The sequence below is a fragment of the Marmota monax genome, unplaced genomic scaffold (assembly GCF_021218885.2).
Source record: "Marmota monax isolate L192 unplaced genomic scaffold, Marmota_monax_Labrador192_F-V1.1 WCK01_AAM20220418_F8-fsc00612, whole genome shotgun sequence".
Lineage (NCBI taxonomy): Eukaryota > Metazoa > Chordata > Mammalia > Rodentia > Sciuridae > Marmota > Marmota monax.
The window spans coordinates 132,590-204,532 of record NW_026693501.1 but is presented as its reverse complement, the minus strand read 5'-3'; the positions used below and the strand labels follow the sequence as shown (position 1 = coordinate 204,532).

The window sequence follows — 71,943 nt, the reverse complement described above, 5'->3', positions numbered from 1 at the left end:
ATAATGAACACCATTAAGGCCTATTTCAAATGTAAAATACCTTGTGGCTTGCTTGTGGGAATACCTTCAGACCTATTATGCAAGTTACAGGAAAAAGGATGGGATATCCAAATAAGAGTCCAGGAGTTACAGGCCTGGACAACATAGCCAGACCCTGTCTCAGAGGAGAAGCATACACACATGTACACACACAACCTCCCAAGAGTCCAAAAGATTTTGTAATGGAAATAACATTTACATCCCAGCTAAAGAAACTCACCTCATACTCAAAAGTATGTCATAAAAGCTGACAAGGGAAACATATAACCTTAAATCTTCCTATTAGAAAACATTGGAAATCAATGACCCTCTAGAAGTCCACTTTAATGAGGCACTGATCTTCTCTTCTAGCTCAAATTTTGAATTTTCTTCTACAAGTGTTGAGAGCCACAGCCAAGTCAAGTAGGCGCCTGGCACTTTGGCAGCAGGAGTGGTTTGACAAGTAACACCAGCGAGCTATTAAGATGATGAGGATTCCTTAATGACTGACTGCTGTATCTAGATGATGTTAATTGAGTTAAGCTGTGTCTAATTATTAAGATGATGAGGATTCCTTAATGACTGATTGCTGTAATTAGATGATGTTAATTGAGATAAGCTGTGTGTATTTAGTTGGGTATATATACCTGTGCTGTTCTGAATAAAGAGGCTCCCGCTGTTTCAAACTTCACAAGTTGATTGTCGCCCCCCCCCCCCCCGGCTACTTTGCACAGCCCAGCCAGACTGTGGCACAAGTTATGTTCAAAATCAAAAGTTATGTTCAAAATCAAATGGCTTTACCATATAGCTTACAAACACAGGGTTTCTCTAAGTTGTCCTCAACTCTTCAAAAGAATGAGTGATAATCTCCCACTTTCACACATGTATAGTGTCTCTACAGTATGAGACTTCACAAAAATGAGACTTCACAAATTGTATTAGTTCAGAAAAAGTCTTGCAGAGATTCCCTTACTCCTTACATTTATATGTTGTCCTTTGTGTGAATTTTCATGTCTTGGAAAGTAGGCTGGACAAATAAAGGCTTTCCCACATTCCTTACATTCATATGTTTCTCTCCAGTATGGCTTCTCACATGTCTCCCAAAGGATGAGGGAGAACTGAAAGCTCTTCCACACTCCAGACATTCAAAGGGTTTCTCTCCAGTGTGCATTCTTGCATGTATAGTAAGGTATGAAGAATGTCGAAATGCCTTCCCACATTCCTTACATTCATATGGTTTTTCCTCAGTGTGGGTTCTCATGTGGATACTAAGAGCTGAGAAACAAATAAAGGCTTTCCCACATTTTTTACATTTATAAGGTTTCTCTCCAGTGTGAGTTCTTGTATGTACTGTAAGATAGGAAGAACTAATGAAGGCTTTCCCACATTCCTTACATTCATATGGTTTCTCTCCAGTATGGCTTCTCACATGTCTCCCAAAGGATGAGGGAGAACTGAAAGCTCTTCCACACTCCAGACATTCAAAGGGTTTTTCTCCTGTGTGCATTCTTGCATGTATAGTAAGGTATGAAGAATGTCGAAATGCCTTCCCACATTCCTTACATTCATATGGTTTTTCCTCAGTGTGGGTTTTCATGTGGATACTAAAAGGTGAGAAACGAATAAAGGCTTTCCCACATTTTTTACATTCATAAGGTTTCTCTCCAGTGTGAGTTCTTCTATGTACTGTAAGATAGGAAGAACTAATGAAGGCTTTCCCACATTCCTCACACATATAAGGCTTTTCTCCACTGTGAGTTCTTAGGTGTTCAGTGAGGGATGAGGAACGACTAAAGGCCTTCCCACACTCCTTACATTCATAATGCACCTTACCATTGTGATCTCTCATGTGTGCTTTAAAGGATGAGGGACAACTGAAGACCTTCCCACATTCCTTACATTCATAGGGTTTCTCTCTACTTTGAGTTTTCACATGTGTGTTCAGGGAAGTGGGAAGATAGAAGGCTTTTCCACATTCCAGACATTCATAAGGTTTCTCTCCAGTGTGTTTTCTCATGTGGATACTTAAGGAGGAGGGGCAATTGTAGGCTTTCCCACATTCCTTACATTTATAGGGTTCCTCTCCGGTGTGTGTCCTCATATGTACAGTGAGTTTTGAGGATTCACTGAAGGCCTTCCCACACTCTTTACATTCATAAGGTTTCTCTCCTGTGTGAATTCTTATATGTCTTATAAGATGAGAGGAACAGCTAAAGGCCTTCCCACATTCCTTACATTCATATGGCTTATCTCCACTATGAATTCTTTTGTGTTTGGAGAGTGATGAGGAACAACTAAAGGCCTTCCCACATTCCTTACATTCATAGGGCTTATCTCCACTGTGAATTCTTTTGTGTTCTGTGAGGTGGGAAGAACTACTGAAGGTTTTCCCACATTCCTTACATTCATGGTTTGCCTTTTCACTATGAATTTTCATATGTGCTCTGAACATGGAGGAACAACTGAAGGACTTTATACATTCCTTACATTCATATGGTTTTTCTTCAGTAGGAGTTTTCATATGCTTCTTAAAACCACCAAGAAAATGGAAGGCTTTCCCACATTCCTTACACTGATAGGGTTTGTTTCCAGCATGAGATCTGGTGTGATTCTTAAGTGATGAATGAAACAGGAAGGACTTTCCACACTCATAGCATTCAAAGGATTTGACTTCAGTAGTTCTCTGGAGCATAAGATTTGAAATTTGTCCACATTGATTTTCTTCATTGTATTCACAGATGTTCTCTACCACATGACTTTTAAAAATAAAAGACAGATTATTAGTAATAAAATTTACCATTTTCAGTAAATATGTATGCTTTCTGCCACATCAACTTATAAGCTAAAAGTTCTCAAGAAGGCTCTTCCACAGTCAACATCGTAACTGAGCTTTTAACTTAAATGATTTTTCTGATAAATCTGTCAAACCAATCTATGTGTCAAACTTTCAATAAATACCTCAGTATCATTTGTAGGAAAAACTATCTAGACAAAATTCTTTGTGAAAGTACACTTTTTTTATTTTGAATTTGAATCCTTTCATTTCTTTTTTTAAATTTGTTTTTTATTTGCATGTAGTCCATTAGTTATACATGATAGCAGAATGCATTTTGATACATCATACATAAATGGAGTATAATTTCTCATTCTTCTCGTTATACAGGATGTAGAGTTACACTAGTCATGTAATCATATATGCACATGGGATAATAATGTCGAATTCATTCTACTATTATGACCACACCCCCTCCCTTCCCCTCTGTCTAATCCAAAGTACCTCTATTCTTCCCAATCCACCCCCCATTGTGAATTAGCATCCACCTATCAGAGAAAACACTTGGTCTTTGGTTCTTTGCACCAGCTTCATCCATTTACTGGCAAATACCATGATTTCATTCTTATGAAAGCAAAATTTTTGACCTAGGTTTATGTTGAAAATGTTTCTTTTAAAAAAAATATTTTTTAGTTATAGATGGATGCAATATCTTTATTTCGTTTATTCATTTTTATGTGATGCGGAGGATCGAACCCAGTCCTCACATGTGGGAGGCAAGCACTCTGCCTGCCACTGAGCCACAACCCCAGCCCCAAAATAAGTTTCTTAAATCTCAAAACTGTTTCCTGATGCACTACCTTCTCTTATATGAAGGGCACTCACCTTAAACCTTTCTCATGGCTTTTGTTCCAATCATCCAAACGATGGGTATCCTGGTTTTCATGTAAAACAGAGGAGCAGGAACCACTTCTTTTGAATCTCACTATTTTCTGTTCATTGGATATTTTTTCTCCATTGTTATCTTGAAGAGCAACTAATTCCTTAGTATTAAGTAGAGACTCAAAACCTGAAACGAAAAAAAATAAATAAATAAAGTTACCTATGAGCAAAGGACTTTGAGCAGTGCAGCTGTTTCAGGACTTCATTATTAATAGGCACAAGGGAAAAAGTAAAACAGTTCACTAAAAAATATTTCCATGAGACCATAGTATGGTAACATTACCATAGTATGGTAACACATGCTTGTAATCCCAGCTACTTGGGTGGCTGAGGTAGGAGGTTCACAAGTTCAAGGACAGCCTCAACAATTTAGACCCAGTCTCAAAAGTAAAAAGGGTATGGGATATAGCTCAGTGGTAAAGCACTCCTGGGTTCCCCAGTGCTGAAAAATAAAAAATAGTTCTATGAAGAATGAAAGTGATGGTAACATGACCAGTAGAAATTATTGAGACCAGAGACATGAAAAATTGTGCTCCATATGAATCAAAATGTATTCTGCTATCATGTATAACAAATTAGAACAAATACATAAATAATTTTTTTAAAAAAGAAAGGTTATGTTAAAATTTTTCTGTTAACTTGATATTTCATATTAGTATAGAAAATATATTAAAATTTTTCATTAATAATTTTAAAAAAATTATTATGAGAGGAAAACAGAAAGGATAAAATACACATACCAAAAACAAACTTTAAAAAAGCAAATATGGAGATCTTTGCCAAGATCAAGGAAAGTACAAGAGGACAGATAAACAGTCAAAATAGTCCTCTGAGACATCTGTGGATAATGAGCTTCCTCAGACAAAACAAACTTTTGCTTTATTTCTATTTTATTTTTGTCTCCTCCAAGGCCAGTTTCTCCCAGGGATTCTTGCCTTCCTGGTGCTGCTCCGTACAGGTACCCTGGATAAGTTCTGTCTTCACTATCTGCAGTTCGTCCTCTTGTTCCCACTGGGAGATCAGATTGGGTGTGAGTAGTGGATACCCTGTACATGAGGAAAGGAATATCATGAGAGAAAGCAATGAAGAATCACAAATATCTTTCCATAAAATTGGGTCAAACTTTGGTCTTCTGATACTCTAAAGACAGAGAAGGATGAGTTGAACTGAAACAAAATGTCAAATCCATTGAAGAAAAAAAAAAAAAGCAAAGGAGGGAGAGAGAGGAAGGAAGAAAGAAAATAAAAATAGAGAAGGTAAAAGAAAAAGCTGAGATGTGGGGGGAAAGGCAGCCTCTAATGTGAAAGAACTGATCTAAATCAGACATAGTGACACAAGCCTATAATCCTTAGGGTGGGATTGGGAGGCTGGAGGATCATGAAGTCAAGGCCAACCTCTTCAACTTAGCAAGATCCTGTTTCAAAGCAAAGAAAAACAAAATTTTAAAGAATTGGGGATGTAGCTCGTGGTAAAGTGCCCCTAGGTGTTCTATTCCCAGCACAAAAAAGACAAAGAAAGAAAGATTGATCTGGGCTGGGATTATAGTTCAGTGGTAGAGCACTTGCCTAGCATGTGCAAGGTGCTGAGATTGATCCTCAGCACTACATAAAAATAAATAAATAAAATAAAGGTGTAAAAAATTAAAAAAAAAAGATTGACCTACATTCACAGTGGAACCTCAATATTATTATAAGCTGATTTGACACACAGCCAGACTATTTTTTATTTTTTTTAAATATTTTTTTTAGTTGTAGTTGGACACAATACCATTATTTTATCAGGTTGAACAGGGTTTCACCAAAAGTCATGTCCAAATATATCAATGAAACAGAGTTGAGAACACAGACACAGATCTACATAAGTAAAGTTGGCCCTCTATATCTGTGAATTCAAGCAACCACGGATAGAAAATACAATAGGAAAAAATTACATCTGTATTAAACGTATATTTTTGTGCTTATGTCCAAATCAATACAGTACAAAAGTATTTATGAATAAGATAGGATAGATAGTAAAACAGGCAGACAGTTAAGAAAATGCACTCCCCCACACACACAAAAAAAAAAGGGAGAGAGAGAGAGAGAGAGACTTTAAATGAAGAGGCTATTTCACAAAACTAACCTATAGAAAACATTCCAAACATTACAGCCAACTTCTTTGTCCCGGGTGGCAGGAAAAAGGAGGTAGAGCCGACCTGAGTGAAGACTACAGACTCAAGGCCTAACTAATCAGAATGTCACAGACCAAACCATGAGCCTTGGCACTGTTCCAATACTTGTTTAGCATAGGTGTTGACCAATAGTATTGGCACTTTTTCGAGACATGATCAGCATAGATACTGACCAACACCTTTAGTATCTTTCCAAGCCTGATTAACACAGATATTGATGAATGCCTCATCCAGTAGCTATTTAAGTCCCTAGACTAGTACACTTAAGTGGAAACCTACTCTCAGGTTCCCCTCTCAGCCCCTGAGAGTTCTGCTTCTTTTCTTTTCAGTTATATAAATACTACACCTTCACTCTTGCCTTCTGTTGTCTGTGGATTTGTCTTCAAATCTGTGAATAAGAACCTGGAAAAAAAATGGCAGCCAGTTGCTGAGGTCTGCCATTGAGAGCTACAACACACTGCTCAGTAATACTGAAGAAGAGTCAGGTTCTGCCAGCTCTGACCCATGGAGCTGACCAGACAGGCATTTCCCTGCTGTGATTAGTTGCAATACTAAAATGGGCTCTCTCAGCTGCAGAGGCATGTAACTTATGCAGACCTACAGACTATCAGAGTGGAGAATCTGGTTTCATTTCAAACTCCAGTTTCAATTACATAGCACTTACATTTTGTCAGGCACTAAACATAATCAAGAGATGATGTAAAGTATATGAGAGCTTAGGCTGTATACCAGGGAATTTTAATTAAAAGATTTTGACTATCCACAGATGTAGCTCTCTGGGAAGATACTAGTATCAAATCCCTACAGACCAAGCAATAACTATGTATTCAACTGAGCTTTGACCAAAAATTGACAGCAACACAATAGATAAAAGATAGCCTTTTCCACAAATGCTGTTAGAACACTGGACATACCCACATAAAATAATGAATCTATGCTCTTCACAAACATTAATTTAAAATGGATCATAGATCTAAATGTAAAACATAAAACTAGAAAAATTGTACAAGATAGAAGGAGAAAATCTAGATGACATTGGATTTGGCTATGACTTTTTTGATACTATATCAAAGGTATGATCAATGAGAAAGAGATTGATACAATACACCCCATTAAAATTAAAATTCCTGCTCTGTGAAAGATAATGTCTAGAGAAGGAAAAGATAAACTATGCCTAAAAGAAGACATTTGCAAGAAATTTCTCTGGTAAGAGGCTGTTTCACAGAGATTTATCTGATAAGAAACTGTTTTCATGTTCTTTACACAAAGAATGCTTTTTAAAAAAATTATTTCTTAGTTGTACACAATTCCTTTTTTTGTTTATTTATTTTTTAATGTGGTGCTGGGGATCGAACCAGGGCCTCGCATTGTGAAGCGAGCGCTCTACCACTGAGCAACAACTCCAGCCCAGAATGCTTTTTCTTTTATACATATTTTTATTACTGTATTATCACATACATAATATTTCAATTCATTTTGACACAACCATACATGCATGGAATTAATGTGCTCCATTTCAATTCCCAGTACTTCTCCTTTCCTTTCCCTCCTCCCTCCCCCTGTCCCATTCCTCTCCTCTACTGGTCTTCCTTCTATTTGCCTATTGTTTTAATTCCTGCTTTATAGATACACACAATAGTGAAAGTCACGGTGGTATATTCCTATATGTGCACAGCAGGATTTGGCAGGGTGTACTTTGCAGTCCCCTCTTTCCCTCTTCCTCCTTCCTTCCCATCTGCCCCCTACCTATCCTACCCTTTTTATTTTCATGGGCTCCCTCTGCCTGTTTCCCTCTTATTTTGCTCAAGCTTCCACACACAAGAGAAAACATTGGACCCTTAGCTTTCTGAATATGTCTTATTTCACTTAACATGATATTTTCCATTTCCATCCATTTACCAGCAAATGCCACAATTTCATTCTTCTTTATGGCAGAATAAAAACCCATATGTCAATTGCTGCTGCCTCTGACTCTACTGCTGCCAGCCTGAGGTCCTCTGGAGGTTTTCTTTCTGGGCTGCTGCAGAAGCCACTGCTGTGTCCAGAGGTCTCTTTTCTGGGCACTACCTGGTTACCCCTGACTCGATTCTGATGCTACCTCCATGGTCACTGCCGCTGAACCGGAAGTCTCCTGTTACTCAACCGCCACCTGCACCACTACCGCTATTGCTGCTGCCTCTGATTTCTCTACTGCTAGACTGAGATCACCTGGAGGTTTTCTTTCTGGGTGCTGCTGCCACAGAAGAAACTGTGGATGCAACTGAAGCCCACATTGCTGCTGACCCCTGGAGATCACCTGGTGACGCTGCTCCCACAGCTGCAGTTGTAACTGCCAATGCAGCCGCCACTACTGCTGCTACCACGGCCTAGAGGACTGCTGCAGGGGAGATTCCAGGTTTGGTTGCATGTGGCTGCACCCATTTTGGGATACCAGCCAGGGCCTGGGACCTGGGTGCCAGCAGGTTTACCACCACAAGACCCTCTGTCTGGGGACTCCAATCAGGACCTGCAGGTCCAGTGTTGGGGTACCTGTGGGTTTGGAGGACCCTGGGGTCTTCCTGCTGAGAGTGCTAGTGGCCTGGGTATTGCTGCTGCATCTCTTGCTGTTGCTCGTTTGCATGAGTGTATTCCTGGTGGTCTCTCTGCAAGTAGGAGCAGCATTGAGACCTTGGGACTACAAATGGCAGAGCCTGAGGTATTTGAAATCCAGGTTTGTAGGCTAGAGACTAGGTTTGCAAGGGCTGATCTGGGTTTGGAGATCCCGAGAGACATCAGAGTCAGAGCTGAGAAACTGTTGAACACTGACAGAGACAGTTCGACTTTCTAGCAAGATTTATTTTATTTTTTGATTCACTAATCTCTCTACCATATTTGGAAAAGGATGCTTTTTATGCAATTTTCTTTCCAACTTCTCTCCAATCAACAGCCAATCTCTGCCAGCTCCTCTTCCACACTTCCTGTGAATTTTTACTTCTAGCTTCTCTCTAACTCCCTCACAAATATTACACACTACACTACTCTGTTCTCAAATACACCCTTTGAAATTGTAAACCATTTTAACAAAATTTCTATTTACACTATAGATAGTTATTAAATTCATCATTTTGGTTTAATGCGAGAAAGCAGTAGTTGTCTTAGTGGGAGCTATTAGGTTTAAGGCTACATATTATATGCTGAGTAATATTGATATTGGTCTCACCACTAAAGGTGAGGTTCTGGAAACCTTCACACACCTAGACACTATAAGTCTACAGGGTAGATTTTATGCTGCCTTAGATCTATACTTCTAGATGGGAAAACACACTAACAACATGAAAAAAAAAAGGAAATAAAGAGCCCCAAACAAAACAAGATGTTTCAACAACAGAAGCCACTGATAACACAGTAAAAAAAAAAAATGTCCAAGAAGGAGTTCAGATTGCATATAGTTAAACTGATATGTGAAATAAAGGGCAGTATGAGGAGTGAAATCAAAGAACATACAGGAAGTGAAAGACTACTTCAATAAAGAGTTAGAGATCATGAAAAAAAAATAAGCAGAAATCCTTAAAATGAAGGAATCAGTACCAAATTATAAATTCAATAAAAAGCATCACCAACAGAGTAGATCACTTGGAAGACAGAACCTCAGACAATGAAGAAAAAATATATAATCTTAAAAGTAGAGTTGCCCATGAAGAGAAGATGGTAAGAAACCATGAACAGAACATCGAAGAATTATGGGATAACATGAAAAGACCAGATTTAAGAGTTATTGGAATAGATGAAGGAGCAGAGATACAAACCAAAGGAATGCATAATTTTTAAATTATATAATAGTAAAAAATTTCCAAAATCTAAAGAATGGAACAGAAAAATCAAATACAAGAGGCTTGTAGGACCCCCAAATGTACAAAATTACAGCAGACCCACACCAAGACACATTATGCTAGAATGACTAACACAGAGAATAAAGATAAAATCTTAAAGGCATGAGAGAAAAAAATCAAATTACATATAGAGGGAAACCAATTCAGATCTTAACTGATTTTTCAGCCTAGAACCTCAAAGCTAGGAGGTCCTGGAATAATATATTTCAAGCTCTGAAAGAAAATGGATGCCAACCAATAGTTTTATATCCAGCAAAATTAAGTTTCAGATTTGAAGATGAAATTAAAACTTCCATAATAAACAAAAATTAAAAGAATTCACACTTAGAAAGTCTATATTACAGCACATTCTCAACAAAATATTCCTTGAGAATGAAGTGGGGAAAAAAAAAAATGAAAACCAGCAAAGGGAGGATCTACACTAAAACAACCCTCAACCAAATGAGAAACTAAGACAAATCAAAAACGAGAAAAAAACCAAAATGGTAGGGAATACAAAATCATGTCACAATAATAACCTTGAATGTTAATGGCCTAAACTCATCTATCAAAAGACATAGACTGGCAGATTTTATAAAAAGCAAGATCCAACAATATGCTGTCTTCAAGAGACTCGCCTCATGAGCAAAGACATCCACAGGCTGAAGGTGAAAGGATGGGGAAAACCTTATCACTCAAATGGATTGTATAAACAAGCAGAGGTTTCCATTCTCATCTCAGATAAGTAGACTTCAAACCAAAGTTAATCAGAAGAGATTATATATACTTCCCTTAAGAGGACATTTCATACCTCTTAAGGAAAGTATATATAAGAAGGATATAACAATTACAAATATTCATGCCCCAAACAATGGAGCATCTATGTACATCAAACAAATGCTTCTCAATTTCAAGAGTCAAATAGACCACAATACAGTAATACTGGGTGACCTTAACATACCTCTCTCACTATGGGACAGATCTTCCAAAACAAAAACTAAATAAGGAAACTATAGAATTAAATAACACAATCAACAATTTAGACTTAACAGACATATATAGAATATTTCATCCATCAAGGAGCTAATATACTTTCTTCTCAGCAGCATATGGCTCATTCTCTAAAACAGACTATAGCTTATGCCACAAAGCAAATCTTAGTAAATACAAAAAAAAAAAAAAAAAAGGGAAAATATCTTGCGTTCTATGAGACCACATGGAATGAAATTAGAAATCAACAACAAAATAAAAATAGAAGTAACAAATGGAGACTAAATAATACACGATTGAATGATGATGTCTAGTAGAAGAAATCAAGAATGAAGTAAAAAAAAATTCTTAGAGGTAAATGAGAACACTGATAATCATATCAAAATCTCTGTAACACTATGAAGACAGTACTCAGAGAAAAGTTTATTCATTAAAGGAATAAAAAGTTTATTCATTAAAAGAATAAAAAGTCAACAAATAAATCACCTAACACTACATCTCAAAGCCCTAGGAAAAGAAAAACAAATCAACACCAAAAGCAGTAGAAGACAGGATATAAATAAAATCAGAGCTGAAATTAATGAAATTGAAACAATTGGAAAAACTGACAAAACATAAAGTCGGTTCTTTGAAAAAATAAATAAAATAGATAAACCCCTGGCCATGCTAACAAAGAGAAAACTCCAAATTACTAAAATACAAGATGAAGAAGGAAATATCACAATGGACACATCTGAAATACAGAAGATAATTACAAACTATTTTGAAAATTTATACTCTAATAAAATAGAAGATATTAAAGATATCAACAAATTTCTAAAGATATGTGACCTACCCAAACTGAATGATGAGGTCATACATGCTTTAAATAGATCAATTTCAAGTAATAAAATAGAAAACACCATCAAAAGCCTACTAACCAAGAAAAGCCCAGACCAGATGGACTCTCAGCTGAGTTCAACAAGACTTTCAAAGAAGAATGAATACTAATACTCTTCAAAGTATTCCATGAAATAGATAAGGAGGGAACCTTTCCAAACTCATTCTATGAGGCCAATATCACCCTGATACAAAAACCAGACAAAGACACATCAAAGAAAGAAAACTTCAGACCAATATCCCTGATGAACATAGATGCAAAAGTTCTCAATAAAATTCTGGCAATCACATACAAAAACATATTTAAAAGATAGTGCACCACAATCGAATGGAATTCTTTTGAGAGATGCAAGGTTTGTTCCATATACAGAAATCAATAAATGTAATTCATTATATTAATATACTTAAAAACAAGAATCATATGATCATCTCAATAGATGCAGAAAAAGCATTTGACAAAATACAGCACACTTTCATGCTCAAAACACTAGAAAAACTAGAGATAGTAGGAACATATGTCAACATTGTAAAAGCTATATATGCTAAACCCAAGGCCAGCATCACATTCTAAATGGAGAAAAATTGAAAGCATTCCCACTAAAAACTGGAACAAGACAAGGATGTCCTCTTTCACCACTTCTATTCAACATCATCCTTGAAACTCTAGCCAGAGCAATTAGATAAAAGAAAGAAATTAAAGAAATACAAATAGATAAAGAAGAACTATCACTATTTGTTGATGGCATGATTCTATATCTAGAAGATCAAAGAAATTTACTAGAAAAATTCTAGAATAAGTGAATTCAGCAAAGTAGCAGGATATAAAATCAACACCAATAAGTCAAACACATTCCTATACATCATCAATGAATCCATTAAAAGAGAAATTAGGAAAAGTAACCTATTCACAATAGCCCCCATCCCCCCAAAAAACTGGGAATCAATCTAACAAAAGACCTCTACCATGAAAACCATAGAACACTAAAGAAAGAAATTGAAGAAAATTTCAGCAGAAGAAAAGATCTCCCATGCTCCTAGACAGGCAGAATTAATATTGTCAAAATGGCCTTACTACCAAAAGCATTATTCAGATTCAATGTAATTCCTATTAAAATCCCAATGACATTCTTCATAGAAATAGAAAAAGCAATCATGAAATTTATTTGGAAAAATAAGAGACCCAGAATAGCTAAAACAATCATTAGCAAGAAAAGTGAAGCAGGAGGCATCACAATACCAGATCTTAAACTATACTACACAGCTATAGTAACAAAAAACAGCAGGGTATTGGCACCAAAATAGACTTATATACCAATGATACAGAATAGAGGACACAGAGACAAACCCACATAAATACAGTTATCTCCTACTAGACAAGAATGCCAAAAACAATCACTGGAGAAAAGATAGCCTATTCAACAAATGGTACAGCAACACTGGAAATCCATATGTAGCAAAATGAAATTAAACCTCTATCTCTCACCCTGTGCACAAAAATCAACTCAAAGTAGATAAAAAACTTAGGCACTAGAACAGAGACCCTATGGCTAATAGAAGAAAAAAATAGGCCCAAATATTCACCACATTGGATTAGGATCTAACTTCCTTAACAAGACTCCTAAAATGCAAGAAGCAAAGTCAAAATAATCAACAAATGGGATGGATTCAAATTAAAAAGCTTCTTCTCTCAAAGGAAAAAATAACGCAAAGAGAGAGCCTACAGATTGGGAGAAAATCTTTACCACATACAACTCCAATAAAGCACTAATCTCAATAATATATAAAGAACTAAAAAAACTTGACACCAAATAACAAATAACACAATCAATAAATGGGCTAAGGAACTGAATAGACACTTCACAGAAGAAGAAATACAATCAAATCACAAATAACATAATCAATAAATGGGCTAAGGAAATGAATAGACACTTCACAGAAGAAGAAATGCAATCAATCAACAATTTGCATTTCTTCTTTTTTTTTAACAAATAATCTTTTTTTTTTTTAATATATTTATTTTATTTATTTATTTTTATATGGTGCTAAGGATCGAAACCAGGGCCTTGCACGTGCTAGGCGAGCTCTCTACGGCTGAACCACAATTCCAGCCCACATTTCTTCTTTTGAAAAATCTGTTTAGTCCCTTTTGCCCATTTCTTGACTGGGTTATTTGGTTTTTGTTTGCTTTTGTTTTTTTGTTTGTTTGTTTGTTTTGTTCTGTTGTTGAATTTTTTTGTTCCTTGTATATTCTGGATGTTAATCCCCTGTCAGAGGAGTAGGTGGAAAAGATTTTCTCTCATCCTGAAGGCTGTCTCTTCACACTTAATCATTTCTTTTGCTGCATTATACAAAGAATTCTTAAAGATCATTAATAAGAGAACAAAAAAAATACCATAAAAATATAGCCAAAGACCTAAACAAACACTTAAACAAATACAGACAAATGGCAAGTAAAAAAGTAAAAGTATGCTCCACATCCTAAAATCATTCAGGAAAAACAAAACAGTGACACACCTCTACACGCCTTTTTGAACAGCCAAAATCCAGAAAATTGACAATGCCGAATATTGGCAAAAATGTAGAGAAACTGGAACTCTCATTCATTCTTGATGGGAATGCAAAATGGTACAGCTACTTACGAAGACAATCTGGTGGTTTCTTATAAAATTAAAAATACCTACCATGGGGCTGGGGCTAGTGCTCGCCTAGCACATGTGAGGCACTGAGTTCAATCCTCAGCACCACATAAAAATAAATAAATAAAGATATTGTGTCCATCTAAAAAATAAATATTAAAAAAAAATTCTTACTATATGATGCAGCAATTAAATTGTGTCTCTTGGCATTCATCCAAGGAGTCAAAACTGCACAAAAATGCTACACATGTTTATGAGAGCATAATTCATAGTTGTCAAAACCTGAAAGCATCCAAGATTCCTTTTAGTAAACAGGATGGTAAATAAACTGTGGCATGTCTATACTAAATAATGTTATTCAACAATAAAAGGAAAATCATAAAAAGACATGAATTAAACTTAAATGCACATTACCGAGTGAAATAGGCCAATCTGAACAAGCTACATACTATATAAATTCCAATTTTATGACATTCCAAAAAAGACAAAAAATATACAGATGATATAAAGAACAGTGGCTGCCAAAGGGTTAAGAGAGAGTAAGGGATTAAAAAGTGAGAGCACAGAAAATTTTTAGGGGAATAAAACTACTCTATATATTATTATGATGGTACATGTCATTGTACATTTGCCCAAAGCCATACAATGTACAACACCACAAATGAACCTTAATGTAGGCTATGGACTCTAGTTAATGATGAAGATGTGTCAATGTACATTCATCACTGGTAAATTAAACATGGACCATTCTGGTGGAAGATGTTCATAGTGAAAGAGGCTGTCTGTGTTGTGAGGACAGTAGTTGTTAGAAATCTCTCTACCTTCCAGTTATTTTGCTTTGAAACTGAAAATGCTCTAAAAATTAAAGACTGTTACTATGGGGCATGGTGGTGCACACCTATAACTCCAGCTATTCAGGAGGCTGAGGAAGGAAGATCCCAAATTTGAAGCCAACTTGGGCAACTTTGCAAGACATTTTCTCAAAAGAGCTGGGGATTTAGCTCAGTGGTAGAGAGCCCCTAGGTTAAATTGTCAGTACCACATAAACACACACATACATAAATACATATGTGCATACGTACAAATGTACATACACACATACATTTTCTTAAAGCCTATTTTGAAAATGTTCACCCATATTCAGAATGTTGCCTTATATGGAAACAAGGTCTTTGTCAATATAGTAAAGTTAAGATGACGTTATTCTGGATTAAGATGGACCCTAAATCCAATGACTGATGTCCCTATATGGACAGAGATTAGAAACAGGTACACAGAGAAGGTAATGGTGGAGGCAGAGACTGGAGTGATACATCTATAAACAAAAAGGACTGCCAGCAACCAACAGAAGCTAGAAAGTGACAGGGAGGGACTTTTTCCTTAGAGCCTTTAGAAAGAATATAGCTCTGCTGACACCTGGTTTCACACTCCCAGATACCAGAAATATGAAAGAATAAAAATTTCTATCTTTTTACCCAACAGTTTATGGTACTTGTTCATAGAGAGCCTAAGAAACCAATATAATCTACCCCATAGACTCATCTCTAAATCATCCAAAAAGCACAAATTCTCTAATAGGTACTTTCTAACGCCCTCTTACTAAGATGCCCCTCGACTCCCCATGGGTATGTTCTCCCATGACTGCAAAATAAACCCCGCTTGTTTAACTTACAGATGTAGTCCTGGTGGTCTCTGGGTAAAGGGCATTCACAGCAGTAGAATCTTCAAAGGTCTCAAATCACAAACTCTCCCTGTGCCCCAGAGAAGCCCCTCAATGCCCACACATTCAACACTTAATAAGCCTCAAGGCTTTCAACCACAAAAAGAAAAAGAAAAAACAAGTTTAATATGCCCGTGTTCATTTTCATGAAGAAGCCACCTGATCGTAAGCACCCTGTGGTTACTGACCACGTTTGTCTTATTTACCAAGTACTCCCATTCCTCAGCACAGATCCTGGAACAAGGTCAACTAGTAGATAAAAATGTTTTCTAAACCACTACATGAACCAACATTGCCAATCTTACCTAGTGAGACCAGGTTCTGGAAGGTTTCCAGCATCACATCTCTGTAGAGGCTCCTCTGAGCAAGATCCAGCAAAGCCCACTCCTGCTGGGTAAAGTCCACAGCCACATCCTCAAAGGTCACCGAGTCCTAAAAGATGCCACAAATTCAGTTCAGAAAGGTACAATTCCTCCAGTGTGTGCGAGATGATGGGTGAGGCTGACAGCACTGGGGACCTGAGAATCAATTCAGGGGAGGTTCAGAAGATTCTGTGGACTCCCCAAGTCTATGGCAGGACTCCGTCAACAGATCTCTTTCCCTTTCTACCCACACATACTTAATGACTGAACAAATCCTGTCTAAAAGCCAAAATACTTCTAAAATACTACATTAGTCTCTTTGCAGTTGATCGTAATGAAATAAGAAAAAAAAAAAAAATCAAAGTTATTTTCCTTCGAACCTGCACAGAACACTGGATATTAGGTATGTGGGTAATTTTCCACACACATCAAGCAGTTCTCCAACAGACACTAGCTAGGTTTCCTGTTATTCAATAACATTCTTACACTATCTACATGGACAGCTTCATCCCACAGGTTGAGGGCTCAGTCCCACAAAAATTCCCCATTCTTCAAACAACACAACAACTAGTACATTGTCATTTATATTTCTGACCAAATGGCTACATCTCAGGGTCCTTGAGTTGGGTAATATGCTGGGATGGCCTTCAGAATCTATGCAAACACTTCCTTGTGCTTATGGTTTCTTATAAATACAGAGAACTATCCAGATAAAGAAATATATATGGCATAGGAGGGTAGGAAAAGCTGCAGAACTTCCATGCCTATTGGGGTGCCTCGTACCAGGAACCTCTACATATTCAGCTATACAGAAGCTCCCTAAATTCATTCTTTTTGGTTCTCACAAAGGCTTTACTAGAAAGCATGACTGATTTAAATTAGCAATTTAAATAATCAATTTAACCTTCAGTACCTCTCAACTTCAAGGTTAGTGGATAGGGCTGAAGAGTCAAGCATACCTTAGTTCTTCTGGACCAGCAGTCATCCTGAGGCTATCTGTCCTGGTCAACAGTCATCATACAAAGCTACTCTTATCACTCCAGACATTTGAAGGGTTTTAGGAACTCTATGCCAGGATATGGGACCAAGACCACATATTGGACAATATCATATTATTCCTTACTCAGAAATTCTTCCTTATTCAAGAATAACTTCACCTGCTACTATATTCCTATTAAGGCATTGAGAACAACATCAAACTCAGGTTTAAATCTTGATGAGGATTTAATGAATGAAAACACAGAAAGTGAATGGGAACTTTTCCTTTTTTCCCCCCCTCACAATCCTGAGAGGCCCAAGAGCCTGTACATCTTTCAAGTCAGGCCCACAGCTGGCTCTGTTTTACAGTATTGTGGCCTGGGCTCACCAAACTATAGCACATGCACTTACTCTAGCCTATCACCTACTTATGTAAGTAAAGTTTTATTGCAATATATAAAACATTTGTTTATGTTCCTCTATGAATATTTTTTTATTAAAATGACAATTTCCTTGTAATAGAAATTCTATGACCTTCAAAACCTAAAATACTTACCATGTGATCCAAAAAAAAAAAAAAAAAAGCAGATTGCTAACCTGTGCTCTATAATAGCAGCAGGATATCAAGTGAAATATTCTTTTAGAGCATTATACCTTTTACTTACCTGCATCATACTTTTCTGTAACCCAACACTTATTCTTTCTTCCTCCATGTCACCTTCATAAAGAAAAGACATTGAGAAGTTATATAAGTAAGACAGAAGCTGACATGGGAATCCAACCCTCCAGAGAATTCCCATACTCATGAGCCTGGATATTGTAGCACATCAATTACCAGTGACAACTCAAAACACATATCCAAACAAATGCAAACTGAACTTGTGTGAAACTGGAACAATCCTTTCTCCCCTAGAGATATAAAACAACACTCTTATCCTTGTCAATGATACAAAAGAGGTTAATAGTAACATTTTATTAGTAAATTAACTCAAGTCTTAAGAACATCTGGCTGTCCATTTCCCCATAACAAAAAGCATAAAATGTATCAAGTGGTGCCTTCAACCCTAAGAATATATATTCCCTGACTCATATCTAAGAAAGCACTACTTTATTTAAACACTAGGCTTCTTGGGGCTCCTTGACCAACATTTTTACTTGTTTAGCATTTTACAGGATAATAGGGATTACTACAAAGCCCTGAACACTGCTGTCATCCCAACCCCACCCAATGGGCTCCAAAAAACCTAATTTCTGAGAAAGAGAATCAACCTATTTGTTATGGTTTGAATCTGGGATGTTTTTCAAAGCCTCATGTGTTTAAGTCTTGGTCTCCAGTGCTGCAGTGTTCAGAGTTTCGGCTTGGGGGAAGCGACTGGATTATAAGGGGTCTGACTTCATCAGTGGATTAATCCATTTTATGGATTAGGAGTTTGAATGGACTACTGGGAGGTAACAGGAACTATAAGAGGTAGAATCTAGAAGAGATGAGAAAGAGGAAAAGGAAGAAGTAGTGGAAATGGCGGAGGTGGTGGTGGTGGTGGGTGGTGATGGTAGTGGTAGAAGAGGAGGAGGAGGAAGAAGAAAATGTCATTGTATCCAGTCATTAAAAGAATCATATTTAAAACATGCACAAGGAAACAGAAGTTGCAAATTGTTTTACAGAAAGTTTCACAAAATTAGTAGGAAATTCATAATTCCAGTGTAGAGGGAAGGTAATTTCCTACTTCTAACACCAGAAGGGTACAACTAAAAAATATGCCAGATCACATACAAAGTACAAATAATACAAAAGTATTGGTAACAGTTGAGAAATGAACAATAAGTATAAATCATAATTTAAGTTCATTTCATCCTAGGAATGACGGATGCTTAAAAACTGAATCACTAAAAAAATAAAAAAGAAAAAAAGAATAAAACTGAATCACTGGGACTCAGTGATATGGTGCCTTACTAGCGCTGAGTCCTTGGATTCAATCCCAGCACCACAAGAATAAAATAAACAAAAATTGAATCACTGATTAATGAAATTCACAGTATTCATAGAAAAGTTATTTGACATATTCCCTTAGACACAAAGCAATGACTAATCTATTTCAGTGTACATTGCTAATAATAACTTAGGCCATTAGAAAGGATTAGATTTTATACGTTAAAAAATGCAAATATTCTATTTAATAGTGAAATACTGATTAATTTTCTCTGAAATCAGGAACAAGGCAAGAATGAAAATTATATGCTAATCTCCATTCAGCTGGGAGTCCTGGCAAGTGCAGTAATAAGAAACAAAAAAAATGGAAAACACAAAGATTTAGGAGGAAAAAAAATTCAAACTGGCACATTTTCTGTGCAAAATTGAAAGAATCTATAAATAAGTGACCAAGCTTTTTTTTTTCCCCCTCCCTGAATTTTGCAGTACTAGGGATTGAAGCCAGGGGCACTCGACCACTGAAGTACACCCCCAGTCCTTCTAATTTTTTGTGTAGAGATAGGGCCTGCCTAAATTGCTCAGGCTGCCCTTGAACTTGGGATCAAGTTCTACCTCAGCCTCAAGTAGCTGGGATTACAGGCGTACACCACCACGCCAGGCTAAAATGCATCACTTTATTAAGGATGAAATGCACTTGCCCAGAAGGCGGGTTAAGAGTATTTTAAAATCAGCTCCCTCTTGGGTATCTGAATGCAATGTGTCAAACATGCCCAGGGCCCGGGGAACTCTCAGACCCGCGCTGGACAGTGAGCGAGGCCCAGGGGCAGCGGGCCGAGCTCACCCCATGCTGGGTGTGGGCAGACCAGCAGACTTGCACGAGGTTCTGGACTGGGACCCCGACGCAGGCGAGGCCTCTGCTCTCCGCAAGGAGAGGCCGCGGGGCTCCCCAGCTGAGGCCTGCAGGAGACTCGCCCACCGCTGGCGCAGCCCGAAGTCGCGGCTGCGGTTACCAGGATGAGCGCGGCGCGGGCGGAGCCACGGGGCTCTGGGCCGCGGCTGAAGGGGGCCCCGGGATGGCGGGCGAGTGGAAGCCAGCCTTCCGCCTCCAGCGGCCCATACCTGGATGGCGCGGGGAGAGACGGATAAAATGCGGCAGCGGACGAGAGGAAGCCAGCCTTCCGCCTCCCGCGGCCCATACCTGGATGGCTGGGGCCTGGACGGATAGGATGCGGACTGAGGCAAGAATATATCTCAGATGCGAGCTGCAGCGTAAAGTGTCATGGCGGCCACGGGCACACAGTGAGCTACCTCGCGCGTGCGCTGACGCGCTCTTCTGCCGCCCGCTACCCCCCTTCTCATTCTGAGAAACGCTCTGCGTAAGGGGCGGGGCTTCGGGAGCTGGGCGTGGGGCAGAGCTGCCGGCTCAGTCCATCAGCGCAGGGAACGTGCTGGTTTTCCCTGGGGTTGTAGGTAAAAAGAGAACCAGAACCATAGAGGAGGCTGGGGAGGGACCAGGTTAGGCCCGCCGAGTGGACTCAGGTGAGACCAGATCAAGGGGCGTGACTTTTAATATTCCAGAGGTTGGGTCTAAGATGGGACCTGGTTGCCAAGGGAGACCCCTGGAAATTCCTAGAGGCAGGGCTGAGGTTATAGCCTGTCACACAGGTTCCCTAAGACCCAGGAGTAGGATGCTCATCTAATGCATTAATACCCTTGCTAGAGCCCTGTCCACAGGCCATCATACTTAAAACTCTGAGTCTACCAACCTGTGCGATAAACTCTTTTCCATTGATTCAGTCCTTTAGGTCTTTACTTTTCCCTTTCATTGTTTTATTGACTATTGCTCTGCTAGAGGAAAGCTGTTGAAAAGTATGTCCTTCTATCTGGAAACCTTGCTGAACTTTAATATCTGTAAGTTCGTTATTTTGGACTTAAATATAAATAATATTTCCTGTGCATTTTTGTTATTATAATATTCATAAGTCGTTTATTTTTCTTCTTGTTTGTGCAGGGCCTCCTAACTATAAGTCAGATAAGAAAGAAGGTATTCATGTCTTGGTTAATAATAATCACCAAGGTACCCATGTTAGCTGTAGTTTGTGGCTTTTATCAAGTCCTGTTTTGAATCTGCTTTGTGAAGACATTTTATCAGTAGTTTTGATAAATATTATACAATGTATATGAAACTATTAAGTTCATAATAGTTTACTCCAACTTGATTTATGATGTCATGTCTGTAAGAAACAGACTCTCCTGTCCAAACCTAAAGAATAGATTAAGAAACAAAAGGTATAGCCAAAAAAAGCAAGGAATGTGATTTTCCTGTCCCCCAAGGCCAGGTAGGGCTGAAGGCAGATTGCTTTTTAGCAAAGAAAGCATATGGAGAATCAGTACAGTGAATTCATTTTATAGAATTATTCTCTTAACCTTGTGTTCCCACCATCTTCATCTATTTGTCCCCTTATACCTTACATCTAAGTATGTCTGTCCCCTTGATATAGGACAGATGTGGCTGGACACCAGAAATCAGGTTTATTTTAGCTGCAACAGTCCAGAGGAGGCTAAAGCCTAAAAAGCTTTGGACCCTGAATCTGAAAATTCTTTTAGATTTATACTCAGTGGGGTGGTTACATGTCACTGGGTGGGTACATAACAGTTACTCTTTGTCCCACATTTTTAGGCTAGACAGAGGTTTCACAAATTTTGTCTGCAAACCTGGCATTTATAAGAAAGAGGAAGCTACAAACCACAGAAATTTTTGCTGATATCCCATTGACACCCTTTGTAAAATTCTTTCTGACAAGAAAAGAAGCTTAATTATGGCAAGGGTCTTTTGGATGGGGGTAACTGGTCTGCTTCACCCTTACAAAGCAGTAAAGATTTTTTTTTTCAATGCTAGGGATCAGACCAATGTGTTGCACATGCTAGGCAAGTGTTCTACCACTAAGCTATACCCCTAGCCCCAGAACAAATTTTATTTAGGACAACTGCAGGAGGGGAGTAGAGACCTCAGTATAGAACTGGACTCAATTCTGAATACAGCACAGATAAGTGGAAATTTATAAGCCAAGGAACATGGTGGTGGTTCTAGGTAGACATGAACAGTGGGAATATGGTGTTTAAAGGGTTAATTATATATATATATATATATATATAAAGAATATGGAAAACAACATCTCCCTAGAAAAGGGAAATGACAACCCCCAGGGCTGAGGGAGGACAATGGGTCCTGGGAGAGAAAAGGCAAACAAAGTGCCTTGTGCTCTCTCTGGTCTTTCCTCCTTTCCCAGTATCCTGGAGGGGAAGGCAAACAAATGGGCTCTGGGCTCTGGATTATTATCCCAGTAACAAAGAGTTTCAAGCTTTTACAACTGTTTTCCTGAGTTAGATTTTTAACCTGCACAACTAGTTTCCTGACTGTTCAGCCAACATGTCCCAAGTCTCTCATGATTAATTCACACGAAATCTTCTGCTATGATTAACTCTCATTAAGATCTATAAAAAAACAGACCTCTCCTTTAACCAGTCACCATTTTCTCCCCTGAAAATGTGCCATTTCACTACTGCTTAATAAAGACAGTTTGCTGAGCTGAGGTCCACTCCTGTTTTCAGTTATTTTTGCTTACATGAGCCTACATGCTAACTCTCAGCATGTCTCTCTTTGAAACAATTCACACAAGGCCATTCTAACTCAGCTGTGCTTTAAAAATAATAAGAGTATTTGGGCTGGGGTTGTGGTTCAGTGGTAAAGCTCTTGCCTAGCATGTGTGAGGCACTGGGTTCAATTCTCAGCCCCACATAAAAATAAATGTGAAAAATACAATCTGTTAATAAAAAGATTGCAGTATTTACAATCCTTGACTAAGGAGCTTATTGTTTTCAGGATGTTCTGGTCCTTGTCCTGATAGGCTATGATTCTGCCTATCCTGGGAACAGAGGGTTTTTAAAGAGGTGATTCAAAGGCTACTGTCCACATTTACCCTGATGTAATTCATTTGTTAATTTGAGAGATAACCATTTCTTAAACCTTCTGGTTCCATCCCCAGAGATCTGTTTACTTCATTCCTGTGATTGATGTGTGCTCAAGGACAGATAACTGGGCCTAGGATAGGAAAAGGTAAACCTGTTTCCCCAGAAGTTAGGAAAGGGAAAAGGGAGAAGAGAAAAAAAGAAAGTCAGCTTTAAAATAAGCCTCAGTGGAAAAGCAACAAGGGATATATTCAAAACATGACATGGACCACTGTCACATTCTTTTATCTAGGGCTGAAGAGCACAGGCCCCAAAACTCCTTTACTAATAAGAAAAAGAAAAAGAAATCAAAGAAAAAAGCACAAGTTACACTGATCTGGAATGGATCTGGATGAAAGAGGATCTTTGACTTTACACAAACCAAAATGACTAGAGTTTCTGTTCAGTAGAAACATGCACAGTAGGGACTAAAAAAATATGATACAATCCTACCATCAGTCAAAAGAGGTTGTGCTTAGTGATAAACCCAGCCTAATTTCCTCTTAAGACTGGGAACCATCTCGTCACATTTTATTTTGTGAGCCCATTTTGGCTTTACTATAAATTACTGTGATTTCTCAACTTGCTTGGAATGCCTGCCTGTGCCTTGAACTCACCCATGCCTGGATTTCCCTGACCAGATAGCAACCCTCTCTGAAACATTAGTGGTGCTTCATAAATTCTGGCTTTCCCTGGCCAGATAATGACCCTCTTGGAAGCTGTAATGGTGCCTCATAAATTATGGTGTTAGGATCTAAATTTACTCCCTAAGTGCTGGACCATTAAATCTACTACCTGCCTTTGTGTTATGCTTGTAAAAATCCTGTTATCTGTAAGTTCTCAAGACACCTCCCCTTTTTGCAACTTTCTGTGCTATAAAGCTACACTCCTAGAGAGCTGGAGGGCTGTCTACTATTCCCACAGGTTTTGGCCTGTCAGAATTACAAGCTTGCTTTAATTTGATTTAAATTGGAGTTCATGGTCTTTTCTTTGCATTGTGGTTTAACACTTAGGTGGGATTCTCTAGAAACCTTCCCTTCTGTCCTAATAAAAACTGAGTTCACAAAGAAGTGAGTTGTCACTCTCCTGAGAGAAAGCACTCTCTCCTGTGAGGGTATTTTCCCCTTCTTTCTCTTCTAATAAATTCTGCTATTCTTTTACTAAGTTTCACGTCTTGCTTGAAATCTTCTAGTGCAAAGACACGAAAGCCAAAGAATACATCAATTTCCAGAAAGATCTTATCTCAGATATCATCTTATCTCCTTATCCATTGGTTGTGTGGAGGGGAAGTCAGAAAGGAATATACTAAGAGGAAACTATCACAGATAAAAGGGGAATTTTGGTTCAACCAACCTAACAGATTTCTTGCTAAACACAGGCCAAAGTGATCATACATCACCAGAATGTTAAAAGCTAAGAACTTAATTAGATATTGTTAAATTAAGTTTGGCCTCAAACAGCCCATGTGAAGTGGACTGTAGCTTGATGTGTAAGCAATTTGGATCTAACCTTAGCAATGGAGTCTCAGCGAATCACAGTAATCAACTTTCAGCCAGCCACAGGCTGCCACCTGATCAGCCCATGCTCATGTGAAGCAGATGCTTCAACAACCAAGTGCATATAAGGCAAATGCTAACTGCAGCCAATCAGGATGTTTCTGCATTTCACTTCCTTTTCTTCAGCTAAATAAAAATAACAAATAAATATAGTGGGCAGACTTGGTTGGGGAACTCTGAATTATACCCTAGTGTAATAGGTTCTTTTTTTTTTTTTTTTTTGGATGTAAATACGCATAATACCTTTATTTATTTATTTATTTGGTTCTGAGAATCGAACCCAGAGCCTCACATGTGCTAATGCTCTACCACCAAGCCACAACCCCAGCCCAGAATACCTTTATTTTACTTGTGTATTTTTATGTGGTGTTGAGAATCAAACCCAGTGCCTCACATATGCTAAGCTACAGCCCCATCCCTCTCTTGTTACTCTTTTTTTTATTGGTTGTTCAAAACATTACAAAGCTCTTGACATATTTCATACATTAGATTCAAGTGGGTTATGAACTCCCATTTTTACCCCACATACAGATTGCAGAATCACATAGGTTACACATCCACATTTTTACATAATGCCATATTAGTAACTGTTGTATTCTGCTACCTTTCCTATCCTCTACTATCCCCCCTCCCTTCCCCTCCCATCTTCTCTCTCCACCCCATCTACTGTAATTCATTTCTCTCCTTGTTTTTTTTTTTTTTCCCATTCCCCTCACAACGGCTTATATGTAATTTTGTATAACAATGAGGGTCTCCTTCCATTTCCATGCAATTTCCCTTTTCTCTCCCTTTCCCTCCCATCTCATGTCTCTGTTTAATGTTAATCTTTTCCTCCTGCTCTTCCTCCCTGCTCTGTTCTTAGTTGCTCTCATTATATCAAAGAAGACATTTGGCATTTGTTTTTTAGGGATTGGCTAGCTTCACTTAGCATAAACTGCTCTAATGCCATCCATTTCCCTGCAAATTCTATGATTTTGTCATTTTTTAGTGCTGTGTAATACTCCATTGTGTATAAATGCCACATTTTTTTTTTATCCATTCATCTATTGAAGGGAATCTGGGTTGGTTCCACAGTCTAGATATTGTGAATTGTGCTGCTATGAACATTGATGTGGCAGTATCCCTGTAGCATGCTCTTTTAAGGTCTTCAGGGAATAGTCCAAGAAGGGCAATAGCTGGGTCAAATGGTGGTTCCATTCCCAGCTTTCCCAGGAATCTACATATTTCCTAGGTTCTTTTCTTGATCAATGTGGACCCAGTGAACACAACCATAAGGTAATGAATAGAGAAAGCTGGCTCGTGTGGTGCATGCCTGTAATCCCAGTAGCTCAGGAGACTGAGGCAGGAGGATTAAAGTTCAGTCCTCAGCAATTTAGTGAGATCCTAAGCAATTCAGCAAGACACTGTCTCTAAATAAAATATTTAAAAGGGTTGGGGTTGTGGCCAGTGGTTAAGTGCCCCTGGGTTTAATCCCTAGTACCCAAAGAAAAAAATATAGAGAAGAATTTGTTACCCTCGGTCATATGCTAGGTGCTAAAATCATCAAATGAAAATAAAAGTTTATGATTAGAACAACAATCTAGCAGCATTGGCAGGCTAACATTAAATGAATTATCAAGAGAAAATAAAAAACAAAAAAATCTGTCTTCCTAACAGATACCTTCCTGTGATGGCATGGGGTTGAACAAAAATATAATGCCAAAAAATTTAAAAATTTCATAAGGGTGTCTTGTTACTACATTATTCTTTAACCAGTGACTGACAGGTGCACTGTACACTAATATCACCTTTGTGGAACTTAGTGATCAATAAATCGGGAGGGGGATGCAAACTACAAAATACAAAGCAATATATAAAAAATGACCCCACAGACTTTTATGAAAATGCAAATGATTTTTGTGTGAAGTATTATCTGTATTTTCAAAATATTTTCTCACAGTATTTATAAGGAAAAATATTCATGTTAGCAACAAGGAAGTACTTCATTAGGTCGAGTCACATGGAAAGCTTATTTTCACCTACTTCAGCTGCACGTCTTCGTAACGTTTGCCTTTAAACATTTTTACAAGGCAGGCTGTGAGCAATGATCCCAAATAAACTGCTGTGCCTGGTTTATTTGGCAGATGACTGGAGTAGGCAGAACAGGCCCAATGGTTACCCTGCCAGGCTCTGTGGGTCAAGGGTCTCAACTGCAATGACTCAGCTACAAATGGGCTTCACTGGGTTCCAACGGAACTGATCTATTCTAAGAAGGGCCAGAGGTGAGGGACCCCTGTGTTAGGAACAAACTCAAGGACAGACATCAATCCTGATGCAGAAAGGCAGCATAGGGGAACAGTGCACCCCACCCTGCTCTGGCCCTCAGATTAGATCTAGGAAGGCCAAGCCAGCTCCCCAGCTCAGCATGCTGCAGGCCAGCCAGCTTCTTAACACAGTTCCCACATAGAGGAGCCAGCCCGCTTCCCATGTCTAACAGGGAATAAATGTCCCTGTCACCGGGACACAAGAGACGCCAGTGCAGGAGTCAGGGCCTGAGCAGCCACTAGCTGACCCCACTCCAGGGCAAAGGGCCAACTCCGCCAGGCAGGATTCCCACCCTCCCCAGCTCCAAACTCAGGCTGCATGGTGGCAATGCTTGGGGTTGGTCTAGAGAGCAAACGACTACAGATCCCAGGGCTAAAGCCAGATACTAGCAATCTGACGGCCAGCTCACAGGTGCACAGGCCAGCAGGCCACCATAAGGCAGTCCTGGGATCAAGCTTCTTCCTTCAGCCTTTCTTGGGTGGGGGGGTGGGGGGACTGAGATTGAAGTGGAGAGCCTGATGGTCAAGGAGGGTTCTTTCTGGCCTCAATTCAGTATTTTGAGAATTTAAAAAAAAAAAAAAAAAGAAAGAAAGAAAGAAACTAAACTGTATCTGGAAACAGCAACATTTAGGACAAAAATGCTAACCAAGGACTCTCCTGCCACCTACCATGTGCATCATCATCTGGATGGCGATTTCAGAGTACTGGCTGATATAGTTCTTGCACTGGAGAGAGAGAAACAGTTCTTCAGTTAAATTAATTATTGCAACAAAGAACCAAAAAAACCAAACTAGCCTTTTCAACAGTGCTAACTGCTGATTATCAAGATTCCTACCTATAGAGCCAGGTACGGTGGTGCATACCTGTAATCCCAGTGGCTCAGGAGGCTGAGGCAGGAGGGTTTTGAGTTTAAAGCCAGTCTCAGAAATTTAGTGAGGCCCTAAGCAACTCAGAGAACCTGTCTCTAAATAAAATATTTTAAAAAGAGCTGGGGATGTGGCTCACTGCTTAAGCACCCCTGGGTTCAATCCCTGTATCACCTCTAAAAAAATTCCTATAGAATTTTATAATCTGCTCAAAACAAACTTTAATGAGATACAAGTGACGTTATTTTATAACTTACAGAAAACGAACAGAGAATGTGTTCTGAAACTGTTTACCAAAAGAACTAAAGAGATTTTGTCTTTCTCTATTTATGGCCAATTTGCCCCAAGGTCGTTCAAAAGTTGCTCCGTAGCAGTTTGCAGTTGGGAGAGAACGAAGTTACAGATCCACTGATGAGGAATCCAAGGTTACTCTTGAAACCTTTACACATTCTCAGACAGGACTGGTTATAAAATTTAAATCCAGACGAGTCAAGAATGATTTTCAATGACCTGATTTCATACAAAGCGAGGCACTGCCAGCAGCCCCTCTCAGAACAGCTCCTGCCACACTAAGCTAGTGCTCGCTTCTCACTAGAAACCAAGGGAAACGCGAATAGCCCTAGGAGAGGGTTTACCTGAGAAACCACCTACAACAGCAACTGCAAACTGATTCCCAGGCTTTCATAATAAAAAGATAAAAAGACTGCTCCCCTGGCTGACAGCCCTAGGAGAGTCAGGCCACCGACAGGGCTCCACCCAGGAAGGCCGCTCTGGAACCCAGAGCAGAATCCCAACTGCCTCCCCCACAAAGGTTTCAGAAGGCACTCAGGTACTAAGTTGGATTTTGGTTTTCCACATCAATTTCATGAGCGAATTTAATAATGGGAATTGGGTCCAAGGAATGAAACCACCTAAGGAACTAACAGAGTGGAGTGCCGAGCCCACAGAACCCAGGCCTCCAGGTGGGCACCGTGTAGGTTGGCTCACAAGGTGGGCACTCTCAGAACCGCCAGGCTCTTTCAACAGCTGGCCCCCAGCGTTTCTAATAGGTACGGTGACAGGAAGAAGACAAAGTTTGACAAAAGCAGTGTTCTTCCATCATTTTCTATTATCTGCAGATTCAACTACCCAAAGTGTATGTAAGGTCCCCACTCAAGCAGCTGGGAAAAACAGAGAGGGATTATTTGAAGCACCTCAACTCAGAGCAGTCAGGCTGAAATTCCCAACTCTACCGCGGCAATAATGATCTGCTATCTTGGTGCCCCACTCCTGTCTCCAGAGCCCAGCTCCCTGGGTCAGGACATCTTCACAGCAGGGAGGGGCACACTCACCATGTCAGCCATGCCAGGCCCCAGACAGTCACACTCCTCCTTGGCATGCTCCACCAAGCCCTCCACAAAGGTGGAATTGGTCCTCACGGCCGTCTGGATGTCGGTCACCATCTGCACGCAGTCCTGGCCGACGTCTCCACTGGCCTAGAGAGAAGGGCAGTGAGGACGCAGCTTGGTGGCAGAGGACCGACTCCTGCAGAGTCTTCACCTGCCCAGGCCACAGCACTGGGGGCCACCACCGAGCAGCTCCTAATGGGTTTTTAAGAGGCTCTACAAGTACCAGTAGGTTTAAAGTCAACTCAGTATTCACTGAAGCACAGACTGGGGAGGCCTGGGTGCAGCCTAAGGTCAAGCATGTGCTTGGCACATACAGAACATGGCCTCCAACCCCAGCACCACTAAACAAAAGGGGGACACTTCTGCATCTCATCTTTAGAGACTGCATCGTACCCCACCTAAGGACTGCCTGGTACCGGCAGAGTCACGCGAAAGGACAAGACTCAGTATGAGAACATTACGCGCCGCCCCTCCTACCTCATCTCACACACTCACACACACTCACGAACCACCCCTCACACATCCCTGACTCTACCTTGCCTCCAAAGGGTCCCCAGGGCCAGCCCCACCCGCCTTACCTTTGGCTGGGGCTTGCTCTGGGGGCCATCCTGAGGGTACAGGAGGAGGGGGATGTTGGCCATAAAGGGAGCCACCACCTCAGTCATGTCCATTTCCGGGATCTTGTTGGCCTCCAGCTGCTTCCGGTGGCTCAGCTCTGCCAGGTGCTTCTGAAGAGACTCACAGAAGTTGAGGGACGAGCACACCTCCCCTGGACGGCTCTGGGGGGAAGGAGAGCCGGCTGAAAGCTCCCTCCCTGTATGTGTGTGTGTGTGTGTGCGTGTGTGCGCGCCTGTCAGAACAGGCTACCGAGTGCCTAGGAATCAGTCCCTCTCCCCAAGTCCCTTACACAGAAACAACAGGGGCTGGGATGTGGCTCCTGGCAGTGTTTGCAGGCGTGTGTGAGGCTGGGCAGGACCCCCACACACGGAAACTCAGGAAGAAAAGGAAGACACTGACCACACCCGACAACCCGGCTGCTCCGTTCCCCTGGGAAGGCCACAAAAGCCACAGCCCCGCCCCGCTAACACCTGGAGGCCTTGAGCTTACCTCAGCACTGCACAAAAACCAAAGAAAAAAGAAAGGTAGGAGGGAAAGAGGAAGGGAGGAACGGATGGATGAAGAAAGGAAGGAAATAAATTCCAACCCATGCGCCCAACCACACAGTAGCCGTGGGCTCCTGGACTATGACTGCCACTCACTGTCAGCTCTTCCTTTTTAAAGGAAGATCCGCAACTCTTGAGCCACACGCTACTGCCATGCACTGGTTCTACACACCTTCCAGGTGCACGCTCACACTGATGCATGCATGCCGGCGCGCGCGCGCGCGCACACACACACACACACACACACACACACACGGGGACATCTCCAACTCTTCCAATTCCATCCTGCCCTATCTGCTCCCCATGCTCCCCTCTCCACCTCCATGTTAGCAAACGACTCCACCCCCATCTTCCCAGAGAGCTGGAGACACTCTTAACTCTTCTCTCCTGTACACCCCCTCCATGGCCAAGGCCGGCCCATTCGCCCTCCAGAATGTGCATCTGTTCCTCCCCACCCCCCTCGCTCACATTGCCAGAACCTTCGCAGTATCCTGCCTGAGTCCCCTGCTGCTGCTCCTGGCAATGGAACCTGGACAGAGCCTTTTGGGACACAGCGTGGAAGGCCCTCCACAATGTGACCTCTGCCTTCCTCACCAAAACCACGTCCTGTCTCAGGACACTCCTGCCCTGATGGCCCTCCACGGTTTCTTAAACACTTGCCCTTCTCAGGGCCTTTAAAACACAGCCTCCAGCACGTGGCTTCTGCACAATCTGTACCTGATAGGTGAAGGCTGAGTACCCTTACCGCTGAACCCCCTTAAATTATAAATTCACAGAAATTCAGAGAAATGAAATTATTTGTTTGCTCCAAAGACAACACGAGTTACTCAACTGGCACCTGTAAACATTAGCTGGTTCACAGCAGCCCATCTGCTGCCCCTCACCAACCCTGGCAGGCCACAGGGGCTGCTGGGCCAGAGTTCTTCTGAATGGCAGAATCAAAATGAAAAGCTCCTCAAAAAAATACAAAGCCACAAAGAGACTTCCCAACTGAATCACTGCTCTGGGCCACTATCTCCTCTGGGCCCTGGAAGCACCTAGAAAAAAGAGCCTGTTCCCCATCACTTACCATTTCCCCTTTAATCAAGTCCAGGATGACTGGGAGGTAAGAGTCGACCATCTCCTTGCACAAGGCCGACAGGTCCGTGTTAGGAAGCCAGTCGCACATCTTCTCCAGGTAAGTGAGGATCTCCTCCTGCCAGGGACAATGGCAAGGGTCAGAATCAGAACAGGCCTCTTCCCTGCAAATGGCTGAAGGCAAGAAGGAAAAGCAAGCCTGCAAATCAGCCAGGCCTCAGGGAAGAGGGCAGGAGAAGAGCTAGTGGTGGCCCAGGGGTCTATCAGTTCACCAGGCGAGCCACCTTGTGCTTCATGGCATCAAAATTCAAAGCAAAGATTCTTTGACCTGTGGTCTTACAGGCACAGAAAATTCTGAGCAGAGGACAGTGAAGGTGAGCCAGGGCCAAGCAGGACGCTGACAGGCATATCAGACCCCAATCAATCTCGGGTATTTAATCTGTAGTCCGGGGGTCAGCAAGCCGGGCCCTTCCCCTACTGCATTCAGCCTCAAACAAAAAACAGACCTACATTTTTAAAGTGGTTTGCAAAAAGACTACGTGACAGAAACAGTATGTGGCCTGTAAGGCTGAAAATCCTTCCTACTGGCCCTTTACCAAAGACATCTGCCACCCCTAGACAATCCTCAGAGTCACAGCTCTCCTGAAAAACGGGGCATGAGGCCGAGCCCACTCCAGCCCCCACTCACCTCAGTGGCATTGTTTTTCAGCATGTCGCCAGCCGCGGTGATGACCTGTTTGCATATGTCACACGGAAGGGATTTCTAAAAGGAAAGAACATGAAGCCGAGATGTTATTTGTAGGTCACAATTCACACCCCCCACAGCCGGAAACCCTCATGGCCTTTATCCTATTCTACCTAATAACCAGCCTATGGTCAAGGCCACGTTCCACTGTTAATCCTGGTGCCCACCGTGTACACGAGGAGACCTGAACAGCACAGGGAAGGACAGGTGAACTGGGGAGAACACCCTGTGCTTCTATGGGACAGAAACCCTTTCCTGTCCCCTCTCCCCTTTAGCATCCTGCTCAATTCAGGTGCTATAAGTCAATTTCAAATGAGTGCTCACAACTTCTCTGAAGAAACAGCTCAGAAAGATGAAATGGTGGGTTTTGACCATATCCCACAGTGGGTAGAGCGGGGACGCCAGCGCCAGCCAGTTACTATGCTGCTGTACATTCCACTGGCACCTGATCACCTTCTGCTCAGTTAGGACCTACACCAAACCCAGCCTCCTAACAAGCCTGGGCACCACCAGGCCCAGCAGCCACAGAAATTCTAGTTCGTTCTCACAGCTCTGAAGGAGGCACCCACAGGCTCCCTTCTCGATGTTAACTGTCAACACTTGCAGAACAGGCTAACATATCTGGATGAGATTATGGGACACCTGTAAGCTCAGCTGAGTTCAGAGAAACCAATCTGAACCTTTAGACCTAGTCAGCCATTACTGTGCTTGAGGGTGTAACAAAAGAGAGCCCGGCACCCAGGAGACTATCCAGTCAAGCAAGTTCTGAAGTCCTCACTTAATACACATTAAACTCAGAAAAATAGGAAGCAGTGTTCAAAAACAAGATTGAATGCAAATTAGAAACCAAATCAAAGAGTAGTTTTGGCCACAGAAGACAATTTGCAATAAATAATTCAGAAACTATTTCTGAAAGAACAGTGTTATTTAATCAGGTATTTTGTTTTTAATGAAGAAACACTAGTGGCCACTGACAAGTTTGGAATTCAAAATCTACTCATCACACAGCCTGTACCATGTGACACTCAGCACATCCCAGAATGGGCCAGGAGCAGGGTCACATTCTACTGGTGCAGCCAGCAGAGCTTGGCCACGGTGTGTTAGGTGACATGAAGAATGCACACGAGGTCTGTGGTCTCACTATTTCTCAGAGTCCCACATTAAAACGCTGCATTTAACATCATTTAAATGAAAACCAGTGGTATCTTTCCCACTGTGGTTGTAGTTGGAAATAAAGTTTTAAGCTCTAGGATCTCAATCTGTGGTTTGCCTGTTTGAGAGGGTTTAGAGGAAATATGAAATGGGAAGATTTGAAAAGTTTAGCATATATTTGTGGAGTGAGTGACAAAGGATGAGCTATGCCCACGTGCCCAGGGGACCCTTATCTAAGGTGGGAAGTGGGACCTACAGAGTGGCCCAGAAAGCAGCACAGGGTCATCAAAAGACGGCATGACCTGGGGGAAGGGAACCCTGTTCACTTCCTAGTGAATCGGACAGTAACAGACCTGACAGGCCCTGCCTCCCACACAGGGTCATGATGAAGGGCGAGCACACAAGGGGAGAGGAAGTGCTCGGAGGATCTGGAGGGAGGGTCTGGAGGAGGGAAGGCAGGGCAGGCCGCCTGGGCGAGGCGCTCACCGCGGTGGGCTTGCTCCACAGGGTCTGCTGCAGTGCTTCAGGGCCCTGCAGTCCACCGCCGTCTTGAGGTCCTGGCACAGCACGGCTGAGCCCCCGGAGCATTTTCTCAGGTCTGGGACAGGGCCGGCTAGAGCCGAAAGAAAAACCAACATGCGGAGGTGGCACCTGGCTTACTCCAGCCCCTGCCTGCGGCAGGACACGCTCCTGGCCCCTCACCAGCCTATGGAACACAAACACACTGCTGCTTGGCTGTCCAGCCAAGAAACGGGGCTGGTCACGGGTCACCAGGCTGGAGGGATGCATCCAGCTAATCCTCTCCAAACACTGAAACAGTATCGGGGTTCAGGCCCTTTCACCCTTTCAATCTTAGTAAGTTTCCATAAGTAATGAAAGCTACCGCAGGAGGAAAAACTGATGAAGACTGACCCTAACTTCTGCAGACTGAAAACCATAAAATGAAAAGTTAAAACACCATAAAAGGGGCAGTGAAAACCAGATCAACCTTGTTACATCAAATAAGGATTCTTAGAGTTGTTCAAGTTCAAGAGCACTTTTATTAATCTCATTCTATTGAGTCTTTGCACATAAACAAATTTACTAGCAGGAAATAAGGCTGCACAAGCCACCTGGGTATCAAAAAATCACAAGTCCATCCAAAACCAGGGGCATGGAGTGTCACCTGTTGCTGTCCCCGGGAAAGGCCTCCCGCAGAACCCAGGCACAGAGAGCTAAGAAAAGACAAGACAGAAGACCCAACATGACCAGGGACCAAAGAACGCAGGTCAGGGCCACATTTTAAAGCTAAGCTAGCCAAATTGGGGGAAAACCTATGTCACAACAGTGAGAAGTTTACAGTAAAAGTTTCTTCTAGGGCCATCAGCAGTGTGACTGCTGAATGTACAAGATTTACTAGGCAGAAGATCCCTCTTCAAAAAGCAAATACAGGAGTGGTGGCCTAGCCTGTGTGAGTCCTGGAGTCCAATCCCCAGCAACACACACACACACACACACACACACACACACACACACACACACGAACATTAAGAAGCCACAATAATTTAAGAGGCAAAACATGCATAAATATATTCGAGTGCCATTTACAATGTTAAAAACATGCAGATGTAACCTAAATGGCTAAACATGGGGGAGGGGCAGACTAACCTTATCATACTAAACTGCTGTTTGTAACTAATTGTTATGTAACTATTGTTACATAGCTGACAAACACAATTGCAAAGATGAAATATATGAAAGAAAAAAATTCAAAACCATGACTACACTAGTTGTATAAAGATAAGAAAATAAAGCAGGCTGGCTAGCTGAATTATGTTCTTCTTCTTCTTTTTTAAAGGTGATGATTTACATTTTTTTTTTAGTTGTACACCTTTGTTTTTATTTAGTTTTATGTGGTGCTGAGGATTGAACCCAGGGCCTCGCATGCGCTAGGCAAGCACTCTACCGCCCAGCCACAACCCCAGCCCCCTGAATTATGTTCTTAACTCCCAATGCCCTTGGGCATGGACGCCAGGTTTCACGCTCACTAGGCAAACAATGTAGAATATTTTTAACATGTTTTATAAACTACTTTGAGAGTACACATGCTAACACAGATCGAGAGCACCCTGGATTTCAGAACCACAGACTGTGGGAAATGCTCCGATTCTCATCTCCCTCTGAGCCACCTCCTCAGGTAGACAAGAATGGATGCCATCCGACTACACTGGAGCATGATGGGATGGCGCAGAGGCCAAGTCCCAGCAGACATCATGCTTGAACCAGCTTCTGTTGTCAACAGAAGACACTTGGCCCAAGTCTAAGAGGAAAGCCCCAGAGCCACCCAGCAGAGAACCCCTGAGCCATCAGTGTGCAGCTTCTTGCCTGCAGGCCAGCAAGAGGGTGGGCCGTGGGGCAGGCACACAGCAGTGGGGGCAGGTTCTTCCTCCGGGAGAACAAGGGAACAAATGCTCCATTACTACTTACACGAGCTACTAGTGCAAAGACTTAGGTCCCCCCAAAAGCTCAAGCCAGATCACCTGCACCCCTGTGAATATCAGCAAATGAGTTACAAACCTGCCACCCAGGTTACAGTCCTCCCTGTCCCCAGGGAGCCAAACCACAAAGGCAACCAGGTGACAACCTCAACTGAACTGGCCACTCTCCAAAAGCTGTTGGTTTGGATTCCGGTGACTGTGGGTAAATGCTGGATTCCAAACAGCAGAGAGCTCCCCAGATGGCTCACAGGAGTGAGGCTAACCAGTAATGTCACATGAGGCTGTGCCAGGTGCCGGGAAGTGGGTGTGGTGGGGGTGCGTCATGAGGGTGAAGGGTGCCAGGGAGTGCAGGGTAGGAGACTGCACAAACAGGAGTCCCAAGACTCAGGAGCTCCCCCCAGGCCATCTCAGACATGGGCTCCCAGTGTGGTGAGCCGCTTCTGCCGTTTCTGCAGACTATGGTCGCCATTACAAGATGACGCTGGCTCCGCTGTGTTCTGTGACAAACAACTTCTTATCTGGGAAAGTTGGCACATGATTTTTCACCACCCTGTGAGAAAGCTCCACGCGGCAGCTTTGCATTGGGGCTTGGGATGCTTTATTAAGGCTGGGAGGGGCATCCGAGAGGAAGAAGAAGAAATATCAAGGGCCTGAATAAACTGCTGAAAGAAGATTCCTGAGTTGCGTCTTCCTTGCGGGCAGGGGGTCGCGACAAGTGGTGCTGAGACCCGGGAACCAGAACTTTCAGCAGTCAGGGGTGGTGCACCGGTTAGTCCCAGGTAAGTGGGATCCGCGATCAAAGCGGGGTTAGTCCCTAGTAAGTGGGATCCGCGACCAAAGCGGGACAGCTCCTCTGTAATGAAAGAGAGAGCCTTACATTTTATTGCAGCTGCACTGTGTACTTTCGCTCCTACTTTCGCTTTCTTTTTTTTGTGCTTTCTTTGTTGTTGCGTCATGGGTGCCGCATCTTCAAGTCCGCTTCTCCTGGCCCTAGATGGCCTGTTACGTTCCAAGGGACTGGAAGTGAAACATAGTACTTTACAGAGATTTTTACAGAAGATAGATATCGCTGCACCGTGGTTTGCATTTTCGGGCAGCCTTACTGTGCCTAGTTGGGATAAATTAGGCAAAGATCTTGACTTTGCTTCTGAGCAGGGCATATTAGAGGGTGGGGTGATACCCCTTTGGAAAATGGTCCGTGGTTGCCTTACAGATGGTAAATGCCAGGAAGCTGTGAGTGAGGGTCAAGCTATTCTTGAGCAACTGCATGAGGAAAAATCTGAAGGATCATGTAGTGAAGTGGCAGAGAGTATTAAAAGTAACAGTAGTGAGAAGGCAAAAGAGCCTGAAGATAAAAATAGGAGAAGGCTCTACCCAGACTTGACCGAATTAAAAACGCCTGAGAACACAAGCGACTCAGAGAGTTCTGAGGACCTTGATATATTGTTACAACAACTACATAAGATAAAAATGAAAAAGAAGAAAAAGGAGACACAGGGCACGCAGGCCTACTGTAAGAAGGGGAAGGGAGTTAACATCGGTCAACAAAACTCTGAGGAGGAGGAGGTAGAATATCTAGAAGAAGATATGGTGCCGATTGCCCCACCTCCGTATGTCGGGGGGAGCCAAGGTTCCGGGAGATCTTTTCATGCACAAGTTTGGAGGACAGTTAATACAGATATGGGACTTGCATACCCTGTATTTCAGGACAATAACAGGGGAAGATATCATGAGCCTTTAGACTTTAAGATAATTAAAACCTTGGCAGAATCTGTCCGCACTTATGGCATAGATGCCGCTTTCACTCTCACTCAGGTGGAGGGACTTACTAGATTTTGCATGACTCCCTCAGATTGGGCTAGTCTAGTCCGTGCTTGTGTTTCCCCAGGGAAATATTAGGAGTCCAAAGTTGGCTGTTTAATGTTTCTGGCAGTACCCAAGACTCGGAGCGAGGTAGGAGGCTTAAAATTTCTGCAAATAATTCACAATTATCTAATGCTACATTACCCTCCGCAGCAGTCTGTCTCCAATCTCCGTTCCTGTTTCTTTTGGCTAATGTTACATTACAGGGGATGCTTAATTGTTCTAATATTACCTGTTATTTGTCTGAGTGTTGGAATGGCTCCTGGACTACGGCAATGGTTATGAAATTTCCAACCTTTGTCCCGATCCCGGTTACTGCAGATCCAGAGTCATTTCCTATTGTTGAACTGATTAGAGCCCGTAGAGATTTTGGAATTACGGCAGCTATAGTGACAGCTGTGGCGGTGTCTGCTGCTGCAGCAGTTACAGCTGGAGTAGCCATGGCCAGCCAGGTACAAACTGCTGCCACTATTAATCAGGTTATTCAACAAACATCCACCATACTTGAATCTCAAAGTAGAATTAATCAACACATTTTATCTGGGATTCTAGCTGCTAATCAAAGGATAGATCTGCTTCAAGCTCAAGTTGAGGAATTGTCTGACCTAGTACATTTGGGTTGTATTGATCAACGTGCACATTTATGTATAACCTCTGTCAGATTTAATGATTCCAGAAATGCCTCCCGCATCATCGGGGAATATTTATCCGGAACCTGGTCCATGGAAGCAGAAAACTTGATCCAGTCTCAACTAACTCAGATTGCTGTTCTGAATAGCACCCGTGTCGAACCTGTGACTTTGGGTCAATTCACCGATTGGATATCTTCTGCTTTTTCCTTCTTCAAAGAGTGGGTGGGAGTAGGCATTTTTGGGGCAATGTGTTGCTTCAGTGTTGTGCTTTGTTTGTGGCTTCTCTGTCGCCTTAAAACTCGCCATGCACAAGAAAAGGCTATGATCATACAAGCTCTTGCAGCTTTAGAAAATGGCAACTCGCCTCAAGTCTGGCTTGCGCATCTTAAGCAGTAAACCTTTGTCATGGTCGTTACACCCCAAGTTATTATAACATTGCACTGGGATCGACATGACTTTCCTTGTTATTCTCTTAGTGTTGGAAAGCCCTTGCACTCTGCCGGTCTTACTGCCATTGCACGCAGATGGGTTTCCACACTAGTGCTTTTCTATCGCCTTAAAGTCCGTGCCTTTCTTTCAGGGTGCTGTCAACTTGTTTGTCCTTATAAACAGCCACAGTTCAGCCTCAGCTATCCCCCTTCATCCACCATCGTCACGATATAGGATGCGAGGCAAGGCACTGCACTTGAGTGATCCTTGACGTGGACCTCAAGGAGAGCATGTCCTATTGCATGCGGGTTAGACGCGTCCACGCCCCGCCCCACGAAAAAAGGCGTCGGCTGATATGGCCTCAGATCTGGGGAAGGGCCCTCCTTAGGACTGAGCCATACTATGCAGCCACTTCTGCACAGTGGGATAGGACCTCTACTCTCGCCTGTATTGTTTTAAGAAAACAGAAAAGGGGGAACTGTGGTGAGCCGCTTCTGCCGTTTCTGCAGACTATGGTCGCCATTACAAGATGACGCTGGCTCCGCTGTGTTCTGTGACAAACAACTTCTTATCTGGGAAAGTTGGCACATGATTTTTCACCACCCTGTGAGAAAGCTCCACGCGGCAGCTTTGCATTGGGGCTTGGGATGCTTTATTAAGGCTGGGAGGGGCATCCGAGAGGAAGAAGAAGAAATATCAAGGGCCTGAATAAACTGCTGAAAGAAGATTCCTGAGTTGCGTCTTCCTTGCGGGCAGGGGGTCGCGACATCCCAGGACTCCTGAAAAGCACCCAGCAAGACACACTGCCCGGTTCTGACCCAGTAACAGACAGGAAGCTACCACAATGGGTCTCCAGGCAAAGGAATGCCCAGTGGCAGAGAGGGAACCAGCAGATGGGTTCAAGACACCAGAGACAGGAGCAGGACTGCGGGGGAGGGAGGGGCAGGGGACTGCCATTCTTCACGCTCACCAAGGCTTGGGCAATACAACTCTGACCCACTGTTCTCCCCAGCCTCTCAGCCAGGAACTGGCTCCTACGGACCAAAATCGATCAGCTTTTCAGGAACAAAACTCACTATCAACTGAGCGTTGTGGCACAAGTGTGTAATCCCAGCAACTCGGGAGGCTGAGGCAGGAAGATGTTGAGTTCAAAGCCAGCCTCAGCAAGGCCCTAAGCGAGGCCCTAAGTCACTCAGTGAGACCCTGTCACTAAATAAAATACAAAATGGGGCTGGGATGTGGCTCAGTGGTTGAGTGCTCGAGTTCAGTCCCTGGTACCAAAAAAGAAAAATAACAAATGAATAAATTAATAAAAAGGAGCAGGAATGTAGCTGAGTGGTAGAGCACCCCTGGATTCATTCCCAGTAACACTAAAACAGAAAAAGAATACTTTGTAAGTTATTTCTTCTAGTAACTTGACACAGTATCATCTTCAATCACAGCTTTATAGATTTGTTATCTGTTTTGGACAGGACGTTCTGGACTAAAACTAATCTTAAGTAGCCCCTTTTATCTGCCCTGGTCCAGCTAACACAAGCCCACTGTCTTGTTCAATCCCAAAGGTTCAATGACCTCTGCACAGTGGTGAGCCTCTACCCCAGATTAGAAATGGAATGTATGCGTGGAGTCTCAGACAATTGGAAACAGATCCCACGGGACCCTGGAGAACAAGGCTTAAATCCCAACTCTGGAAACTCAGTTCTTAGCAAGACTTGCCTGTCTACCTCCAGCCTAAAGCCAGACTGCACAGATGCCCGTAAAGACGGCAGCCTGTGGTATGCAACAGTGTCGCATGTGAGCAGATGACTGCTGGCCTCAGGAGGGCAACGCAGGCTGAAGCCACGGCTCAGGGCCTGCCGCTCCAAGCTACCGGCTCACTTCTCAGGAGTGCTGTCCCCTGAAGGAATCAAACAGTGGGTCAGACTGGGAAAATGTATTTACACACAAAATTCTCTTGCCAAGTCAGATGCCGTGGCAGACACCGGTCATCCTAGCTACCTGGGAGGCGGAGGCAGGACTGCCACATTCCAGGCCAGCCTGGGCAACTTAGTGAGACCCTGTCCCAAAATAGAAAGAGGTGGGGACGTAGCTCAATGGCAGAGAGCTTCCTCACATGGGCAAATCCCTGGGCTCAACCCCAGCACCTCATTCCAGGAGGCTCTCAGGGCCCCCAGGTGTGGGTTTCATCACGAAGCTCAGGCAAGGATGGCTAGCTCCACTGACTGGGCCAAGCCTGCTGTCCTCAGGCAGGAGACCAACAGGGACAGGCATCTAAGCCCTAGGGATGTTTCTACACACTGGGAACAACAGAGGGAATGACCAAAGGAGCCTTTGGGATAAAACTGGACAAGAATGTGAAGGACAGTGCTAGAAAGACAGACTGTATGGTGTGTGTGTTTGTGGGGGGGGGGGGGGTCCAGAACCTTCCAAAGGACAGCTGGTCTCTTTGGCAAAGAGGAAAAACTGTCCCTGTCTTTTCAGAACTGGAGCAGAGGGAAGGAGCCAGGCTACAAAGCAGAATCCCAGGCACTCTGTGAAGATCTCATTGTCACATATCCCTATGTAAGGGGTCCACCCTGTGGGCAATGTCACAGAAACCATGAGGGATTTCTGAGTGGACACAGGGCAAGCAAGCTCACATCTATGAGTCTTTTTCTATTCCTTTCCTTGAAGTACCAGAACCTGAACCCAGGGGTGCTCTACCATTGAGCGACCTGCTCTGCCCTTCCTTTGAGACAGTCTTGCTAAGTAGGTGCCCTAGTCTGACATTGAACTTGTGATCCTCCTGCCTCAGCCTCCCAAACTGATGGGATTATAGGCACGCGCCCCCCAGCCAGCTCTCATCTGTGTCTTAACCACCAGGCCTTAGGTAGCACCAGTGAAAGGGAGGAGGACACAGAGGGAGACCACCTGACTGGAAGGCTAATAAGAAACTCCAAGCAAGACCTGGCAGCAGCAAGGGCTGAGACCCACAGAGGAATCCAACAGGAGGAGGCGGAGGGCAAACAAAACCGCAGCCTCAAGAAGTGAGCTGGGCTGAGAGGGAAAACAGAACAGCGAGATGCAAGGACTGAAGGACAGGGCGGGTGGGCGGCGCGCCAGCTGCAGGAGGCAAAGACCCAGAGAACCCATGGGGTGCTCAGCAGGTGGGGTGCTCAGCAGGTGAGGTGCTCAGCAGGTGAGTGGGCCAGCCGCCATTCCAGACAGTCCCTGGGGCGCTGGGAGGCTTCAATAGGAAACTGAACTTGGGGGAGGCACACGGTGGGCTCCAAATAAGTGAAGGACGCCTCCTGCCTTTTGCATGGGGTGGAGCTGTTCTGGGTGGCTCCAGACCCCAGATCCCAGATCCCAGAGCAGAGGCTAAGTGACCCAGACTATGTCAAGGCAAGCAACGTACCTGACACCCGGGGGGTACAGAAGGGAAAGGGCTGCCTCATTAGATGGTGACCTCTCCAACAGAGGTGGCACACCAAGCAGAAACAGAAACAGCACCCAGCCCCGGAGTGGGTCTCAGGAGAGCCATCCTCAGAGGGCAAGCTGGACAGGAGGACCTCCCGGGGCCGATGGGATCCTCAGTGTTCTCAGACATGACCAACATCTAAGAGTCACCCCGACCACTTTCTGGTAGTTATTTCTCCAAATCCGTTCGCAGCCCAGCTTCAACCTCTGCTCTAACCCTCCCACACCCTACCCCAAATACCAACTTCCTTCTCTGAGGCTATATGCTGAACTCGAGGAAAGTTCTTCTATGTCTGCCTGACCCCCTCGAGGTTTCTAGTTAAACTTGTCATAAGAACAGCACTGGTTTGACTAGAAACGCGAATCTTGTGACAAAGCAAGCACTCCCTTCTCAGTTCAAGGGCCTAGGACATGAGCCAGGAGACACAGGCCTTCGTCTGTCTTCTGAGGCCCAGATTTCAGTGTACTTCCTTAGAGAGGGGATGGTGCTCTGTTGCCTTTTTACTCCAAGCCTAGAAGTACACAGAAATCTTCTAGAAGATGATGACAGACACGTTCTAAACCTCTTAACATGCGGTCATCGTAGCAAGAGAAAGATCCCAGCCCGCGTGGTGGCGCACACCAGGAATCCCAGCAACTCGGGAGGCTGAGGCGGGAACATCACCAGTTCTCAGCAACCTGAGCAAAAACCCTGACTCAAAGAGTAAAAAGGGATAGAAGCCAGGCTTGGTGACTCACACCTGTAATCCCAGGAGCTCGGGAGGCTGAGATAGGAGGATCACGAGTTCAAAGCCAGCCTCAGCAATGGCAACTCAGTGAGACCCTGTCTCTAAATACAAAATGGGGCTGGGGATGTGGCTCAGTGGTTGAGTGCCCCTGAGTTCAACCCAGTACCAAAAAAGGGGGGTGGGGTTGGAGATGCAGTTCACAGGTAGAGGACTTGCATGAGGTTCTGGGTTCAATCCCAAAACTGCAAAAAAAAAAAATAATAATAATAATGAGGCCAGGAGGCACAGAAAGCTCAGTGGGACTGTGATCCGGGTGCCTCTAAGACTTCCTGCAAGAAAGAATCCTTAAACTAAGACTTGTAAGGCAGATCACCACCATCTAGGTGTTCTGTCTGTTCCTGGCACTGGAGACTCAACACAGGGATGCTCCATCACTGACCTGAATCCCCAACCCTTTTTATTTTTTGAGTCAGTATCAACTAAATGGCCGAGGCTGGCCTCTAACTTCACAATCCTCCTGCCTCAGCCTCTTCGTTGGCTGGAAGTTTTGGTGTTCCTCACAGCACCTACGCCTTCACCTCCGGGCTCCGGCTAGGCTCCAGAGGGAACAAAACACATGACCGGCCTGCCTCCCAGCCTATCTTGCTAATTCCCATCCAATTGCCTTAGGCAGGCCAGTGTCCTTCTGAGCTTGTTTTTTCATCTGTAAAATGAAGGCACTGAAGGCAGAAAGGATCAAGATGGTGTGATCACACGTAAACACTCCCAAATGCCAAAGCACACGCCTCCCAACCCACCCACCCGCCAGCATCTCTGGGGTCCCAATCCATCCCCACCCCTACCAGACTGGCTCTGACAGCTGTCCTGAATTCACCCAGCTCCTGGCTCCACCACTTCGACCTACGTGTCCTTGAGACCTCAGCCTTCCCAAACCTGCAAATTGGGTCTACTACTAGAAACACTCCCCAGGATTCACCAAGACACACGGTACAACACTGGGGCACCATTACTTCACCCAGTGTCATTTATCACCATCATGGTAGCGATGACGGGACCTTACCAAGACCCACGAACAGGCGGTTCTTCAGTAGTGACCTGAGGCCGCCCTCTTCCTCCTGTTTTCTTTTGGAGTACTGGGGTTGACCCTGGGCCACAGGAACGCTAGGCAAATCCCCCCACTGTCCAGCGCTGAGCTAGGTCCCCAGTCTTTTTTGTTTCATTTTCTCTTGAGACGGGGTCTTGCTAAGTTGCCCAGGCAAGCTTCAAACTTGTGATCCCCCTGCCTCAGCCCCCTGAGGAGTCTCAAACGGCATTTGATCAGGCACTTACCTGGCAGTTCGCAAATCTAGAGAGCTGGATTCTGGAACCTCAGAAACAGTTTGCTACTGACCCCAAGACCCAGGAGTCACAAGAGGAAAGTGACTCCCAGGCCATACTGCAAAGAGCCCAGGGAGATGATCCTGTATCTACAGGAACTAAGCAAGTTCTACATGAGCAAGAAAGAGGGCTGCCCACCAAGGCCCAAATGTCCAGGTGAGATGCTTCCAGGGCCTCACGAAACTGTTCACTAGCTCTGGGCTAGAGGCCTCTGGGACTCCAGCGCCTGCCTTGTTATTGTTCAAAATGTTTCTGGCACACCTTTTATTTTGGTGGGGTTTTTGGTTTTTGTTTTGGTTTTGGTTTGGTTTGGTTTGGTGGTGCTGGGAATGGAAGCCAGGGCTTTAGGCACATAGGCAAGTGTTCTACCACTGAGGTGTACTCTCAACCCTTTTAGTTTTGGACAAGGTCGAAGTTGATGAGGGTCCTGCTACATTACCAAGGCTGGCCTCAGCCTCTTGAATAGCTAGGATTATAGGTGCACCCTACCATGCCTGGCAACACCCATCTTTTAGAAGAGCACCCCAAAACCTCTTCTTGGCCGAGCCCAGTGGTGCACACCCGTAATCCCACCAACTCGGGAGGCTGAGGCAGGAGGATCACAAATTCAAGGCCTGCCAGGGCAACTGAAGCCCATCTGCGTCCCTGGCACTTGGGAAGCTCTTAGTGACTTCTATGGCTGATTGTTAAAGGTGGACCTGGGGGGGGGGGAACCAAGGGAGATGTTCACATTCCAACTTCTATATTTAAGTATAACTTTTCTTTCTAACATTTCCTCTAAAATCAAATTAAACCTTACAACCCGTTAGAATAGTAAGTCGCCAATGTGGCAGAGACGCCAAAATGCTCCCTTACATCCATCTCCTCTTCATTTGTAAGGACAGAAGTACTCCCCAGGCTCCTCTGCAGTAGGGTCTGGCTATGACACCACATCCGGCTGCCGGGATGCACACAGAGGTCAGGCCTTCCTCTAAACCTAGCTGTGATGGCTGGAAATGCATCGCATTTTGGACTCTAAAAAGGGGCCAGACTTCAGAGATGCAGAACAAGGAGATGGAAGAGCCTGGATCTGCGAGTAGAGCCTGCAGCTCGAGAGGCTGAGGTAGGAGGATCCTGAGTTCAAAGCCAGCCTCAGCAAAAGCAAGGTGCTAATAAGCAACTCAGCGAGACCCTGTCTCTAAATAAAATACAAAATAGGACTGGGAATGTGGTTCAGTGGTCAAGTGCCCCTGAGTTCAGTCCCCAGTACTTCCCCTCCCACCCATCGAAACTAAAAAAAAGAATTCAGATGTTAGTATTCCAGGTCTCTGTTGTTTGCGGTTGAGCCTACACCCCACTAATGCACATCCTTCATCAACTACTTCATTCACCAGAAGACTCTCCAAACGCCAAGTCTTCACTAAGGCTAAGCCACTGAGGGTGCTGAAGAGCCCTGTGCCCTGTGTAATTGCCAAAGACGTTCAAAAACAACCTCAGAATGAAGGGGTCCACCTTTCCCAGAATGTATCCTCGAGGGTCTTATTCCTTAGCTCAGCCTCATTATTTGTGCTCTTCCTTTTAAATATTTAAGGTAAAAACCTGCTGAATACTGCTTCAATCTAGCTACCAAAAAGAAAGAAAACAAAATGCACGCAGCCTCCCAGCACCTGCAACCAGAAACATTCCACAGCATATTGCCTCTGCTGCCTGGGTAATGAGTTGCCATAGCAACAGGTGGGTTGCTAGGAAACTAAGAGAGGATAACCCCAGGAGAGGCAGAATCTAACTCATCCCCCTCCCCCACCTGCACTTAGCCTTTTCTCCAGGGGCTCCATGCAGTTGGTACCCTAAGAGCAGGAGGTAATGCAAAGCACTCAACACCGCCACCAAACAGCTGGTGTCACAAATACCTCTCTCTGATGGCAGAGGGCACTTACCTCTTCTTTATAGAATCCTGCTTCTAGAACACATTCTGCATGACAGAATGAAAACGCTGCTCTTTAATCTTTCAGAATAACGCACACTCAGGGAGAGCCTGCCTTGATTTGCAGAAAGTAAGGTCCAAATATTTCTTTGATCACGTAAGAAAGCAGTGGCAAGAAAACCTGTGAGCTTGCGGGGTGACATCCCACCCCCTCTGGCCCCCATCTGCCCTTTATCAGGAAAGACAACAGCTCTTTCTTCCCTGCTCCTCCTTTGCCACTGCTGCACGTTTCAATTTTCTCACAAGCCAGGTCATTCCAGGACAAGAATCTATCCACACAAATAAGGCAACAGTCCTCAGGTGAATTACCTTGTTCAATGGTGACTAAGACAGAGGGACAGGACGCAATCATACGAGAGTGGTGCAATCTGGGGGATGGAGATCCAACAATCTGAGAGTCCTCCCGTCCAACAAAAACTCCTACTGACAAAGCTCCACTTCTACACGACACTCGCCCAGCGGTGCCAGAGGCCAACCAGATAAGACAAGATGCTGCTGCAACCCCTGAGCAGGGAAGAGAGCCACTGGCAGGACTGCCCAGGATCCAGTTGGTCAGCAGGCACAGGAAGGGGTCCTGTGGGAACTTAAGGGACCTTAAGCCAGTGTGTAAGGTTCTGCTGCAGACCCAGCACACTTCCCAGAAGCTGACCCAATCAAATACACAGAGGGAGCACTGGTGCCAGGCGTGGTGGCACATGCCTGCAATTCCAGCAACTCAGGAGGCTGAGGCAGGAGGATCACAAATTCAAGGACAGCCTCATCAACGTAGTGAGACCCTGAGCAACTTAGGGAGACCCTCGTCTCAAAAAAAAAAAAAAAATAGAATAAAATGGAGGACTGGGGATGCAGCTCATTGGTAAAGCATCACCCCAGGGTTCAATCCCCAGTTAAAAAAAAAGGTGGGTGCACTGGCTTTCCCACCTACTCCTGCTGACAGGCTCTGTGGTCCCTGCACACCTGAAGACAACAATATGCCAAAAAAGATTTTGTGTAAACCACAAAAATTTGGTATTCTGAACTTGCCTCGCATGATTGCTCATTAACTAAAGTTTCAGATACGTGTATGTTTACTATAAATGTCATTTTTAGCTTCCTTTAGTTAATATTTAATAAGAATACTTCCTAACACTTGAGACCACAGTAGGGGTAAGAGAGGATAACAGGATGCCTCTTGGCATTCTCGTTCAGAAATGAGAGCAACTAATCTGGCATTCTTGTTAGTTGCTGTCCTGGGTAAAATCACTTATGTTAAGAATAAAGGAGTAAGAAGTCAGGCACAGAGGTGCAGACCTGAAATCCCAGCCACCCAGGAGGCTGAGGGTGGAGGATCGCAACTTTGAAGTTTCAGCAGCTTAGCAAGACGCTGTCTCAAAAAATAAGGTCCATGAGAAGCAACCCTGGTTTAACTGCCAATGTCGCAGTGGTCCACTTTCCCTTCTGAATACAGCCCTCCTTTCTCTGAGGCTTGTTTGTAAAGGGACATGTGCTTCTCTCTCTTCTCCCCTTCCCCTCCCTAACAAGATTAGGGAGACAGGGCTACCTTTTCTTCCCCTGTCCTTGAACAAGCCACCACAGGAAGGAGATCTCTGCCGGAGGATCAGAGAAGTGAATCTCCATACAGCTTCAGGGAGCACCAGGGACCCCCGTCAGGGCACACCTGGCACATGGCCTCTGAATAGCTTCTTTAAAAGCCCTGGGTTTCCCCGATGGACAGAATCACAGTTTCAGGACCAGGAGTCTCTCCTTTGCTAGCAAAGCAATAACACTTCTTCTTCCCTCTTCTCACAACCATGTTCTCATTATTAAATCGGCATTAATCGGCATGGAGGACAAAGACCGAGACTTCAGTCACACACCCACACACACAAAAATTATCTTTAGAAGCTGACAAATCAACAGTGACTTTGGGGGCCTGGGGACATAGCTCAGTGGTAGAGTGCTTGCCTTGCATGCACAAGGCCCTGGGTTCAATCCCCAGCACCATCAAAAAAAGAGTGAACAGTTGACCTACATCATGGTTTGTGACCAAGTTAAAGGGAAGCCACCCACGACATTCCGGAGCAAATCTCCTGTGGGTAGAAGGAACTAAGATGCTGACATAGTAGATGCCCTTGGTGGCTCTGATTTGAGGTAAATCAGGGAAAAGGGAACCAGCTATAATTTGAGGAAGTGACTTCCCCCTTATGGTTCCACAAAAAGCTGGTTGTTCCCTAAATGTTCAGTCTGGTAGTCGGTTCTCTAACGTCTGGGTCTTGGGGTTCCTCTGTTCTCAGATGCAATTTAGGATTCCAAAGAGCTTTTATTCTTGTGGGTCGCTTCTGTCAATACTAACCACTCCATAAACCAAACTGAATTGTTGATTTAAAATTAATCATTTAGGAATATTGATAAGCCCATCAGATGTGAAATGTGTCAGGCTTTTAATGGAAAAACCTTATTCCCTAAATATTAATGAAAAGAACTAATTAACATTTAATGAGCAGAACGACTCATTTCACATCTTTGCAGATTCCTCTGTGGAGGTGGCAGCACTAGGAGCTAAGCCCAGGGTCTCCCACTAACTAGGAAAGTGCTCTAGTGCTCTAGTTAGGACTATGCTGGTGTCACTCTGACACTCGGTGGCCACTCCTTCTCAGGTTTTGTTTGCTTGCTTGTTTGGGGGTTTTGTTTTTGTTTAATATGGAAGGTGTCTCACTCAGTTGCACAGGCTGGCCTCAAAACCCACGATCCCCACTTCAGCCTCCTCAGTAGCTGGGACTACAGGCATGCACCACCATGCCAGGACACATCATTTTTTAAACAGCAAAGAGTTAGGAAGAGATTAAGGAGCCGTGACAGCTAAGCACCATGTGGTGCACTAAACTGGATACCAGAACAGAAAAATGAGATTAGTGGAAAAATTGGTAAAAACCTGCATAAAGACCTGAGCCCAGTGGCACATGCCTACAATCCCAGGTACCGGGAGACTGAGGCAGGAGGATCTTGAGTTTGAGGGCAGTTTGGGTAACGTAGTGTGAGACCCTGTCTCTAAATTAAAATGTCTTTTAAAAAATACACAAAAAGTTTACAGTCTACTGAATAATCTTGTTTTGATATTAATGCCTTGCCGTGGTTATAAAAAATGTTAACAATTAAGTAAGCCACATTTAGGCATGCAACTGCCTCAGCCTTCCAGCAGCACTGGAGGCTGAGACAAGGAGGGTCACAAGTTCAAGGCCAGCCTGAGCAACTTAATGAGACTGTTTCCAATACACAAACAAATATGTGAAATGGGCTGGAAATTTAGCTTAGTGGTATTAACTCAAGGCCCTGGATTTCATCCCAGTACCACATAAAATAAATAAGGTGAAGGGTAAGTAGGAACTCACTGGACTGTCTTTGCAACTTCTCTTTAAATCAAAAGTGATCACGAATTTTGAAAACATTTTTTTTTAAAAGATCCCTTTGACAAGCATGAAATAACCTCTAAGATAAACTGCTTACAAAAACAAAAGAAATGCAAATGAAACCACTTCAGTTTTTTTACTATCAAATTGACAAAAGTTAAAAGTTTTAAAAATATCCAACATTAGCGAGGATTGGCAAAACCTGAAACTGAATATCCTGTGAGAATATCAAAGGCCAAAACCATCTTGGAGGACAATTCAGCCACTTATCATTAAGGTGAAATGCATCCTTATACTTGGCAGTGTGCTCCTAGGTATGTCCCCTAGAGAAATGTTTGTTTATGGGCCCAAGGAGGTATGTAAGAGAATTTTTATAGAAGCAATTTGAATAGAAAAATCAAACTAGAAATAATGTAAACATCTCTCCACATAATGGAAAACAGGAATGATACAAATGGAATACTATGCTCTTGTGAAAATGGATGAAACAGGTCTACACACTAGCCACAGGGATAACCTTCACTAACAAGACAAAAAACTAACCCAGGAATATATACAGTATCTAAGTTTTCTGAAATATTCAAAACAATACTGTACAGACTGTTGAAGATTACACTTACATGTACAAAGACCTGCGGGGAAATGATAAACAAGTCCCGAAAGGTGGTTATCTGCGAGGGAGGCAAGTTGTTGGGATCCATTTCTTAATCTGGCGGTTCATTATAATTAGCCTTCTATGTTTCTGAATATCTAAACTATTCACCTTTTCCTTATTTTTTTTTCCAGTACCAGGAATTGAACCCAGGGGTGCTGTTTATTCTGAGACAGGGTCTTCTTGCTAAATTGCCAAAGCTGGCCTCAAACATGCAATCCACCTGCCTCAGCCTCCAGAGTGCTGGGATTATAGACCTGTGCCACCATGCCCAGCTCCTCTTTTACAACTTTAAAAAGAGAAATGCAAAACAGTCCATATAATGTGCCAGCTTTTATATTAAAAAGAAAGACGGTGGAGCTGGGAGTGGAGCTCAGTGGTCAAGCACTTGCCTAGCATGTATGAGGTCCTGGGTCTAATCCCCAGCACCCCTCAAAAGAAAGAGAAGAGGAGGAAATAGCACCACAGGTTCAAGGTTGTCTGGGAAGGCCTGGGAGACAGAGTAAAAAGAGACACGCTTTTTACTCTTCACTATTAAACTGACTGAACTTGTTTACTGGCTGCATCTATTACATACTCTAACTTCACCTCCATCTAATGGATGGGAGACAGGATGGGAGCTTCAACAACTCACCCCAGGTCCCCGAGTTAGTGCCAACAGGTCTAGAACCTGGTATTCAGTTACCAGGAACCAGCTGGGAGCCCGGGGCTCTAGAGCAACACTGACCTAGAAGCCAAACCTAGTTTAGGCCCCTGGAGCATAATCGTGGCTCCCTACCCTGGCTCATTTTCCCGAGTCAGTAATTACGCCTAGGACATATGTCTTTAATAAGTCAATTTAATGTTGTTGTTGAACTCACAACATCCTTTGAAATGAAAGTCGTCAGGGAAACCACAAAATCAGGGGCAGAAGAGGGTCACTGTGCCGGTGGGACAAGAGCATTAACAGCCTGATACTGTATCTACCAGTGGTGAAGAGACAAACAGTACTTGACTAAGCCTTTTCCTACAGTGACTTGTGTATTCAGACCTCAAAGCAACCCAATGACACGGGACTGATTAATGCTATTTTACAGATGAGGAAATCAGGTTAAGTAATTTGCCCAAGGTCATACAGCTAGAGTCAGCAATGTGGCAATGTTAAGCCTCTACTCTGCAGTATCATCTCAGTCCAAACTTAAAGAATTATAGATTTCATCAGGGCAGGTGACACACGCTGTAATCCCAGCAACTTGGGCTGAGGCAGGACCGTGGAAAGTTCAAGGCCAGCATCAGCAACTTAGAAGAGACCCTATTCAAAAAGAACAAAAAAAAAAAAAAAAAAAAAAAGAAGAAGAACTGGGAATGTAGTTCAGTAGTAAAGCACCTTGGGTTCAATCCCCTGTACTACAAAAAAAAAAAAAAAAAAAAAAAAAAAAATCACTGATTGTACAAGATTTTTTTTTTTTTTTGGCATTTCATAGAATTTAAAAAAAAAAAAAGAAAAAGAAAAGCAGTTTGTACTTTTGCAACAACCAAATTCTCCATCCCAAGAACTATATTTATCATCATGCTTTTAAAATTATTGCAATTTGGGGAGTCTGGGGGCATAGCTCAATGCAGAGCACATGCTCTGCAAGTTCAATTTAATTCCCAACACACACGTACGTGCACACGCATGCACACACTTTTTTTTTTTTTTAAAGCAAGCAGTCAGCCAGGCTCAGTGGCCCATATCTGTAAACCCAGCAACTCAGGAGCCTGAGGCAGGATTGTCTCAGCCTCAGCCACTTAGACCCTGTCTCAAAATAAAAAATAAAAAAGGCTGGAGATGTAGCTCAGTGGTAAAGCACCCTGGACTCAATCCCCACCCAGTACCAAGGAAAAAAAGCGAGTGGTCAATGTAACTAATGCTCCCTTCTGTTGAAGAAAATCTGCATCCTCTTTCCCAGTGGTACAACCAAAAGGGAGTGGGAGAGCCAAGAGTCTAGGATTCATGCTAACAGGATTCCTCAAAAGAAGCTGCCTCAGCGGGCTGAGGATGTAGCTGAGTGGAGGAAGATTTGCTGAGCATGCACAAGGCCCTGGGTTCCATCACCAGCTGATACATAAAAAAGGAAAAGCCACTCACACTTGTCCAAGTGGTGTGCCCTTGGCCTTGAAAGTTTCCCAAGCATGTTTCATTAGGGGCTGCCCCAGCCAGCAACTTGCCCTTTCTCTTCCCCATCCATTGAAGCCCCAACCAGCTGCCTGGACATTACATTTTCATACAAGAAAATGGAGGACTAGGTTTTCCTTCCGTTAATCGAGAAAATTCCATACCACTCAATCCAATATACGTCAACTCTCATAGCAGGTATTCAAAACAATCTGTCAAGTGTACTGCAAGAACTTGACAAATCACTGGTTAAAACAAACCATTCCTCCATGAATTATACCAATGTTTTCCCAGAATACAACTGATTTACTATTGCTAAACAGGTGATTTGCCCAAAATTGCTGGCAGGGGAGACCTGGAATGTTTAAGTGATGTTCAGTCAGGATATGCTATAGATTCATATCTTGCATATCACCAAAAAATTTAAGTAAAAATAATTACTTAATTAAAAATTAATCAAATGAATGAGCACTTACACCCGGTATGTGGTAGCCTCCATAGAGAACACCCTGCCTCCGTGAGGCATGGCCCACTCAGGCAGGAAGCGTTGACCAAGTGACAGCACCAAGGAAAGCTGAGTCTCTGCGATCGCTCCCACGTGGTGCTCTACACTGAGCTCATCCACCAGGCTCACTTTCCCTGCTAAAGCAACCACCCACCAGCATGTCCAGACCTGGATTCCACCAGGCAGGTGACACAAGCCTGGAACCCTAGCAACTCAACTTTCTGTGTAAGAAGTTCAAACAGCAACTTTTATGGCTAGTGCCAGAAGGTTTCCTCTGGCCGGTGAGACAAGGCAGTGAGGAGGAAGAAGGGGCTGCTGGATGCAGTGTCCCTCTGGACCCTGCGCTTCTTACTGGGGTCACCCTGGGGCAACTCACCATGCTGTCCAACTTCCATGTATACGTACGTAAGTCATACCCATTATATTTTTTAAAAATTAAGAGGGATGTGGAGAGAGGAAGCACTATGAAGAGCCCTGGGTTCTGGACCTGGCATGCCCAACGAACAACCTGGTACTCTGGAGCCAGCCTGGGCACCTCCATGTCTTCATGACTCATAACAATGTCAGACTAACCGCCTAAATGCTCTCCAATCACCTCGCTATGCCACGCTTCCCTTTCTTTTTATCTGGGAAAAAAAAGGCAGGGGCAACTGGATGGGCAGAAAAGTAACCCAAAAGCCAAGTGTCTATAACCCCAGAACTTTTTGTGTATGTGTGTGGTGCTGGAGATCAAACCCAAGACCTGCAGCATGCCAGCAAGCACGGTGAGCTAAACCCCCAGCCACCTAGGACACCACTAAAACAAAACCCAAAGCCTTCCCAGAGTCAGAACAGCACCCAGTCCCACAGTAGTGCCCGGGGTGCCTTCGTGGTGAAAATCCCAGTGGGCAGACAATGGCCGCAGTCACCAGGCACCTTCACTCACAAACTCAGTCTCGATGTTTTTTAGAAATTTTAGGATTAACATTGCCAGAAAGCCACAACAAGGCAGAGCTGCGGAGGCAAGCCAGCATCTCTATACTGTGTTATCAAGTGTGGCCTTGGCAAAATCCTAAGGGCCAGTCAGCAAGTCAAGGCAAGGCCATTAGTAATACACTCTCTATTTACCCAAGTGCTCGGGGAAAAGGGTCCCTTGGTTAACCACATACACTGGTTCAATGTCGCGACCCCTCGCCGGCAAGGGAAAACACGACATAGGATTCTTCTTTCAGCAGTTTATTCAGGCCTTGTTTCATGTATCATCTTCTAGTGACCCCCCCGCCGAGCGCCCAAGCATAGCCTAATAAAGCTTACTCAAGTCCAATCCAAAGCTGCCACGCGGGGTTTTCTCATAGGGTATTGAGGGACAGCACGCCAACTCTCCCAAATAAGGAGTTGTTTACCAAGATCCACAACGGAGACCGGCGCCATCTTCTAATGGCGGCAACGGTCTACAAACACGGCTCACCACAGTTCAACATTCCCACATATGTTAGAAATGGATTTTACTGTTCCAAAGAAACTAGTCCCTTTGGGCTGATCTCAGGGAATCAGAATTCTTAAGGGTCTTATGAAGTGACTCGATGCAAACAGAAACAATGCTGTTAATACTGTAAAAATAAAAGAAAAAATGGAGACTAACATTAGTTTACTAACTATACAGATCATAGAATAGCAGCTGTATAAGCTTCATTGAGAAATAAATCTTCTTCAGTGACTATAAAACCCAACACCTTTATAAGCCAGATCAGCTTTGATAGTCTACAAATAAAACAAATTTAAGAGCCTGGTGTAAGGCCAAGACAGATCCTTCAGAGCTGCTGAAAGCTACCATGAGGAAAACATCTTACACATACCGACCCATAATGAAATTTACTTCTTCAGTTTTCCAGCAACTGACATCCACTTTATTACTGTTTATTAAAATCTGAGTGGCTGAATGATTGTTAAAATAGAAACTGGCTCCTAAATTATACAGTTACCAAGAAACAGAAACTGAGGTTGGAGAAGCTGATCAAATTTATTTTCTGGTCCTTCAGGATAAGACCTAAGATCCTTTGTACAGAGATTAAAATCTGGCTCCCAGACAATCAAAATACAGAATTTCTTCTTCTCCTCTCTTTTTTTTAAACTCAGTGCCGGGGATCAAATGAAGGTTTCCCGCAGGCTAGACAAGAACTCTGCCACTGAGTTTCACCTCTAGCCCTTTTTTTCTTTGGAGACAAGGACTTGCTAAATTGTCCAAGCTGGGCCCCAGGTATGATGACGCACACTTGTAATCCCAATGGCTCTGGAGGCTGAGGCAGAAGGATCACAAATTCAAAGCCAGCCTCAGCAATTTAGGAAGGCCCTAAGCAACTTAGCAAGACCTTGTCTCTAAATAAAATATTAAAAAGGACTGAGAATGTGGGCTCAGTGGTTAAGCACCCCTGAGTTCAATCGCCAGTACCAAAAAATAAAATAAATTAAAAACAAATTGCCCAGGCTGGCATCGAACTTGCTATCCCCCTGCCTCCACCGCTGGAATAGCTGGGATTTCAGGCGTGGGTCACCCCACCCAATATACTTATAAATTTCATAGTTCTCACCTCAAGCATTTCTCTTTATCATGATGATTTAAATTAGGTTAAGATGTGAAGGCAAGAGTTTGGCAACAAAAAGAAGTGTCACAGTGATAAAGGGTGGGCAGCTGTGTCCCTCCTAATACCAGAAAACATGCAGCTGAATCCCAGGGGCTGCCTGCATAACCGGCAGTGGATTTAACAATCTTGAATGCTATTGTGGGACAATAGTCAGGTGCAACAGTCTCTGTGCACAACTTCTCACATGCATTTAAACTATACATCAAAATATGAAGATCACCAAAGTCAGAGACAGGAATTTCTCTGACATAGTGTTTATAGTCATTTTAATGCCAGGATTTTTTTCATTGCCTTAAGGTAAGTTATATTTGACAGCTTCTTGATTTCTTTTAATGACACTAATTTTCAAATGGGAACAGTATTTCTTCTTCTTCTCTTTTATTATTATTTTTTATGGTGCTTGGGATGGAGCCCAAAAGGCATGCTGGTTCTGCTATTTTATTAGAAAAGAAGACTGTACAAAACAAGCCAGGTTTTCTCTCCAATGTGGAAGTTAGTGAGAAAAGAGGGGGGAAATGGTACTCATCAAAATAAGAGGGAGGACATTAAGGAAGTGGTAGGAGCTTGGGGAAGGTGAGGAGGGAAGCAGTAGGTACTAGAAAATAAAACTGATCAATTGTTAAATGCATGTACAAATAGACCACGATAAAACCTACTCTTCGATATAAGTAATATACACCCATAAAAATTGTCAAAATGGACTATATTTCACTGTGATCATAGACTTGTTATGTGTAATGATCTTGGTTTCTAGCACTGCTCATTTACATATGAGCAGAGAAGGGTGTGAAACACAGATACCAATAAAGCAAGAGTTCAGAGAAGACTCAGTTTGTCCAGAAAATATTTCTGAAGGTGCATTGAATTCAAGCATGAGTACTTGCTTGTGCTGAACACCTGTTGTTTCCTTATTCTAACACTTTTATTCCCAAAGGTGTCCCAGTAATATAGAAGAACCTAGTCTAACATGTGTCTCAGAATTCCTCCTCCTAGGCCTCTCAGAGGATCCAGACATGCAGCCCAACCTCTTCGGACTGTTCCTGTCCATGTACCTGGTCACTGTCCTTGGGAACCTACTCATCATCCTGGCGGTCAGCTCTAACCCCCACCTCCACACCCCCATGTACTTCTTCCTCTCCAACCTGTCCTTGACAGACATCTGTTTCATCTCCACCACGGTACCCAAGATGATTGTAAACATCCAAACTCACAGCAGAGCCATCTCCTAAATGGGCTGCCTGACACAGATATCTCTTTTTGCCAATTTTGTCTGTATGGATGACATGCTTCTGACTGTGATGGCCTATGACCGGTTTGTGGCTATCTGTCACCCCCTGCGATATCCAGTCATTATGAACCCTCATCTCTGTGGCTTCTTAGTCACGGTGTCTTTATTAATTAGCCTTTTCAACTCCCTGCTGCACAGTTTGATTATACTACAGTTTGCCTACTTCAAGGATGTGGAAGTTTCTAACTTCTTCTGTGACCCTTCACAACTCTTCAATCTTGCCTGTTCTGATACTTTTACCAATAACATAGTCATCTATGTTATAGGTGGCATATTTGGCTTTCTTCCCATCTCAGGGGTCCTTTTCTCTTATTATAAAACTGTTTCCTCCATTCTGAGGATCCTATCCTCAGCAGGGAAGTACAAAGCCTTCTCCACCTGTGGGTCTCACCTGGCAGTTGTTTGTCTATTTTATGGAACAGGTATTGTAGAATACCTTGGCACAGCTGTCTCACATTCTCCCAGGAAGGGTGCAGTGGCCTCAGTGATGTACACTGTGGTCAGCCCCATGCTGAACCCCTTCATCTACAGCCTGAGGAACAGGGACATTAAAAGTGCCCTGAGGAGGCTGCACAGCAGGATGGCCTAATTTTTCTTTGTTTCATCTTTTCTTGGAGTGTGGATTCTAAACCAGGACACCCCTGGTTATTGTGTTCATATCAGTCCTCAGTAGCAAGTCCGAGCCTTGATTGTGCCTCCAGCAGGGGAGGCTTCTCACATCTGCAGTCCTTAGTCATGACCAAGCAGGTAGTCAGCACAACCAAGAATGTGCTGATGGAGACAGGATGGGAGGAGGGATCCACATAGCACTTATTCATTATCTACAACATAAAATGTAAAGATGTTTGTTATCATTTCACTAATTTTTTGGATACCAGGGATTGAACCCAGGGGCACTCAATCATGGATCCACACCCCCAACCCTTTTTATTTTTATTTTTTTATATTGAGACAGGGTCTCACTAAGTTGCTCAGGGCTTCACTAAATTCCCAAGGCTGGCTTTGAACTTGCCATCATCCTGCCTCAGCCTCCAGAGCTGCTGGGATCACAGATGTGTTTCACCGTACCTGCAGTCATACATGGTGTTGGTGTTATCTCTGGATTTCTTCCTATCTCAGGGAGCTTTTTCTGTTACTATAAAATTGTTTCTTCATTGTGAGAGTCCAATCAAGAGTTGGGCTATCAAGCCTTCTCCACCTGTGGTCTCACCTGTAAGGTGTTGTATATTTTATGGAACCAGATTTGGAGTATACGTTGGTATCCCATTCCCCCACAACTCCAGACCTCAGAGACATGCACTGCATTAATCTTCATGCTGGGTCCTGAGGAATAGAGCAGAACAGTCCAATCTCAGGACCTGCAGCATATAGTTAGAAGGTAGGCTAGAAAAACTGCAGCAAAAGCTAGCCTCTACAAATGTATTCATTCTCCCTCTTTACATTACTTTTGTAGACCACATATATGCTCTGATGTTTGATAATAGTGTTGCATTAGCCAGGGTCAGAATCAGGATAAGTATGTAGTTGTGAGAATGGGTACAAATTTTCAGTTTAGCAAGATGAAAATTTTCTGGAAGTGGACGATGGTAATGGTTAAACAACAAAGGGAATGTAATTGATACTACTGAACTATGCACATAAAATAGGTAAAAATGGAAGTCGCTGTTTCCTGTATATTTTATCACAAGAAATAGAATTAGGCACAAATGGATCATTCAAAACAAGGAAAAGAAACAAATTGAGTGAACAATACCCCAGAGCTTCCTTGAGTAGAGGAAGAGACCATAACCTTGGGGATATTTATTTTCTCTTCTTCTTTTTCTACCTCTACCCATGTGAGGAAGTCCTTAGAGGTTAGGATAACAGAACACCTTGGCTAATTACAAGCTCTGTGCATGGATCCTCCAAGTTTAATAAAATGAATCAGCCTGTGTCTCTAGCACTTGAGTTTGGTAGTTCAGAGGGCTCCGTACATGGTCTCCTCCTCCCAGGGTTATCTGTAGCAGGAAGCTCCTACCTGACCCTGTGTGCCTATCAGTCCTGAGGATTGACTCTGAGGCTTCACGGGCACCTGATTAGGGTGTAACTTTGGATTGTCATTCTTTGTTCATGAGCCAGCCGAGAAGAAACTTAACCAGTATGTCTGAGGGAGACATTGGATAGGAAAAGGGCTGTCAGAAATATTGTTTCTACATCATCAGGACAAATATGATAGTCTGGGTGGCCAAATGAAAGGATATCAGTGTGCAAAACAAAGAGTTATGAGATCTGGTTTTTATATTCTTGGTTGTTTTGAGGGTGAGACATCCAACTCCAGTGCTCACCTCCACTAGCTGTACTTCCAAAAGACACCTCATCCATTCTAGCAGAAAGTGGGTCCCCCAAACTCTTTCTTCAGCAATCCAAGAGGAGTATAAAGGTGATCATGATGTTTAAGAGGAAAATAGCAGCACACGTAGCTTTGTGATGCATCACCAAGGGCTTCCTAAATGCCAGGTTCAGAGCTGTGTTTCACACAGCTTGGCTCATCTCAGAGTCTCCACAGAGCCTTTCTTTAGTTACACATGTTCACATTATTATATAGAAAATAAAAGAATATTATATTTATGAAAATTTTGCCAGGTTGTTAGGCAGAGATGAGTAAATCTGTTTGATTGAGGTGGTCTAAATATGGACACCAGGCTTCTGGGCAGGAGAACCCTAGCAGGCTGTTTCCTTGACAAGCTAATCTGCCATTTCCACTCCTGTCACTCCAGAAGTGACCCTTCGCTCACTCTGCTTCATTGTGGGTGTTCCTGGTAGATCAAAGAGAGAGCAGTTGACATGAAACCACATCCAACATGGGAAGAATAGATCAAGGACAGAGATCACAGGAAACAGGGGCACATAAAAATTCATCACAGACCTCTCCCAACTGCAGGACACTCTGAAGCGCTCTCCATCCTCCTTGCTACTGGCCCACTCAGTCTCAAAGGAGTCAATGCCACCTCTTGGTTTCATTCCTACACAAGAAACTGGAGAGTTTTAAAGGGTTCTCCAGATGTACCAGTGGTCAGAGTTCTGGACCTCTGCTTAAAACTTTCTGATAATTGGGAAATAAGGGACAAGATTACTGCATCACACCCAGACAATGACTGCTGAATTTTTTTACATTAGTATAGTTATACTATAACTATTATTATAGTTATGCATAATAATGGAATACTCTGGGACTATTCATGCATGTGCAAAACAAAATTTGGTCCATTTCTTTCCCTGGGACCTCTCCTATCTCTTTCCTTCTCCTTCCCCCTGATTCTATTTCTTTACTTTAGTGGTCTTATTACTATTTTTTTTAAATTGGTGCATTTTAATTCTACCCCAAAGTGGGATTCACTGGGGTGCATTTGTACATGCACTTAGCTTCATTTGGTCAGTTTCATTACCCAGGATTCTGCTTTCCCTCCTTCCTCTGTCACCTTTGAGCCCTTTCCTCTATTCCACTGTCCTCCCTTCTGTTTTCCTAAGGGCCATTTTTATTTATTTATATTTTCTCCAGCTTCCACATATGAGAAAAGACATTTGATCCTTGGCTTTTCGAGTCTCTTATTTCATGTAGCATGAAGTTCTTGTTTCACCCATTTATCAGCAAATTACATATTTTCTTTCTTTGTATGACTGAATAAACCTCCATTGTGTGTATTTACCACATTTTCTTTATCCATTCATCTATTGATGGACACCCTGTCTGGTTCCATAACGTGGCCATTGCAAATCTCACTGATACCAACACTGATGTGCCTGTGTCCCTATCGTATGCTGATTTTAGTTCTTTTGTGTAAATACCAAGGAATGGGATTCCTGGGTTACATGGTGTTTCCAATCCTACTCTTTTGGAAAATCCCCATGCTGCTTTCCATGTTGATGTTCTAACTTGCAATCCCTGACTTCTCTCCAGCCTTGGTTATTATTTGTGCTCTTGATGATTACTATTCTAACTGGAGGGAGGTGAAATATCAATGTAGTTTTTATTGGCATTTCCCTGATTGCTAAGGATGTTTAGCATTTTTTTCACATATTTGTTGGCCATCTGTATTTGTTTTTTTGTTTTTAGAAATGTGTATTTAGTTCATTTGTCCATTTATTTATTGCGATATTTGAGGGATTTGGATGTTAAATTTTTGAGTTATTTATGTATTCTGGATATTAATGTTCTGTCAGAAGAGAAGATGACAAAGATTTTTATCCCATTCTATGGGGGCTCTGTCCTCCCCTTGATTGTTTAATTTTGATCACTATCTATTGCATTTGTTATTTCTTCTCAGAGGGGAAGATTGTTAGTATTTCGAAGACAACTTTGTCATCTGAGTTGATCTACTGATGATACAACTGCATTGAATTAGGAATAAAGAGATAATGGATGCTCCCATGTGATTATAATGTGATGAATGTATTAAATAATGCAAAATAAAATTTAGATATTATTATGTATACTAATTATTAATTATAAGGGTAATCTCCTACCATTCAACCAAAATATGCTGTTGCCTGAAGTTACCATTCTCAAATTTCTGTTTTGAGGCAAAAGTTATATTTGATAATCATATGCCAGGTATTTGGACAAGAATGACTAGCTCTATTCACCTCTGATTCTCTATTCTAACTTGCATGGCATAGAGGAAGTATGAAAAAATATCAGAGTGGCTGGGGTTGTAGCTCAGTTGCCTAGCATGTGCAAGTTTACAGATATTTTACACACATTCTGTATATAGTGGCAACTCCAAGATCCAGAACTAAAATTTTCATTTTCTAACTTGTGCTCCAGTCTCCTATCTCCACTACTAGTGAAAATTGGAAATATTATTCCCAATGCATTATGAAATGTCTTCATGAGTTCTTGTGGAAGGATTCTCACAAAAAAGAATGCAGGGATATTTTTGATAGTATAACTGAAGAATACAATGATGTAATTGATAACAACCGATTTGATCAGAGTATCAAATGTAGATAATTAATATTAAAATTGAGCATGCATCAATTATTGGAGGTCAAACAACTATCTCCCATAAATATGGCACATAGAAATTCTAACTTGTGTTATACAGACAGAGTCACAGGAAGTTTAAAGGATTGTTGCCACAATAAACTGACATACTAAATGATGTCCTTTTCCTGGGTAATGCTTTGTAAAGTACAAAGCTTTTGAGGTCAATGTATGTGTTACACAAGGAGATATAAAACCACATGTCAATGGACACTAGTGTATTTGAGGGACAATAGGTGTTACTACTTAGATAAACTTGAGAAACTTTAAGGTAAGTTTGAAAGAAAAATTTCCATAGAAACCTAAACCAATACTTCTATGGTAACATTGAGAGGAAAATAAATGAACCAAATTCATGATAGCAGTTGCTTCTGGGGGACAGATATACAAGAGAATGGAACCATGAAGAGATACCAAGAACTCAAATGTCTAGAGGATAATTTGCATCTCCACAAAGTAGGAGTTTTATGCAAATATTAAAGTTTTATAAGTTCTTGGAAGTAGTGGTATTATCAATGGTGAATAATATTAATATTAATTGTTTTAATGCCAGGGAATACTCAAAGGCAGCTGTTGTTAATTATGGTGTAAGAAATGACCATTGGGAGCTGGGTGCAGTGGCACACACCTGTAATCCCAGCGGCTTAGGAGGTTTAGACAGGAGGATCAAAAATTCAAAGCCAGACTCAGCAAAAAGTGAGGCCCTAAGCAAACAGTGATATCCTGTCTTTAAATAAAATACAAAATAGGGCTTGGGATGTGGTTCAGTGGTCGAGTGCACCTGAGTTCATTCCCTGATTCCTTCCACCCCCAGGAGGAGGAAGAGGAGGAGGAGAAGAAGGAGAAGAAGAAGAAATGACCATTAAGAACTTCACCATGCAGACACTCTGATTGAATATGTTCACATGTGGCCAGATATCTGGGCATTTATAGATACCCACAGGTAGATATGATGATAAATGGGGCTGAGGACCAATACTCTAAGCAAATTAAAAGAATTAAATAAAATATATTTTTACAACAAACCTCTAAGGAGGTAATTATTATCCCTGTTGTACAGATGAAGAAGCTGTCAGCATATTTTCATAGTTCCTGAATTTTTTTTCAACTTTTTCCTTTTAAGTCATAGTCTGATCGGATAAAATAATAAACCTAAGGGTAGTTGAAGTGAGAGAATTGCAAACCATGTATCAGGAAGAACTGGCCAGAAATGCATAGACCCATCATAAGGTTGGGACTCAAACTGTACTTTGTGATCTTCACTGACACTAAAGTCCTCCACTTTTAAAAGTTGGGTGAAGCTTTCAGAAACCACTTCCCTGTGTGAACAGGCCATTATTGAACACAGAATGAAGGAGAAAAGCAAGCATATATTCTTGCTATGTTTCTTCATACTTTAGTATTTTGTATTCACTGATAGGTGCACCGTACACTAAAGTCACCTTTGTGTTAATAGATGTCAGATATGCATTTAACTAAGCCACTCTTTTAAATGTTGATGTCCACCAATGTAAAAAAAGGGACATATATTAAATGTTTTTTTTTAAATATATTTAGTTGTAGATGGACACAATGCTTTATTTTGTTTATTTCGTTTTATGTGATGCAGGGGATCAAGCCCAGGGTCTCACAAAAGCTAGGCAAGTGCTCTAGCACGGAGTCACCACCCCAGCCCCATATTAAATGATTTTTAAGAAACAAAAACAAAATATGAATGAGTGACAAATTATACCCACAAAGGAAGGTAATTAGAAAACAATAATGAAGAAAAAATTCTAGGAGAAAACTGGTATATAATAATGTTTCCTGATTATGAACTATCAGCACAGATAAAGTGTTTAGATAATGTTGTCCTAGATCATAGAAAAATGTTTATAAACATTAAATATGCTGATTTAAGGGAAGTACTACTATCTTAGAAAAATAAGGTGTATTCAATTGTTTGAATTGCCTTTAATTGGAATTTTTTCCTTAAGCAAGTAAGAATATTTAGTAGCTATGTTATCTAAGGAATACTTTGTTTTTTACTGTGTTTATGAAATAGCTACCTCTGATATTCTTGGTTTCCTAATATCACTGAAAAATAATATCTAAATAATAATAAAGTAAGCATGCATAGAAAGATATGAAAAACAAAAATAAACAAGGAAAGAGTGATAACAAATTTGTGTTGATTACAAATGATAAATATTGTTGAAGTTTATGGAAACCAAATGTGAATACATGTCAATATTTGAATTAAAACTATGTACAGAGTATTGTATGTCTGTTTATTTGAATCACTTTTCCAAACAGTTTTTCCTATTTCAAAAGATGTCCGAGCAATATGGAAGCATTGAATCTAACATGTCTCAGAATTCCTTCTCATGGCACTCTCAGAGGACCCAAACTAACAGCCCATCCTGTTTGGACTGTTCCTGTCCATGTACCTGGTCACAGTGCTTGGAAACCTGCTAACCATCCTGGCCATCAGCTCTGACTCCCACCCCCATACCCCCAAGTACTTCTTCCTTCCCCATTTCTCTTTGGCTGATATTTGCTTTATCTCCACCACAGTCCCAAAAATGATTGTGGACATCCAAACTCAGATCACAGTCAGTCATCTTATGTAGACTGCCTGACAAAGATGTCCTTTTTTATCTTTTTCATAAACATGGATAATATGCTTCTGACTGTGATGGCTTATGACTAGATTGTGGCCATCTGTCACTCCTTGCATTACTTAGTCATCATGAACCCTCACCTCTGTGGCTCTTTAGTTTTGGTGTCTGTTTTGTTTAGCCTTTTTGAATCCCAGCTCCACCACTTGATCATCTTACAATTTTCCTACTTCAAGATCATTGTAATGTTTTGAGCAACTAATAAAAAAAATACTGTACAGTGATTAACATGATTCAGATGTCCATCAACTTGGGAATAGCCCCCAAACCTATTGTTCAGTGAATAAAAGTTACATTTTAAAAGGTAAAAAAAAAGATGTGGACATTTCAAATTTTTTTTGTGACCCTTCTCAACTCCTTAGTCTTGCTTGTTCTGATAAATTTACCAACAACATAGTCATGTATTTTATTGGAGTCATCTTTGGATTTTTCCCCATCTCAGGGATCATTTTCTCTTACTATAAAATTGTTTCATCCATTCTTAGAAACCCATCTGCAGGTGGAGAGTACAAAGCCTCCTCCACCTGTGGTTCTCACCTGGCAGTTGGTGGCTTATTTTATGGAACAGCCATTGGAGTGTGTCTTGATTCTGCTACCTCACATTCTCCCGGAAAGGGTGTGGTGGCCTCAGTGTTATATACTGTGGTCACTCCCTGTTGAATCCCTTCATCTACAGCCTGAGAAAAAAGGACATTAAAGGTGCCCTGAGGAGGATCCAGAGCAGGATGGTCTAATCTCACAATCTTTGACATCCATTTTGAATGTAGGTTGGAGTTGGCAGCAAAATTAAACAAGTATACCTATTAGCCATTCCTCATTCCTTATATCATTTTTTGTTGATTTTTGACTTAATTTTTCATTGTATTTAATAGTAAAATGGCCATTGCCAGTGTTGGGATACAGAGGAGTGAAATTTTTTCAATGTACAAAGTTTCGGTTTTGGAAGTTAAAATATTTCTAAAAATGGGTGTTGATTATAGCTGCACAACAAGGTGAATGGGTTGAATACATAGTGCACATGAAATGTTACAGTTTTTATAGATATCTCTTTCCACAATAAACAACAAAAATAAAATACAGATAGTTCTTTTAAATACAAATAGGGCTAGGGATATAGCTGAGTGGGGAGAGTGCCTGCCTCACATGCACAAGGCCCTGGGTTCAATCCCCAGCACCACAAAAATAAATAAATAAAATAAAAATAAAAATGAATAAAAACTAAAATCCAACAAATAGCCCATAGAACTTCCTTTAGAACAGAAAGTATAAGATAACAATTTTGGTGGGCATTCATTTATTCTTCTTCTTCATCCCCCTCCCTTTCCTTCTCCTCCTCCTCCTTCTCTTCTTCTTTTTTTTTACATTTTCTCCACTAATATAAAGAAGCCCTTAGAGATTGGGCAACATGGACAAATTTTGCTAATTATGACCTCTGTGCATTGAAGCTCCATTGTTATGCTATGATAAATAATTGCCTGCACCTCCAGCCCTTCCACTTGGTGGCTCCAGCTGAATGTGCTCCATACCTGTGCCTCCTCCTCTCATGGTTGTTTGGGATCAGGAAGCTCATATGTGACACTGTGCTCATATCAAGCCTGAAGACAGAGACAGAGCCTTCACTGGGCACAAGAGAGGCCAGCAGCATTGGATCTTCCTTCCTTAGTCATGACCGAGCAGAGAAGCAGCTTAAACCAGTAAGTGCTGAGGGTGATGGTGGATGGAAGAGGGCCTGTTGGAAATGCTGTTTCTCCATCTTTAGGTCTAAGAGTGAGTTTGTGCAGACAGATGGGAGGAGGAGTATGAGGCTGATGTTCTGATGTGTGGTGGAGCCCAGACTCATTCACAGACCGGCTCTCCTCTCACATTTGTAACTCTGGCTGTGAACTTCCCACCATCAGTGGGTCCCTCTGTACTGTGACCTATGTACCCAGCATGATTACAAAGGGGAAGGTGGCAAGAAGAATGGCTGTGAAAAATGCCATGCACCATGCTGGAGGGCTTGCTGAGTGTTAGGCTCTGAGCTAAGTTTGGGCAGCTCTTTCCATTTCATGTCAGCTGCATAGTTGGCCCCAAGCCATAAGTACACACACTATTTCCACAGAAGGAGGAATGACAGCATTTTAAAATTTATTTTTTTAGTTACATACAGCACCAGGATACAGCATTTTGAGGTAACAACTCTCAGATTGTTAGAAAAGAAGGAAGAGGGTTGGATTGGTCTGCCTGAACACAGACCAGGGCATTGATGCTAGGATCTTCTGGGAGGATTTTCCTCTTAAAAACCTAAGAGGACTTTCCTCTTCTCTGTCACTTCAGGAAGACACCCCTTGCTCTCTGTGCCTTTCCCTTTGGGGGTTCCTGATGAGTCACAGAGGAGAGCAGTAGGGGACATACATCCACCCAGGTCCATCAAGTATGGGAAGGACAGGTCAGGATCACAGACAAAGACCACAGAAAGAACAGCACATGACCAAGCAGCACAGATTTTCCTCTCGCTCCTCTCTGGGATATCCTTGCAGCTGTCCAAATCTTTCTGCCATCTTGTAATCTATCCACTCCATCTCAAAAGTTGTCATAGAGTTTACTGTTGATTTTCTTCCTACTCAGGAAATTGACCAGAGTTTAAAAATATACCACAGGGACTCCTATGGTTTAGATCACTGGAAATCTGCTTGAAACTTTAAAATATATGGTAAACAATGAAAAGTTCCATGTATCAGACACAGAGCCCGGCAATTAATGTTTGAATCTGTCAGTCCCCCTTGTATTGGATCCTCCAATGCAAAACAGGGCAGGTACTTATCATCTCTGAAACTCAGCATTGTCACACTGAAGAATGATTAAACAGATGTGGGTGTGCCTTGGATGATTGTTATTTGATAAATGTACAAATAAGAATATACAATTTAGATATTGTTACTTTTTTAATGATAGGGTTAATCTGCATATCATTCAACTATAATATCCTGTTATTTGTAGTGACTATTTCCCTGTTTCTGAAACAAGACATGTCGTTTTGCCCTCGTACAAATATAAGCCATGTTGTTTGGAGAGGTATGCTAATTCCCTTTCATTCCTAATTCTGCAGTATATGACACCTTGTTTTCCACAAAGAAACCATCAAGCAAGGTAAAACTATGTTAAACATTTACTAGACTCTTCCTTGGTTCACAAAAATTAGTCACAATATGTCATTAACACTCCTGGTGATTTCCTGTCCACACTTTCTTTCCTTTCAAGAATGTCCAACAGAATAACTCTGAGAGAAAACCAAGAACTATAGCTCTTCTTTGTGCCTGTATCTTGAACACATGAACTTTAAATTGTTATTTACCAGCGTCTACATTATTCAATGTTTCAAATGTAATCGTGGGGATACTTGTGGGTATTAAAAAAAAAAGGAGAAAGAGAAACGGACAAATAATCTTTATGTCTGAACTGATTCACACTTTGGAGTCACTGACTTTTGACAATTGTCTTCATCAATAAACCTGCTGTTTCCATTAAAATGAAAAAAATTATTAGGAAAGAATAATACAATGACCAAATATGAATTAGGTTCCAAATTTCCCTTACAGGATTTATACATGGTGTTTTAGTACCTGTTTTCAATAATCAGTCTGTGCTCTGAGAGATGGGAAGATTTGTACCCACTCTGCATATAATAGGATTTTGAAAAGATTGCCCCAATTCCTTACTCCTATCCCAGGTCACTGTCCCCTCTGCTGGAGTCAAATGGAAATATTACTACCTACACAAGAGGAAATGTCTTAGCCAATAATCATGCAAGGGCTATCACTAGATACCCATAAGCAACATTTCTGACAGTACACATTTAACTGTAATAGGTTGTTGTATTATGTTGAGAGCCACAGCCGAAGGGGCCCCAGCAAACTTCCAGCTGCCAGCTGATGATTGGCTCACAGGGGCCCCAGCAAACTTCTAGCTGCCAACTGATTGGCTACTCTGCGGTGATGCTCATTGGGCTGTTTCCCCGCCCTTTCAGACCACGGAGCTGCTCATTGGGGGACTTTTTTGGCTCTGCCCATGTGACCCAGCCAATCGGCCTCAAGAGCTGGAGGGGTGGGGGAGGTTGAGAGGCTTGTGGGAAGCCGGTGGTGGCAGTTGGGCTCTGAGGGTTTTCCTGAGGAGCTGTGTGGTGCGGTGTGTGTGTTCTAAAAATAAAGTTTGTTTCTTTTGACAAGTGGCTCAATTAGGACTCATTTTTATTGAGACAAACAACATAGGTTATTAATAGTAAAATACAACATGTATCAATTACTGAAATTCAAGTTACCATCATGCCCACATACTATGTAGAATTTCTTATTTTCATGAGACACAGGATTTTGAAAAGATTGCCCCAATTTGTGTATTAAATTATGTTTCTCCTTTAGGTAATGCAGAAGCATTAGTGAAAACATACTTCACAGAGAGACTTAAGTGTACATATAGATGTACACTGTACATTTGAGGGACCACGGATGTTGTGTTGTACACTACCTAGATAAGATTCAGGTACTGTTGAGGTGAACGCTGAAGAGAACTGCCTATGGAAACACAAATCTGTATGGACATTGTATATTGACATAAAAATAAGACCACTTAATCCTGATAGCACTTTCCTTTGGGTGGCAGGTATGCAGGAAAATGGAATTATGTAGAGATAATCAAGTACAAATTTCATAACTGGTAATTCAATTCCCTATAAAATATTAGTTCTAAAGCACATATTGCTAAATGTTTACTATTCTAACATGGGTAGTGCTTATTATTGATGATAAAAATGAAGAATATTGATGGCGATTTCTAAATGTCAGAAAATGTTATAGGCAGTGGTTCCCAAAATTGATGTAAAAAAGGATCACACTAATTTCAAATGCAGGTATTTTAACTAAATTGTCTTGAATACAATGTCAGGGATCCTAATATTTTTAAATATTCACAGGCCAGTTGTATCACAAATCAGACTGAGGACCACTAGTATTTGGTATTTAAAAACACCTTAAGTATTTTTACAAAATAGCACTTATAAGAAAAGTAATGATTTTTTTCATTCTACAGATGAGGAATTGATGGCCCAGGTATGCTTATGTTATTTCAGGAATTTTTTTCTTTTTCATTTATTTTCCAAGTTAAATCAGTATGATCTGAAAACATAATTGTATTTAAGTAGCTCAGTTAAGAGAATTGGAATCCAGGTATTAAATTCCAGGTACAGAAAATATTGATGTGAAAATCTATTAAATGACATTTTTTAAAAGGGCTGGAATCAAACTTGAATTTCAGGTTCTTCCCTGATGTTATAGTCTTCAACTGTATCTATGAGAGATTATGGGAAAGGCAATGAATTAATATTCCCAGGCCACAGCAGGGGAGGGGAAATAGAAGAACTGACTTTCTTTGCCAGACATGTTACTGTAATTGTGTGGGGTTGATACAAATCAACCTACATAAAATAAAAATTTTGAAAGTGCTTCGTAGCATATTGGTACTGTGTCATCATTGATAGATTCAGTGCCCACAAATGCTGTGTTCATGGTCATTGGCTACATGACTGCTTTCTGATATGAACTATCAGCTTTAGCTGAGTGGTGAGATAATGCCATCCTATCCCTTATCTAGTGTTTTAAATATTATAAGCTAAAGGAATTTGTATTATCGTTTGATTACTTGGTGTCTCTGCTTATCTGGTTTCTTTGTCCAATACTCTTTTCTTTTTCAAAAGGTGCCCAAGCAAAATTAAACTGAAAAACCTAACATCTGTATCAGAATTCCATCTCATGGCACTTTCAGAGGACCCAGACCTGCAGCCCATCCTCTTTGGCTTGTTCCTGTGCATGTACCTGGTTGGGGTGCTCAGGAACCTGCTCATCATCCTGGCCTTTAGCTCTGACTCTCACCTCCACACCCCCATGTACTTCTTCCTCTCCAACCTGTCCTTGGCTGACATCTGCTTCATCTCCACCATGGTCCCAAAGATGCTCATGAACATCCAAACTCACAGCAGAGCCATCTCCTATGTGGGCTGCCTGACACAGATGTCCATTTTTATCATTTTGGGATGTATGGATGACATGCTTCTGGACCGTGATGGCCTATGACCAGTTTGTGGCCATCTGTCACCCCCTGCAATACTCAGTCATCGTGAACCCTCACCTCTGTGGCTTTTTAGTTTTGGTGTCTATTTTGTTTAGCCTTTTGGAATCCCAGCTCCACAATTTGATTGTCTTACACTTTGCCTACTTTAAAGATGTGGAAATTTCTAGTTTCTTTTGTGAGGCTTCTCAAGTACTGAATCTTTCTTGTTCTGATACCTTTACCAAAAATGCAATCATGTATTTTGTTGGTGCCATCTCAGGATTCCTTCCTCTCTCAGGCATCTTTTACTCATACTACAAAATTGTTTCCTCGGTTCTTAGAATCCCATCATCAAGTGAGAAGTACAAAGACTTCTCCACCTGTGGGTCTCACCTGGCAGTTGTTTGTTTATTTTATGGAACAGTGGTTGGATTGTACATTGCTTCTACTGTATCACAATTGCCCAGAAAGATTTCTGTGTTCTCACTGATGTATGCTGTGGTCATTCCTATGCTGAATCCTTTTATCTACAGCCTGAGGAACAGGGACATTAATAATGCTCTGTGGAGGCTGCACAGCAGGACAGTGTAATTTCAGGCATGCAACTTTCATTTGGAACATGTGTTGGAAAAAGCAGCAATGGTAAACATCTAGATTTCCATGTAACTTATGCCTCGTTGTGATAACATTATTTTTGTAGTTTGATGATTTTATTTCTTCAACATGTTTCTTAGTAGAATGGTGTTTTCCTGGGCTAGGAGAAGGAGGAAGTGTTTTTTTTTTTTTTTTAATGGGTACAAAGTTTCAGTTTGGGAAGATGAAAACTGTCTGGAGATTGTTGATGGTGATGTTTGCATGAAAGAGTGGATGCAATTAATGCCACCCAACTCTGCACTTCAACATGAGTGAAAGGAAAATCAGTAAAATAGAGGAAGGATAATGGGGGAGAGAAGAGGGGAGGGAAAAGGCTAGGACAGGGGACTGAAATGGAACAAACAGATTTCATGCATGAATGATTTTGTCAAAATGAATTCAACTAATCTGTGTAATTATTATGCTCTAATCATTTTTAAAATCAATGCAATAAACAGTGGAAAGTACACACAAGTATAGTCTTGAGTATAGGAAGAGCCCAAAACCTATTGTAGATGTTCATTTCT

General features: G+C 42.3%; 3 protein-coding genes and 2 pseudogenes across 3 annotated transcripts in view; 3 read left to right on the top strand and 2 right to left on the bottom strand.

Annotated features, from left to right (window-relative positions):
* The window catches only part of LOC124102157 (zinc finger protein 699), a 22,591-nt gene extending 2,028 nt beyond the window's left edge, over positions 1 to 20,563 (bottom strand). The window contains exons 1-6 of the mRNA XM_046458364.2: positions 20,363 to 20,563; positions 17,982 to 18,034; positions 16,282 to 16,408; positions 4,669 to 4,779; positions 3,677 to 3,860; positions 1 to 2,774 (exon numbers count right to left, since the gene is read on the bottom strand). The exon at positions 1 to 2,774 is cut by the window's left edge and continues 2,028 nt beyond it. Coding sequence (XP_046314320.1) covers positions 1,001 to 2,774; positions 3,677 to 3,860; positions 4,669 to 4,779; positions 16,282 to 16,408; positions 17,982 to 18,029 — 2,244 coding nt within the window. The 5' untranslated portion in view covers positions 18,030 to 18,034; positions 20,363 to 20,563 and the 3' untranslated portion in view covers positions 1 to 1,000. The remainder of the gene's footprint in view (positions 2,775 to 3,676; positions 3,861 to 4,668; positions 4,780 to 16,281; positions 16,409 to 17,981; positions 18,035 to 20,362) is intronic.
* Positions 20,564 to 27,589: 7,026 nt separating this feature from the next.
* LOC124102162 (prosaposin-like) lies at positions 27,590 to 32,430 on the bottom strand. Its single transcript, XM_046458366.2, has 5 exons — positions 32,294 to 32,430; positions 31,598 to 31,723; positions 29,944 to 30,144; positions 29,309 to 29,452; positions 27,590 to 27,836 (listed from the first exon to the last, which is right to left on the bottom strand). The coding sequence occupies exons 1-5, from the start codon at positions 32,315 to 32,317 to the stop codon at positions 27,753 to 27,755; spliced, it is 579 nt and encodes a 192-aa protein (XP_046314322.1). The 5' UTR covers positions 32,318 to 32,430; the 3' UTR covers positions 27,590 to 27,752.
* An 18,028-nt stretch (positions 32,431 to 50,458) lies between these two features.
* Positions 50,459 to 57,647, top strand: LOC124102160 (olfactory receptor 7E24-like; annotated as a pseudogene).
* A 6,818-nt stretch (positions 57,648 to 64,465) lies between these two features.
* On the top strand, positions 64,466 to 65,362 carry LOC124102171 (olfactory receptor 7E178-like). Its single transcript, XM_046458369.1, has 3 exons — positions 64,466 to 64,636; positions 64,735 to 64,879; positions 65,019 to 65,362. Exons 1-3 carry the CDS (start codon positions 64,466 to 64,468, stop codon positions 65,360 to 65,362), a joined length of 660 nt encoding a protein of 219 aa, XP_046314325.1.
* A 5,056-nt stretch (positions 65,363 to 70,418) lies between these two features.
* On the top strand, positions 70,419 to 71,374 carry LOC124102164 (putative gustatory receptor clone PTE01; annotated as a pseudogene).
* The last annotated feature ends 569 nt before the right edge of the window (positions 71,375 to 71,943 follow it).

Bases quoted from the DNA above. Each gene is read 5' to 3' on its own strand.
- LOC124102162 (XM_046458366.2), bottom strand. From the start codon at position 32,317: ATGCTGAAAAACAATGCCACTGAG. The intron at 29,453-29,943 runs GTAAGGCGGGTG...CCTTCTCTCTAG, and splicing joins AGAGCAAGCCCCAGCCAAAG to GCCAGTGGAGACGTCGGCCA. The intron at 27,837-29,308 runs GTGAGTGTGCCC...CTCTCTCTCCAG, and splicing joins GGCCTGGCATGGCTGACATG to TGCAAGAACTATATCAGCCA.
- LOC124102171 (XM_046458369.1), top strand. From the start codon at position 64,466: ATGTACCTGGTCACAGTGCTTGGAAACCTGCTAACCATCCTGGCCATC. The intron at 64,637-64,734 runs GTCAGTCATCTT...GCTTATGACTAG, and splicing joins ACATCCAAACTCAGATCACA to ATTGTGGCCATCTGTCACTC. The intron at 64,880-65,018 runs TCATTGTAATGT...GTAAAAAAAAAG, and splicing joins ACAATTTTCCTACTTCAAGA to ATGTGGACATTTCAAATTTT.